This window comes from Hipposideros armiger, unplaced genomic scaffold, assembly GCF_001890085.2.
Source record: "Hipposideros armiger isolate ML-2016 unplaced genomic scaffold, ASM189008v1 scaffold_681, whole genome shotgun sequence".
Classification (NCBI taxonomy): domain Eukaryota; kingdom Metazoa; phylum Chordata; class Mammalia; order Chiroptera; family Hipposideridae; genus Hipposideros; species Hipposideros armiger.
The window spans coordinates 223,487-293,266 of NW_017732031.1; the positions used below are offsets into that span (position 1 = coordinate 223,487).

The window sequence follows — 69,780 nt, forward strand, 5'->3', positions numbered from 1 at the left end:
TCTACTCTGTACAGAATGTAAAGTTGTTGGCAGGCTTTTCAAGTCAGATGATGAGGGCAAGATGACAATTTAGTCTTAAAAATTCTCCAATTTATGCAAAAATACTTATTTGGCACAACAGTAGAGATGATTTTTAGGGAAAGAGTGAAAAAGATAATTGTTCACCAGTGTGAACAAACAAATAAATACTGTAACAATTGATGTTCCCTAACTTATAGACTGCTCACAAAATTCTGTTTATTCTACATTAAACTTGTTACTGGAACTTAGAAAGCATTTTTCCATAGTGAAAAAAAAATGTTAAAGAATCAGAATTATAGAGTCAAACAGCCAAAGGTTCCAGTCAATTCTGCCACTGGACAGAATTGCCCAGTAATTTACTGGGTGATTTGGGGCAAGTTACTTTATTTTTCTATGCCATTTTCTTTATGTGTAAGTTAGAGAAATGAATGTTTACTTCATTGGGTTGCTTTGAGGAGTGAATAAGATGATCCATGCAAAGCTCTTGGGAGAGTCAATTAATATTAGCCATTATAGCTATCCTATAATCTTTTTTTTTAATTGCTTAGCAGACCTCTTGTCAATCATGAAACAAAAAGTCAATGACTTTAGCTTGCCCAATTAAGTAGTAATACTGAGATATTTCCTTCACTGATGAGGACTCTCATGGCATCAAATTAGACCCAAAGGAGGCGATAGGGATGAAGATGGACAATGAGAGCAATCCATATATGTATCCTACTGTCCAGAGACAACAGTTGCAGAAGCACCGAAAGGACAAACACAAACAATGCCCCAAAGTTGGAATATTTCTCTAATGGTTTAAATCTCAGTGCATTCCAAGAACGTTTATTTTAAAGGAAAAGCTTCATAATTTTAGAAAAGTGAAACAGAAGGCCTCATAATATTTGCCAATGTCAAACACCAAATACAGAATGTTGTATAGTACTACGAAAAAAAAATAGACATGGTTTCTATCACTAGCTACAGTGTCCTAGCTCAACCCCCAAACCTTATAAACTAATATAAACAGTGATAATTCCTTTTTCCTCAATTTTTTTTTCTATATCACCTCTCACTACTTTCAATATATCACTGTCATTATCAACCATCATCTTCCCTCACCCTAGGCCTAACTTGGCCTCTAACTACTCACTATCATACTGTGAAGAAGCGGCCATAAATGAGAGACATTTCCTGTTCTTAAAGCTCATAAATCTCACTACATAAATAAGATCATCTGTTTCCTCTGCCAAAGCTTTATTAATTGTTAAAGGAAGAAATAATTAGAATAAATAAATTAAAGTTACTTATCTTAGAATTTGCTATTTTAAGAATTAAAATATATATCCCAATATTTCACATATTTATGACTCATGAATCCTGCAAATGTTTCAAAATTTATAGTTAAAAAAATAATATGCATTGAGTTATTACAATAGATACTAGGTATAAAAAATAACTTCATGGAAAGATGCTCAATAATTATGTGAAACTTTAACTGAACCTATCATTAATATTATTTATTAAGACACTTTTGTTAGGACAAAATTCTCACATTGCTCAAGAATATTTGAACATCCCAGTAGGTTGCATAGGATTCTTTACCTTTAAGCTTTCACCATATCAGTAATCAGACATTCTCTACAAGACATAGTATTTCCTACTTCCCCATTTCATCTTCTTAAAGACCTCATGTGGGTATTGTATGTGCATGTGAGTACTCAGACTGTACAGTTCCAGAACCATCCCTTGACTTTTTTTTTTCAAGATTTTATTGGGGAATTGGGGAAGGGGAACAGCCAAGTTGTTGCCCTTCAATCTTAGTTGTGGAGGGCACAGCTAGCTCAGCTCCAAGTCCAGTTGCCATCTGGCTGCCTGTGGGCAGCTCGCAGCCACTCAGCTCAAGGTGCCATGTTCAATCTTAGTTGCGGGTGGGCGTAGCCCACCATCCCATGCAGGAGTCAAACTGGAAACTTTGTTGTTAGGAGCACGTACTCTCACCAGCTGAGCCATCCTGCCACCTGTTGGCAGCTCAGCGGCAGCTCAACTTGGGTGCAGCTCACTGGCCAATGTGGGAATCGAACCAGCGACCCTGTTGCTCAGAGTTCACACTCTTAACCAACTGAGCCACTTGGCCAGCCCATCCTTTGGCTTATAAAAATTATCCCTGGCTTTTAAAAAATGATAGAAGTCCTTGCTATTTTCAAAAGGATTTAGGATCCTAACAATCCCCTCAAATTCTCAACAGCTCTGGGGAAAACTTATAAAATGCTGCAGCAGCTAACCCCATCCTCATCTCCCTCAATAGCTCCCCTCTGTTCAGTGTTACAAAAATTTTCTGGGTTAGATTCATAGGTAGCCCATGTCTCTAAAGAAGGGTGTGCACCCAGCAAGTGGATTATGGCCACTCAGCTGGCAGTAGCTGTAGTCTACTGTTAGCATCCCCATCATATTCTCTATTTCTAAAACATAAACCCCAGTGGAAGACATGGCTTCATACACTGCAACAAAACTCCAAATAATAATACAGACAGTCTCCAGAACTTTATGGTTTATTATGACACCTCCACTAACAATTGGGTAAGAATTTTACATAACAAAATTTAAAGGACTTGGGGCTGCCCTATCTCAATAATTCAGGCAAAAGTCAACTATGAATTTTGTCAACTTCCCTGCATCTGAAACTCATAACATTTATCTCCTCTTTGTTACAATAGGAGGGTCCTTGCTCCTATGTAAGGCCAACCCTCTATCTTCCATGCCTTCTTATCCTCCCAAAGACTTCGTTTGTATAATTAGCCCTCCTCTCACTTGAATCAGATACTTTCCTTTTCTACTGAGTCATTCATTTTGGTATATAAATATGCCCTATTATCACCAACTTGAAAAACCTTCTCTTGATGCCAAGACTCTTTTGACTATCATCTCATTTTGATGTTTTACTCTGACTATAAAACTTCTTAAGAGAGTTGTCTGTAGTCACGAGATCCATTCCTTTCTTCCATTCTCTCAACATGTTTAAATTGGGGTTCCTTTATCATCATCCCACAGTTCTTATCAAGTTCTCCATATACTTTGTTCTTTACTCTCAACTCCATTAATTTGTCAGCAATTGACCACGCCGCTTTCTTCTTTAAACACTCAATAAATATTTACACACCAAACACTATGTACTAGGAGGTGTTCTGGGTGCTAGGGATAAAGTATTTCACAAAATAAAATGAACTTCATGGAACTTACAGTTGACAGACAAAAAAATACATAAATAATATTTAACATAATGTCAAGTAAAAGGGCAAAGAAGAAAACTAAATCAGAGCGGGAACAGAGAGTAATGGGGATGACAGATAAAGTGGTGAAGCCTATCTACTGAACAAAAAACACAAATAAAGTTTAGAAATTCAAACACCTCTTCTGTAATTTGTCTTGTGATGTTTCCCTTACTGGTTAAGAAGGTTCTGAGAACCTCTCAGTCTGAGAAATGTCTCTCCCTTAGATACTTCTGGAGAGTGAAAACTACTTAGGGTTTGAAGGTAGGATTTTTCTCTTACCTCAATATCTGCTATTTCTCAAGCCTCCATTGTTGGATTCAGTTATATCTACAACTTCTAAATGCTGGCATGCCTTAGGTTTCTGTTAAAATAGCTCCTTTTCTCTCTATTTACAGCCTTTGTCATTCCATCCAATCCCATGGAATTAAATATTTTTACATGCCAATAAGTACCAGTGTACATCTCTAGTTTGAACCTATACCCTGAACTCCAGATAATTATCCAATTGAATGTTTAACATCTCCATTTGTAAGTCTAATAAGGATCCCAAACGTAACATGACAAGAGCACAACTCTGATTTTTTCCCCAAATCTACTCTTTCCCCAGTCTTCTACTATCTAAGTAAACAGCGGTGGCATCTACTCATGTAGTCAAGTTAAAAATGTAGCTATCTTAATTTCTGTTTATTTCCTGCCATTTAATAATAAGGAACAATCCAATTTTAAACATGGGTAAAATAGCTGAACAGATACTTCATCAAAGAAGATACACAGATGGCAAGTAAATACATAAAAATATGATTGTCATTATTAGCCATTAAGTAAATGCAAAATAAAACCACAATGAATATATTTATTATAGTTAGTGAACTTTAAGATAAGGTAATAGATGTGACCCAAAATGAAATGCAAAACAAACAGAAGAGAGCAAACAAAACATCACAAAAGAGTCTAAATGCTGTGAGCAATATCAAAATAATGTAATAGATACATAATTAGAATTCCAGAAAGAGAAAAGGAAAGGCAGAAAAAATGTTGCAGGAAATAATTGTCAAGATTTTCCACTATTAATGACACCAAACCATAGATCCTAATGGCTTAGAAAACACCAAGCAGGATGAATTTTTTTTAAAAAATCATGACACCTAGGCATATCATATTCAAATTGCTGAAAACCAAAATTAAAAAAAAAAACACAACACACACATTACTTTAAAAGGAGGAACATAAGAATTACAGCTGACTTCTGGTCAGAAACCATACAAGCCATACAAAGTGATAACAGAATGACATATGTAAAGTGTTGTAAGAAGAAAACTGTCAACCCAGAGCTCAATATCTAGTAAATAGGTTATTCTTCCACGATTCATGTAAATGGATAAAACACATTTTCTATTTAGAGATATACTCTTACAAACTATTTTTATTTTCCAAATTTTCCAAAGTCAATACTTTGTGTAGGTATGTTTTCCTGGTGGCATTCCACAAATATGATTTAATGATAGACTAATTAGGAGTTATCAATGTATTTTGTTTATGGAAAAGTTTAGAAGATTAGTACAACCCCTGTAAAATTACTGAGTAAAAACTGAGTTAAAATTAGCAGAGGGAATGTTATTTTATTGTCACACTTATTTTTACTATTAAGATTATGTTACTTTGTTAGAGTCCAATAGACCACAGAAAACTACACTCAGATTCACGACTACATTATTCAGCAAGAGAAGTAGAAATCAAAAAGGAAAGATTAAATCTATTATTGGACAATAACCAGTATGTCTTCAAGAAAAAAAAAAGACACGTTGGCAGAGTGTCCAAAGAAAACAAAGTACTATATATTATTAAGTTTGCATCATGCAGGCTATGTGCAAGTCACATGTGATATTAAGTAAAAGGGAAAATTAAAAAAGAATATGTTTAAGAAATACATTCAAAAAACATTTTTAGAGGGGTAAGGTGGCAGAGTGGGTAAACACTGTGCTTGTCACCTCCCATAACCACATTAAAATTACAACTAAGTTATAGAACAATCAACCTGGAGAACCATCTGAAGACTAGCTAAACAGAACTCCTATAACTGAGGAGATAAAGAAGCCACTCAAGACTGGTAGGAGGGGAGAGACGCGAAATAGGCTGGCCCCACACCCACGTGTGGTGGCTCAGCATGTGTGGGGGCAATATCTTGGTGGCAGTTGTCCCCCCTGAAGAGAAAGGGGCTCCAACCCCACACTGGGCTTTGGTCCCAAGCCTAGGGTTCCAATGCTGGGAAGAGAAATCCCCACAACATGTGACTGTGAAAATCAGTGGGGATTTCGTCCATCTGGGTGAGACTAAAAGTTGATGGAACCCAAGGTGTGCTCTTAAAGGGTCAGACTCATTTGCTCGCAGGCACTCACCCTAAGCTCCAGTGGAGGGAGGGAGACTTGGGAAGTATCAGAGACACACAGGGAAAGACTAAGTTGTGTGGCCTCAATGTAAGGGCTAGAGGTACAGCCACCATTATGCTTGTGCTGAGACCTCCTCCCATGTAACCTACAGGTGAGTGCCATGTTTCCTGTGTTGAGCCCTCCCTGACACAGCCAAACCTGAAACTGCATTGGCCTGGTGAATTCTGCTTGCTTCATCACAGTGACTCCCTGGTACCCCACCCTGCCCAACTCACACATTGTGGGAGGCACTTTTGGCACCCTGGCAACCAGCCCCACCCCATGCACTTCAGAACGCTCCTTCAGCAGCAAACAGCTGGCCTCGGCTTGCCTGTCACCTGAGGTACTTTCAATGGTGGACAACCATCCCCAACCCAGGCTTCAATCTTTCTTGGACAACTCTCAGGGGCCTGCAGGCCCAAGCAGAGCAGTGGCTGCCCTTGGTGTGCTCTGGGCATTTTGCAGAGTGCCCCCAGGCTCAGCCCTGGCACCAAAACTGAATCTGCATTAACCTGGTAAACACCACTTACCCAACCCTGGTAATTCCCTAGAACCCTGACACACCCAACTCAAGTACTGCCCAAGGCTCTTTCAGCACCTGAGCCTTATGGGCAGCTAGCAGATAGCATCAGGCTTTTCTGCCTAAGTTCACAGCACGGCATTTCCCACTAGCTTCCAGTTCTAGCACAGGCAGCGACCAATCACAAATCACTTTGTAGCTCCCACCAGGTAGCCCCAGGCCATTCACAGGCAGTGGCTGGCCTTGGCCTGCACAGACGCCCTTCCCAAGAGGTCCCAGGCCCAACACATCCATAGGTCAGCTTAAGATCACAACAGACCATTACCCAATTAGCTCCACAAGTGGCACACACAAAAGATGGTCTCAACAGGCACACAAGCCTGATAGGGCAAATCCCATTTTGTGGGGTCAGCCCCACACAGCAGCAGCTCTTATGCTATGGGCATGGCCAATCCTCACAGTCAGTCAGCCTGAAAGTCAATCCCACCCACCAGATGCCAATAGCAATCAAGGCTCAACTAAAACAGAAAGGCACACACAACCCACAAAAAGGACATTCCTGGAACACATGGCGCGGGTGATCAGGGAGACGGTGCCACTGGGTCATACAGGACACCTACTATATAACGCCACCCAAGTGAAGACTGAGAGACATAGGAAATCTGTCAATACATAAAAATGAATACAGAGAGACAGCCAAAATGAGGAAACAAAGAAACAAGAGGAGATACAGTTGGCCAATAGACATATGAAAAGATGTTCAGCATCACTTATCATTAGAGAAATGCATAAAAAGCACAATGAGATATCATTTCACAGCTGTCAGAATAGCCATAACCAATAAATCAAAAACCAAGTGCTGGCGAGGGCATGGGGAAAAGGGAATGCTTGTGCATTGTTGGTGGGATTGTAAATTGATGTAGCTGCTATGGAAAGTGGTTTGGAGGTTCCTCAAAAAATTAAAAATAGTACTACCTTACAACCCAGTAATTCATTCGGGGTATTTATCTGAAGAAATATAAAACACTAATTAAAAAAGATATATGGGGCTGTCCAAATGGCTCAGTTGGTTAAGAGTGCGAGCTCTGAGCAACAGGGTCCCCAGTTTGATGCCCACATGGGCCAGTGAGCTGCACCCGAGATAAGCTGCCACTGAGCTGCCAACAGGTGGCAGGATGGCTCAGCTGGTGAGAGCACGTGCTCCTAACAACAAGGTTGCCACTTTGACTACCTGCATGGGATGGTAGGCTGCAACCCCCCACAACTAAGATTGAACACAGCACCTTGAGCTGAGCCACCGTGAGCTGCCGATGGGCGTCTGGATGGTGACTGGACTTGAAGCTGCGCCCTCCACAACTAGGATCAAAGGACAACAACTTGGCTGTTTCCCTTCTCCATACCCCAACATTGTTACCCTTCCCCAATTCCCCAATTTAAAAAAAAGAACATATGTACCCCTATGTTCACTGCAGCCAACAGGCAAGCTATAGAAGCAACCTAAGTGCTCATCAATAGATAACTGTATAAACAGGTTGTGGTACATATATACAATGGAACATTACTCAGCCATAAAAAAGAATGAAATCTTACCATTTGCAATAACAAGGCTGGACCTAGAGAATATTATGCTAAGTGAAATAAGTCAGACAGAGAAAGACAAATGCCATATGATCTCACTTATATGTGGAATCTAAAGAACAAAATAAACAAAAAATACAAAACAGAAACAGACTCATAGATCTAGAGAACAAACTGATGGTTGCTAGATGGAACGGTGGTTGGGAGAGCTGGTGAAAAGGGGGAAGAGATTAAGAAGCACAAATTGGCAGTTACAAAATAGTCATGGGGATGTAAAGTACAGCATAAGGAATATAGTCAATGATACGGTAATAACTGTATATAGTGCCAGGTGGGTACCAGACTAATGGGAGGGAGGATCACTTCATAAATTATATAAATTTCTAACCACTATGTTGTATGCCTGAAATTAATATAAAATAATGTTGAATGTCAACTGTAATTGAAAAATAAAATAAATTAATTTAAAAACATTTTTAGAGATTGCAAGTACAATGCTCTGTTAATTAATTTCTCTTAAAATCCAACCAAGTCCTCCTTAGAACGTTTAATAGTTCTCTTTCTGAATCATATTTAATATCAATTCTTGGTTTAAAGGTATCATCATTCCTCCCTTTACTACTATTATTTATCAAACCTTGTATTTCTTCTCTTCAACTCATACCTTTGCTCTAGGAAAATCCAATCTATTCATTCGCTAATCCACTAACTCACTGTTTCATTCCTACACTTAGGCATGTACACCCGTCACTCCCCTCAGGTAGACTGTCCTCTCCTTTACTCCCACCCAATTCTCAGATGACTACTTTCTCTCACAAACTGTTTCTGACTAATTAACCTGTAACTTTTAATAATAAGATGAACCAATTTGTTCTTACACTCTTAATTTAACAACTTATCCTAATCTGTTCTTTATCTTGTTAAGCAGGCATTGCTTCCGAGAAGATAAAGGTGGTGGGTGAGGAATGAAAATATGAGATAATGAGGACATGAGATAGGTGTTACCCTGTAAGGAGAAACCAGCACTAAAAGATAAAAATGGCCAACACCCTCAAAAAGCCTTGGATGGAGTGGTTTTCCTTTAACGTAATAAGTTGACAGGTAGATAACCTCTCAATTATGACCATGTGAGGTGGGGGCTTTAGTAACTGAGACCTGTGTAAAGGTTGTTCACTTCCTGAACAACCTTTTAAACACTTTTTTTGCCAGAGTTTTTCCAAAATGAGAGCCTGTGCCCTAGTTTCTAGGAGTGGATTTGGGGTCAGTCCATCTTTAAATGTGAAGTCAGACTTCCAACCAAGAACTATATATAATACTGGGGAAATTAACTATCATAACCATTTTAACACTTATTGACCGTGTTTTACGAGGTCTGATAATTAAGTTCACGAACTCATCCTAGAAAAACTGCTACGTACCTCCTTGATGAATATCACTACAGTCACTTTTGAAGTACTCCCCTTGGGAAGCTATGCACTGATGCCAGTGCCTAGTCGACCCTTCAAAGCAATTTTGGAACTCTTTTTCTGGAATGGCCATCATAGCTATCATTGTATTACCCTTGATGTCCTGAATGTCTTCAAAATGTCTTCCATTCAGGGGCGACCAGTTAGTTCAGGTGGTAAGCTGTTTCAGCATTTTCAAATTGTAAACTAGGTTAACTGTTTGTCCAGTTGGTACAAATTCATAATGAATAATCCCTCTGATATCAAAAGAGGTTAGCAACATTGTTTTGATTCTTGATTTGTACTGATGGAAACATTTTGGTTATGGAGAATTGGCTGACTTCCTTTGTGCACTTTGACACTTTGTTTAAGGGTCGTATTGGTACATCCATGTTTCATCACCAGTGATAACATGGCCCAAAACATCATCTTGCCTCTCCAAAAGGTCTTGGGAAACTTCAACTCTCCTTTGCTTTTGTTCATCGGTGAGCTCTTTTGGGGCCATTTTTGCACACACCTTTCTCATGTCAAGATTTTCAGTTAAGATTTTCCTAACTGTTTCTCTATCGATATTTACTTAGTCTGCTATGTTTCTCATAGTCAGCTGATGATTTTGACACACAATTCAACAAATTTTGCAATGTTTTTATCAGTTCTGCTCATTACTGGCCACCCTGACCTCTCTTTATCAGTGACGCGTACTCTCCCCTCAAAAAAAGTTTAATCCATTCACACAATGCCATTTTCTTAATGGCATTATCCCCATAAACTTGGAATAACATGTCCTTGACTTCACTTCCACTCTTGCCAAGTTTAACAAGAAATTTAATGTTTGTTGGTTGCCCTAATTCAAGCTCAGGCATTCTCGTGACTGCACACAAAGACACGCAACAATAATGAACTCCACTCAGCAAGACACCATCACTCATCAACATGAACACAGCTGTGAGACACTGATCAAGATTATGAAACCTTACCAAGCTGTTTTTATAGTAGTGACAACATAAGTGCACGATGGCAGATTCGCGAACTTAATTGTCACACCTCATATATACCTATCTCTATACATGCTAAGGCCTGTAGAAGATAGAAATAATGTAAAATAATGTATAGTATTTTTATATACACACATAAACATACATACTCATGTACCAAGAATATTTACAGACCTGAAAAGTTATGTAACAATACGTGACATAACAATACTTTAGATCCCAAATAGATTAGTATTATTAACATAAGTAAGTGCCACAGGAGTTCAGAGGAAAAGTTCAAGAAGGAAAGGATACTTCATTTGAACCTTAAAAGATGAATCAATTCTGAGTGACAAATTAAGTAATAAAGGCCACTCTCTTTATGTGGATGATGGGGAAAGTCCTGCATAAACAAAATTTTCACCTTAAAAAATTAGATGAACTTGAAAAATAGGATGAGATCTATACTATGGAAGACCTTAAATAGCAAGCTAAAGAGTTTGATTTTTACTTTTGCTATTGAATACATAGGTATATTAATAATGTTACTGCCAAAGAAGGTAACAAAACAGACTATTTGCCTGAGTTAGTTCAGTTTTCTCAATTATTTTCCTGAAAATATATCTATTCTCAAAGGTGGATCAGAATTTTCTTGAACAGTTTTAGATAATGATCACTCTTACTTAAAAGTGTCCCTAGGAATAATTGCAAAATTTAAATACAAGTAGTATAGCTCTCTTTTAAACAATAAGTCAGAAATAACTGAATCTTTTTCATACATCTGGGGATTCGATAGGAATACTCCTATAATTTTGTGTTTCTCAGAAATAGCTCAAAGTCCAATAGATTTGTTAATTCTATTCTCTTGGGAAAGTTTGTGGGTTCAAAAACATTTTTTAAATTAACTTTAGATAATTTGCTTATCAGTGACATTTGAGAATTAATTTTTATAAGTTTCAGAATGAAAATTGAAGACTCAGTTTTTTTGAGTCTAAAAAGCATGGGAAAATTAGTTCACAAATCCTAATGAAAAATGTAAAGCTAAGGATACTATTCCAAGATTTACTATAAAAAATTTACCTTTATTTGCATGTTACATAAATGTATAAATATCTTTATTCACATGCTAAATAAACTTAGAGTTTATTAGTCTTTTTACCTCATGTTATTTCAAAGATGAGAGAAAATACTATCTTTGAAAAGATATGAACTGGAAATTCATAGAATAAATTAGAACTAAAATACACCTGAGCCATGCTATCAGGGAAACCAAGTCCATGAGCTAGAACCACAATTAAGTAAAACAATTTATAATATGGTTTTTACCGCATATAACAAGACTATGTATGTGTGATACAGTGTAATAAAATAGATCTACTTTACTATAACACTCGAAAATGAAAATTGTACTTTCCACAGTATATACCAATTATGAAAACACTTTCATATGCAGTGTTTCATTTGGCCCTCACAAATATCCTGTGAAGTAGGGAAAGAGGGTAATATTTTCGCTTTTTTGACAACGATGAGACGGAGTTCTTAGTAGGAAATCCAGAGCTAGAATCCATGCATTCTAATTTAGCAGTATCACCATTTCACCACACTGCCTCTCTAGCTATTATCAGTGTAAGGGTCCAGTGCATTTCAGTTGTAAAGGTCAACTTCTTGGGTTTATTCACAGCATAAAGTGGGTTAAAATTTCTATTATGTCTGGGATAGGAAGGTGAGTTTATCATTTTTATATTTTTTTATACATGTTATGTTTAAAGGTCTACTCTTAATCAAGGTGAAAATTGTATATGGATATATTTATGTATAGTGAAGTTGGCAGAGAAATATATTTATATAAAATAAAGTGTTTTTTTCACAGAGCTTTCCATAAAGTCATATAAGTACTCTCAACAGACTATACACTATCAATGGAAACAAAATAATGATCTTAAAAGGAATTTAAAAGCATTCAACAGCTGTCAGAAGTTCATTTGAACCATAAAATTGTACATCTTTGGGAAATAAGTAAGATAATGCTCCATTGTTGTACTACTAAATCTTTTTAAGAAAATTTGTCTTACACAAATAGATAAAAAGCTCTCATGCAAAACAAAATTATAAAAAAAAAACTACTCAGATTTTTTGGGTAGATTCCCAAAAGAGGGATTGCTGGGTCATATGGTACCTAATTCTATCCTTAATTTTTTGAGGAACCTCCACACTGCCTTCCATAGAGGCTGCACCGATCTGCATTTCCACTGACAGTGTATCTGAAAACATTTACCCATAAAGGTATATGTGCTCCAATGTTCATTGCAGCTTTATTTACAGTGGCCAAGACATAGAAACAATGAAAGTGTCCTTCGATAGATGATTGGATAAAGAAGATCTGGTATATATACACAATGGAATACTATTCTGCCATAAGAAAAGATGAAATAGTGCCATTTGCAGCAACATGGATGGATCTTGAGATTATTATGCTAAGCGAAGTAAGTCAGACAGAAAAAGTTGAAAACTATATGATTTCACTGATATGTGGGATATAAAGCTAAGAGCAACAAAGTAACAAGACAAACAAAGAAATAAAAAGTAATAGACACAGACAATAGTTTAGTGGTTACTAGAGAGTAGGTAAGGGGGGAAAGGTAAGCGGGGAGATGAGGGTAAAAGGGATTAAATAGATGGTGATGGAAGGAGAACTGACTCTGGGTGGTGAGCACACAATGTGATATATAGCTGATGTGTTACAGAATTGTACACCTGAAATCTACGTAACTTTACTAACCATTGTCACCTCATATTAAAAAAAATCTACTCAAAAAAATATTGATTTTAATAATGCTGAAATATTTAAACAAGTTAATATATTTTCTATGTTGTCTCTGTGAATTACTTCTCTACCAAAAACATATATATTAAGGATATGCAAAACAAAGAAAATACTATATACACAAGAAATTAATTTTATTTCTCTGAATCCTTAGTTTGATAATCTGAAGTATTATTACGAAACACATACCCAGGATTTTATTGTGAAGGTCAAATGTTAACATTGCAGCATAGATTCAGAAAGGATAACTTCCCAATATATTTTATATTATTACAGTATAATCTGCATGCAAAACCATGCCATGAATTTAGTAATTTATATGAATGTAGTTCTACAAAGCATGTTTAACATACCATTTTAATTCTGTCATACAACATAGAAAGTCAAATTTCTAAAACTGAAAAAAAAGTGATTCGACTCATGGGCTACAATGATGGGCAAATATTATATATCAAATGTAAAGCAGAGATACCTGAGTCATACCTTCCTACCTTGGCCTCTGCAGCCCTTTCTAAACTTAAGACCTCTCTTCCAACACTCAATACCACAGTGGCTACCTAGATCTTATTCATTCATTTATTTTACAATTCTGTTATGCAGAATAGGGCTAGGTGCTATTCCAGGTATTAAGGAGACAGCAGTCAGCAAGACAATGTTCCTCCTCATGAAATTTATATTCTAGTAGGAGAGAAATACAATAAACAAGGAAACAAATATATCAGATATATTGTATGTATAGGTGTATACACACACACACACACAAATATATATCAGGTAGAGGTAAACACTATAAAAAATAATAAAGCGGGCTGGCCAAGTGGCACGTTGATTAAGAACTGGCTTGGGATGCCAGAGGGCCCCGGTTCGGATCCCACATATGAGGGCCAGTGACACTGCCCTCTACAGCTAAGATGCTGAACAACAGCCTGACCTGGAGCTGGGCTGCTGTGGGTCGCCAGCGATGGCGTAGGCTGCAGCCCGCTGCTGCAGTGGACTGCCATAAGCTACCGTGTGTAGCTAGCAGCCAGCGTGAGCGGCCATCCAGAAGCCGGCGACTGATCTGCCTCACCCGGGAAGAGCACAATGATGGTGCCAGCTTGGGCCAGTGAAGCAACATCCTCCACATCTAGATGGAAGAACAAAACGACAGCAACTTGTCTGTTCCCCTTCCCCCGATTCCCCAGCGCTGTTCCCCTCCCCCAACTCCCCAATAAAATCTTTAAAAAAAATAAAAAGTAAAAAATAAAGCAAGGTAAAAGGACAGAAAGTGATGGTGAAAGGGATTATTTTTGACAAGGTGGGAAAGAAAGTACTCTGAGAACGACATGTGAAGAATAGGTGAAGCTTTGTGGACAATGTTCCAGGCAGGGGGAACAAAAAAGTTCTTGAGACAGGACTGAGCTCGGTGTGAATTAACAAGATCAAAGTGAATGAGGGGGGATCTGGTAAGAGATGAGTTGGTAAGAGAGGGAAGCAGTGCCTTATCAAGCCTCACAAGGGCTATATGAAGGAGTGTGGACTTTTACTCTAATAGGAGTTGAAAGCCACTACAGAGCCTAAAGGGGGAGTTACAAGGTCTGATTTATGTTTTGGGGGGGGGGGGAATCACTCTGACTGTAGAGAAGATTGTAGAAAGGAAAAAGTAGAAGAAAAATTAATGAAGAGGCTATCATACATTTCTTTACCACTTGCATTTTGAGACCCAAAGTAAGTGAGTGGCACATGGTACCTATAGCAAGTTACTCCCAAAACTTAATTTAAGGTTATTCTTTGAGAATGAAATTTGGAAGGATCGAAATGTAAAGGACAGAAGCAGGTATCTGCAGATATTACTCAAGAGAATAATGGTGGATATGAAATTGAAGCCTTTTAGAAAGACCTCAAAATCTAATTTCAAGATAACTAAAGTATAACCTCAAAAAAGTATGATTGGATAGCAACCGTAACTAAAAGATTTAAATTAATCAAATTTATAGCATGTTTAAAAAAATAATGAGCTAAAAAAATGAGAGTGGTATATATTGACGGTTGCAAACCATCAGTCTGCTGGCATATATATTTTTTTGCTTTGTTGTTTATTTGAATTAGTTGCCAACACTGAAAAAAATCAAAAGATTTCATGTGAAAATCCAAATTTCTGTCTTCACTTGAAAAATCCGAAGCTCTGGCACCTTTGTATTCACGCAAGGCAACAATCTGTTAGAGAAAAGCAGCAAGCACATTAATCATTATAAAATTCTAGCTGGAGCTTCTCTAAAATAAATGGGTAAGTTCTTTTACTTCAGTTTTTGAGTAACATGAGACTGTTTTTATGTTGCTTGAAAAAAAAAAAGAAAAAAACAAAGCATTTATCCTGTTGCCAGCTTACATTCAACAAGCATTCATCAAGAACCTATTATAAACCAACACTTGCTATTAGGAGTTTGGAATCTAGGGAATAACTCCAAGGGCACAGGAAATCTACGATGTGATTCACTTTCTTGGAGAGCTTACTGAACATTTATTCTGCCAAAGGGTAAATGCTTATTCCAGGATTGGAGTGTTCAAAGTCTAGTTTCCAGTAGGGTGCCCTGGCTGACCTCCCCAGCTTTGTGTCTGAGGGGCACAACTTCACTGTGCAAGGCCTACAAGGTTTGGGAACTACAGTTGGCCCTCTGTATCCATGGGTTTCGCATCTCAGTATCCAACCAACTGCAGAGAGAAAACAGTATTTTCAACCCATGGTTGGGAATCCAAGGATGCAGAGGGGCGACTATATGCATTGTTCTATGTCATTTTATAGAAGGGACTTGAGCATCTGCAGATTTTGGTACCCATGGGGGTCCTGGAACGATGCCGCGTAGAAACCAAGGAATGATTATAAACAGCCTGGTGCTCGCATGCAGGACCTTTGCCCTGGGCATCAGCTGCTGCCTACGCAATAATCCACTGTTTGGAAATAGACTCAGGGCATAAATTGCTAAATACAAGAAACAAAAGTCAATCAAACAAGTCCTCTCAAAAGGGTTTAGTTATTTTATGTAGGATGTGCAATTAAAAATACTTTTTAAGAACCAGTCGAGTGGCTCAATTGGTTAAAAGCTTGCTCAAGAGTGCGAGTTCTGAGCAACAGGGCCACTGGTTCGATTCCCGGCCCGAGCTGAGCTGCCGCTGAGCTGCCAACAGGTGGCAGGATGACTCAGCTAAAAAAAATAAAACACTTTAAAAAATATCACATCCTTTCCTTTTCTAAGCCACCTGACAAATCAGAAGAGACTAGTCAGGTATACTTTAAGTCCTGTTTGTGCTATTTGCTAAACACCATATCAATATATAGTAATCATTAACCAGGGATAGTTGTCCTCTACAAGTCTATGGAAAGATAGTCTATTTAAACAGCTGAGACCATGAGATGAGAACATAGGATGACCTGACACACTTTTCCTTACCCTTATAAATATTATCAGAAACATAATTTTAGTACCCTGAAAAGCAACATATGAACATAGTGAATTAAATGCTTACATGTAAAAATATATTTTAAAATGCACGGCAAAGTATAAGCAATCTCAGATGTACACGCATGGATATCTAGCCCAGATTTTGGAGTGGATTTTTTATAGAACACATTTCTTCATGAAAAGAGGCTTTGCTTATATTTAAAATTTCAAGACATTAAATATGTAATAGTTTTCCCAATGGCATATGGTTTGAATTGATATTGGTAAATAATTGTACATAAAATGAAATGACACTAGATTAAATGTTAGTAAAAATGACAAAATAAAATACAAGAAGTATAAAGCATTGCACAGGTGTATGCCATAGTACCAGCTGAAAGAATCTTGCAATTACAGGCCTACACTATTTATTCCACTTGTGTGTAATTACATTATATATATGTTTGTTTAGTAATATCAATCCAAGACATCATTTTGAGAATATAATTAACTGGATGGTAGAACAGAATGTGTGTGTGTGTTTTACTATTTTTGTGTTTCTGTATTTCAAACGAGTTGCTCTTTGTTAGCTGTGTTTAACTGCCATCTAGAGTTAAAATGAATCCATTTCTTTTCCCCTCCACTACTCTTTTTCAAAATTTTAGGCATATAAGCCAACATGTTTAACCCCTATTTAATATCAAACAAATATTCTTCAAACAACAAAATTGTAAAATAGTAACTTTTATCCAATTTTTCAAGTACTAATAACATTTCCACTGGCTGCAAATATTTTAGGTTGATTAAAAAGTGAGGCTCACATTTAATCTAATTAAAACATTACTTTTGAATGTATAAACAAGCCAATAAGCAACCCAATATACATTTGGACTTGGTGAAATACATTCAAAACTTAAATAAAATTAATTTGCTGTCTATTTCTATGTTCTTCTATTTGCATTTTTTTCAGAGTTCAAGAAAAGCAGACCCATATAAAAAGATATTCAAGAATTCATGTTTTACCTCTGAAAAACATGATTATAAAAATTAGCCAAATCCCAAGTGTATATTTAACTAAAGTTTTTAATATTCTTACATTGACAGTGACATTTGTATCCATATTTGAGGAGAAGGTTTGTAAGAATAAACCATCAGTGCTCAGCTTTCTATTTTAAAAGTCTTTACTGAAAAGCAATACCAAAAGGATACTTAGGAGAAAAATAAAATCGAATTTGAAAATAAGACCTGATGCTCTAACAAAAGAAGAAGAAATGTATTCCTATGAATGTTAAAAAAGCTAGGTAAGACATTTTCTCATGCTGTTCTTATATAAATGAAGGATATGGATTCAAAAAAAATTATCTGTCCCAACCAAATTAAACCACAACAGCCTTTTCAAACAATATTTTTACACACTATTAGATCCTGAAACAAAGAAGTTGCAATGCAGTAAAACTGCAACTCCTGTTCTTTCAAAGAAAATTATATAAAAGTTTTCAAGCGCATGGATATAGCAAACAATAATGATGATAAAATGGCTGGTGCAAAGAGCCTTGAAATGTTTTCAATAAACACAGTTGCAAAGCATTACAAAAAGATGAGAATGGAAGAATACAATGTTTGCCAAATAAAATATACATTTAAGGAGGTTTTTAATTGCTTACGCAATAGTGGACTAATGATAAAGTTGTTAAAGGACTATAAGAGCAAAAAAAAAAAAACAGCATGAAGAAAATAAAGAAGCAGGCAGGAAGGCTATGAAAGAGAAAATTCCTACTTCAAGAAAAGCCTGAGTCAAAGAGTTATAGAGAGATTAGTGAACATAATTAAAGCTGCTGGAAATCAAGGAGATGAATTGAAAAAAAATTAAACAAAAAACAAAAAACCCTTTATAAATTATACACAGTTGGAAAGGTGTCAGTATAAGACAAAAGGGTGTGTGAGCTTTACATTACTGATATTTGGGAAGTAGAAAAGTATACATATTTACTTTGTATATAACAATTCCCAAGAAGTATCATGTGTGATTTCAATTTTAACTTTCTCAAGTGACTTTTAGAAGAACTAGGGAGGTTTTTAATTTGCTCTCTCAAGAAGGAAAAGCATATGCAAATTCTCACTGGAAATCTTGAGGGTTGAGCATAGTTGTATCAGCATGGCCTGTTCTCTCGCCAAGAATGTAGCTACCAGCTGTGATAATGATTCCTCTATTGCAGAGTTTTATCTGATTGGACCTAGATTGATAGCTGATTTATTGACAAAAGAGCCTAAAGAGGTTTCTGGCTGTAAATTCTCTGTGGTCAAAACTCATCAAGGGCCAATTTAAAACATTTCAGATACATTTTGAGTGTAGAATATTTTTACATAGCAAAATGGACAGTCCACAGCTATGGAAAAAGGTAAAATTCTAATTATTTTATTTATTTATTTATTTATTTAATGTATGTATTTATTGAATATTAATTGAATATTAAAATTACAATTTGATATTATTTTATATTAGTTTCAGGTGTACAGCATAGTGGTTCAACATTTGTATAATTTAGGAGGTGATCCCCCCAATTGTCTGCACCTTCAATGATTTTATTTCAAAGGGAAGAAAAGCAATTTGACCCACTTTGCCAAATTTCATCTGGGATTTCCTGAAACAGGAAGATAAACTGACTCCATTTCAGGCAAGAATTCTTTATATTCTTGGTAATTGTCTTCCCAGAGTAAACCCAAAGGAGGTCTAAAAAGTCTGCATAAAAAGACTCTATCAACTTAACAGAATGTGCTGTTAAGTAATTTGGAGTCTTTGAAACTGTGAAAGATTTTGCAATTCTTTTAATTATCTCTTATTCCATAAAGCTTGTTCTTCCTTTTTCACCCTCAAGCCTTCCTCCTCTGTCCTCACTTCTATTCTCTACTTACCAGTCTCACCTTCTCCAGTAACTCCTTCTCTTCATTACTGTCAAACCTTTATTTCAAAACCCTGACACCAGAAATGAAATCTTCAGAATGGGCGGAAATGAGGAGGAAGCATTCTTCTCCACGCATCCTTTCCACTGGCCCAGATGTCGTCTCATGCACACCCTTCTGTGCACGCTACCTCCTTCACTTGGGAGGCTTCTCATTCCACTCTCCTGCCACCTGATACACCCAATTACAAAGCCAGACCTCCAAATCCCACCCAGTTTTCAGAATCAACCCCCCAGTCTTCCAAAATGCTTGTTTTTCTCTAGCACCCTTATAATGTGCATACTTTTTAATTGCACATTTTCAATATAACGCACATAATTCTTACACTACTAACATCAAACAAGCTGAGATTCATTTACTAGCAGTGTGACCTTGAGTCATTTCTCTAAGCCTCAGTTTTCTCAGCTATAAAAGTGGGGACAGTAAGAGTTCATTCAGCACCCTTGCTCATAGGGTTGTTATGAGGATGAGGTGAGGCAATTCATGCAAAGCGCCTAGCACAGAATGAGCACCCAATAAATATTATTTTTATGTTGTCCGCTGTCATCCTCTAGCTTTTTTTGTATACCTTAAGAGTCCACCCAGCCAGATGCTAGGTTCTAGAGGGCAGATTTTTAAAAACTTACAGATTTTTAATAAATATATCTTTATAGAATTTATGACTAAATGACACAGTACTTTCTAAATAACAAGGCTAAGGGGACAATTACAGTATGCTGGTGCACAGAACTAGTCCAGGGTTAGGAAATATTAACTTCACTACACATTGATAGAATGTCCCATTATGGGGGCTACGTGTTACCTAGAAGGTTGCAAAAATTTGCATAGCTCATGAATACCTCACTACAGAGAGTACTCAAATTTACCTAATAAATACAGAAGCTGTATACTAGTAGATAGTCTGCAATTGCCAGAGAGTCTTCGTCCCAGCCCCATGTCTCACAGAAAGGCTCAACTGTGAGCTACGTCATGAGGAGGGAAGCAGTCGTAGCAGATCTTTAAGTAGAGAGTAAGTACTTTTCTGGGATGCTCTAAAATAAATTATCACTGCCTATGCAGATAACCTCTAAGTATTCGTGAGCTCTTCCTGCCTACTGTTCTAAAACTCGCATGAAAATTTCCAAAGTATTCCTTAGTTCACTGCAAAGGCTGACAATGACCTAAAAAAACTGGACTCAAAGTTCAAAGAATTGAATTTGTCCCAACTGTGTCACTAGGCAAACTTATACAAAGCAGGGAAATGAGCAAAGTTTGTTTTAAGCAACATACAAATGCTTTAATGTGCACTCTGTTCTCTAGTTCATGTAACCCATTGCCAACTTAAGAAAAATCCTTATTTGTTAAAAAAAAAAATCCTTTTATGTAAAAAACATGAACAAGAATGTCATGCAACCATGCAAAAGCTCTATTTCATTCCTAGAACACAGGCTCAATCAAGGGTCTATTTTTCAGCTTTACTAAGTAAGGTTGTGGAACAGCCTAGTCAAAGATCCCATCAGCTGAAGACCGACAGACCTCTCTCACCTATGATGAAATTTCAGTCGGGGAATTATTTCGTCCATTCATTGAAAATATTTACTGAGCACTTATATGGCAGGCAGTTCTAGTTGCTGAGGATGCAGCAGCAAATAAAAGAGACAACAATACCTGGTCTCAGGGCATTCAGATTCTAGTACGGGGTGCAACTGGTAAATAACGAACAAGTGATATGTGGAATGATGCTGTGTTGTGGAGAAAAATAAAGCAGGAGAAAGAGGACAGAGAGAAGAAGTAGAGCTGCAATCTTATCCTGGAGGTTCCGGGAATGCTTTGAGGAAACAGCATTGAAAGACGAGGAACTGAGTCTGTGTTAGTATCGGGAAGGGGCTGGATTTCCAAGCAAAGGAAACATGAAGTGTCATAGTCCCGAAGCAGGAGCTAAGTTTTCTGTAGGTATTTTGGAAAGAAAAAAATAAAAGACACCTGGATTGGAGTCCTAGCTCTTTGCCCTTTACTAACTCAGTAACTTTTAGGAAGAAAACAATTTTACCTCTCTTGAACCCCAGTTTTTTCCTCTGCAATTACGAGTGTACCACGTGCCTCACAGTTATTGAAAGGGGGACGGGGGCGGGGGTTGGGGGGAAGGATGTTTAAGAATGCACTTTACATCGGGTAAGGGATGACTCCCAAGTGTGTATCCCGAGGGCTGTGGGAAATTTAATAAAGGCTCTGCTGGCTTCAAGCTATGACCTCAATAAATGACCAAGATCGCTTCCTCTCTGTCGAATGAGGCCAATGGTACCTAAATTCACCAGGTGTGGGGATTCGATGAATGAGATAATCCACGTAAATACAGCCACTGACACACAAAATCCAAGACGTGGGTGCGAACTACACGCTGGCAGGGGCTTCGCTCCTGTGCTCAGCACTGGACTCCCAGGGTGAAGTTCATCGTAAAGTCCTTTTAGTGACTGTAAAGTCCTTTGGACTAATTTGAAAGAGTTTTTCCTCATGTCCACATTCTACTGTGACATTCTAGCTTGAACGAAATCAGCTTCTCTCTCCGAAGCGTTCCGAACATATTCAGCTCCCATTTGAAAAGGCCTTGAAATTGAGCTACCGCCAAATGGAACTCCCCAGGGTTCGTAACGACCGCCTCAGGGACCCCGCCGGGCCGAGCAGCGCCACCTAACTACCCCTGCGCGCCAGAGGCCCGCCTTTTATAATGCTGTGCTGGCAACTCTGGTTGCGCATGCGCAAAGATGGTGGCGTGGCCACGCCCAGGCCTGCGCTGTGACCCAGCCTCGGCACCGACACCGCGCCTTTCTGGAAGAGGTCGGAGTGGGCCTGGGTGAGTGAAGTCTCACAGCATCACGGCACAGGTGGGTGCTCTGATTGTCCGAGGCGGCACTGGTGCCTGCAGGGCCGGTGGGGAGGCTGCTGCTAAGCGGGAAGAGCTGGGATGATGAGGAAAGTTTATGAGTCCTTGGGGTGTAAGCGGGAGTTGAGGTGGTGGGAGGGCTGAGGACTCCGAGACGGTGCAGATCTTCGGTTCAAAAGGCAGGATTTGTTGTGAGGTTAGTCTGAAGTGCTAATGGCAGGCGTAACAGAAAAGAAGTTACCACGGACTCCCTTCCTGGGATTTCCTTGGCGCTGCGATGGAAACCGGGAGGAAAGAAGCGACGATTGGCCTGCATTGATTTTAGCGGAAAATACCTGTAACTCGATACTTGCTGGGGACCCCATGAGCGACTGCTGTCCGTGGTGCTGAAGACAAGACCCCAGTGCCTAGAGGAAGAAACACGATGAGGGCAGGGGGATGTCTCTAATTAGGTGGCTGGGCTCAGAGCCCTCCTCTCAGTACGTGTGTGCTGAAGGAAGAGCTCAATCTTCCCATCAGCGCTGGACACTCAGGCGATTAGATGTCAGTATTTAAGTTCATACAATTTAGAAAAGCCAGTGCTTCATTCTAGGAAGGAATTTCATTTCTGTTTTGTTTCCCCTTACAGCAGGCACCGTCAACTTGTGCACCCAAGCAGATGATTTGCCTTCATGCTCCGAGTCTTCAGAGCCGTTCACTAGACCTCTCTCTTCAGCCAGGGTGAGCTTGCTCATGTGCCATGAAAATGGGCTTTCCTCCCTCAACTTTCCCAATGAGAGTCCTGAGCGGCCAGGGTCAGGTGAAGGGACGAACTGTGCTTTCCCCCACAATTACACATGAAAAAGACTTTTTTATTTGGAAAAGAGATGGTAGGACTGGGCAATCTTCCAATAAAGGAAAGACCATGAATTTTCAGTTGGTTCTCATACTTGTTTGCCTTTCTGTCTGTGTGTGTGCATATGCGTGAGCGATGGTGTTCCTGTGCTGAATTTTACAGAGTGGATTTTTTTTCTGTTGATTCAATAAAATATTTAATAGACTTAGTACCAGCTGCTTGTTTGTTTTGAATTCTGGTTAAGGTTAAAATGTGGGGGAAAAAGAAGGGAAAATGTGAAACATGTTGAGTTTACCTGATTCATGCTATTCTTGGGTGCATCTGGCCTAAGAAGAACTATTCATCGCAAATAAAAATGTATTTAAATGCATTCTTTCATTTCATACATTATTACATCTCAAGTTTTATTTTTCTCTTCTGAGAGAACCAACAGGCTGAGGTACTAAAATGATCAAATATTACAAAGCTGAGGACATGTGGTATAACTAACTTCAAATGTTTTTATTACTTAGCAGAAAGCTTATAAGGCAGCTTCAACTAAAGATGACTTCCTTGTTTGCTCAAGAAATTCGCCTTTCTAAAAGACATGAAGAAATGTAAGTTTTTTTTAAAAAGGCTAATCTAAATGAATAAATTATACTGGCTTTATTAGTGAAACATGTGCACAGGAAGACTTAAAAATCGAAAGTTTGTCATTTAAATTTTCTGACACAAGATTTGGTGTTAGAGAATGTCACTGTCTCTTAAGAATAACAAAGATTAAAAGGTATAATTATGTTCTTATGTTCTATATCTTTTTACTTTTTGTTACTGATATTACCCTTTCTAAGCTACACACTGATATTTAATGGACTTCTCTAAGCCTCTTACCCAGCTTCATGGGTACTACACCTGTGCACCCATAGGCCCTGTACTTGGTTTAATGCTCTAATATCGCAGTTTTGAAATTTCTAATAATTTTTAACAAGGGGCCCCACATTTTTATTTTGTATTGGGCCCTGCAAAGTATATAGCCAGTCTTACGCTTATATTTAGTATTAACCCGTCTCCACCTCTGTCTGTGGACTGTCATGTTTTCCTTTTCTCTAATTACCAGGACCTCTTCCTTGGCCTGCTAAGATAATTTCTATACAAAAGTGATTGCTCAAATGTCACAATTTTAGTTCTACTCTCAATAACAGCCCTATGAAACATAGTGGGGTTTTTTTAAAGATTATCAGTGATAATTTTTAAATTTTATTGGGGAACAGTGTGTTTTTTCAGGGAACAATGTGTGTTTCCCAGGACCCATCAGCTCCAAGTCAGGTAGTTGTCCTTCAGTCTTAGTTGTGGAGGGTGCAGCTCAGCTCTAAGTTCAGTGGCCGTTTTCAATCTATTATAGTTGCAGGGGGTGCAGCCCACCATCCCATGCGGGAGTCGACCAGCAACCCTGTTGCTCAGAGCATGCGCTCTAACCAGCTGAACCACCCAGCTGTCCTGAAACATAGTGTTTCTCGATAATCTCAACAACTATTTGGAAAATGGTTAGACTGTCATATATACCACTTACATCTTTTTTTTTTTTAATCATTGGACCTATTTACATATTAATCATTTAAGAGGACCAAAAACTTGTAAAATGAGCATTTAACCAGTGACTTTTAAAGTATATTATATATAATAAAGTAGTTTGATAACTTGCTCACAAGTTTTTACATCTTTCTTTAATTACTTTTACCTCGTTGTGAGTATATATACGTATACACAGTGTCTCACTCAAATATGGAGCCATCATCTTTCTCTGGGGAAAAAAAAGGAGGAAAAAATATTTATATTGCCCTTTAAACATATGGAAGTTTAGCACAATTCTAAATGTGTAACATGAGATTCAGGGGTATTGAAGTGTTAAGCAGAAGGTTTCGTATAGCAAGTTATATCGATGTATGTGTGTGCGGAGGTATATATAAGTATGTGTACAAAGGGATATGTATTACAGTTTGCATTTTCACCAAAAATTAAACATATTTTCAGCACTCAAATAATTTCAGAAGACCAGAGAGGCTAAAGACAGAAGCACGTACTTATAGTATATATGTTAATGAAAATAAAAATAATTTTATCCAGATTTAAGACTTATTGAACTACCAAAGTTTTTCACTGTCTTATTAATAGACATTATAATTGGCTTTCAAAATAGGTTGAACTTGAAGTGAAATATTATTAAGAAATGAATGTTTTATATTGGTCAAGCAATAAAATGTTTACTTTTTTAAAAAAACTTTATATAATAATTTTCATTTTTTTCTAGAATATCACAAAGATTAATGTTACTTCAACAAATGGAGAATAAAGTTGGAGATCAAAACAAGGAAAAGGCATCTCAGATTCAAGCAGCTGAGACTGCTTTTAAAAGGAACCTTAGTCTTTTAAAAGTAAGTTTCCATGACTTGAGTATAGAGATTTTTCCCACCTTTGCAAAATGGTTTTAAATGAATTTCATAATTGTGACTTATGCAATGTCTTTTTATGAGTAATAAGTGGAATTAATGAAGCACCATCTATTTTTCAGACCCATAAAATAATTAGCATATGGACTCTCATTTTTTAAAAGGAAAATCCTGAAGTTTGCTTAAGCTATATGTTTTCAATCAACCAGAAAATCAATGACTACAGAAGGAATTTTAAGGTCATATTTTGGGCAAGAAGTAATAATTACGAGATGAAACTTCCCATCTTTCATCTTCTATTTGTACGGAGATCCTGAAATACCATAGAGTACCTATAATGTAGTTAGATCTAACTCAAAACTATTTAGCATCATAAAAACAAAAACAATTTGAATTTGCCCTACTGGAGCCATAGTCAACGCATAGAATTCATAGCTAAGATAACAGATTTCCAAGATGTCTTTCCAAGATGTCTATTGATGGTGATGGAGGGGGTGGTCAAAGTGTGTGATTGCGTAGGGCCTCACCATTTGGCCAATGTGCCCACTTGGAGTAGAATCATATGTGTAACATTTTTGGCTGCTTGCTGTACTTTGCTTCCAAAATTGTATGGCTTCATCCATAATTAAAACCCTAAAAGTTTGCCTCCAGTCAAGCTTCCAAGAGATCCTATGACTAAAACATTTGGTAGTAAGGCTATATTATTTAAGTTATAAAGCAGTGTTTTCAGTTTTTTATTGTTAAATATTTTCATCGATAGGCATAATATAGTTATCTTCTGTCCTCACTAGATAAAGGAAGAGAAAATTCAGTTATCTTCTCAGCTTCTGGCAGTTTGATCCACAGTAATTTAAGTCACAGCCATAGTGCTACCAAAGCATTCTATATTGCCATATGTCTTACTTGCCCAATGGTGTTTGCAATATTTATTTTTAAATGGAAATGTATAGGGTAATCTGGAATTTGCTGTGAAAAGTCAGAAAAAGTAAGTTAGAAGGCTGAAAGGCTTGGTTACTACTTACCTGCAGCAAGTGCAGGTAATATTTGGTTTTCAAGCATCCTCCTTTTAATGAGCAGGCATTTGATAAATTCCCAGAGGAGCCTTACTATTGAGTTAGTTCTGGTTAGAAAGTGGAGATAACAAAATAAGTATAAATCAGAGTTCTTTACATCAAATAGCTAGCAGACTTAGTTGATGACATAAGGTTGTCACAAACAAAATGAGACTTTATATGATCAAACATTAAGTTATGTGGAATACTCAGCACTCCTATTATAGGGAGAAGTATAAAAAAAATCTCTGAGAACTAGAATATTCTAAGAGGTCTCAGAGAGGAAGCTAAGCTGGAGTTGTGTTTGAATAGGCAGAAGGCAAGGCTGCATTCTTACGGAAGAGACAACAGCAGAAGCATGAGTGGCCCTATGAACGTTCATGGGACTATGAGCTAACTAGTTTGGGAAGTTAGAGGAAACGAGGTTGGATCTGTATTGTGAGACCAAATGAGCAAGTTAAGTCTTGATATGTAGAGATAATATAGTACTGGAAATGTTTGAGCAAAAGAAAAAGAGAGACTTATGTAAGAAACATATGAATGGGTATTTAAGAAGGATTCATTTGCTATTTAGATGCAAAGTGATATCAAGAATGGAAATATTGGTTATAATAGTAGCTATAAAATCACTCATATCCAGAAGGAAGAAAATGAACCTAGTTTCATAGTCGTGAGAAAGTAGTGTGATATGGTTTTTCCCTGAGTATCAAAGTAATATAGTCTCACTGTAAAAAAACTTCAAAGAGCAAAGATGAAATAATGTCCATGTCATCCTGCCTATCTAGAAATTAATATATTTTTGTATATTTCCTTAGTCTTTTTATAAACATTTATTGAGCACCTATTACATCCCAGACACAATGCTTGCTGTCACAGGTCCTGTCATTTCCCTGCTTTTTTTTACATATTTTGAATAATTGTATATGCAATTTTTTTATCCTGTTTTTCATATTATGTGTTTTTTTTTAACTTTGGAAATAACTTTAATGGCTCTACCATAGAAGTTACTGTGAAAGCAAAATGAATAGGACTTGATTACTGAATTTTGAATTGGGAGAGGCTTTAAAAAGCATATAGATTAGATTGTCATCCAAAGGTTTTTATTTTTTTCAGCATAAAAGCTTTTCATAGAGATGTAAAATAGATCAAAGTGACCTGCTTTGGCCAAAAGCCCCACTATTCAGCCCTTCCTTGCCTGCCCTGCTGTGGCTCTAAGGAACTGTGAAAACCACCGATCTGCCCTAACCCCTTAGTTTAGAGATATGGACACCATAGTAAATACTCCTAATACCCCTTGTTGAGAACAGGTTAAGTTACATCAGGATCTGTACTTACACGTATAGAACATGCTTCAAAAATGGTCTCATTAAAACTTGGAAGTATTCCTCTAAAGATAGTAACAAAATAAGGATGCTCTCTATCACCCATCCATTTTGACCTTATTTAGATGTTCTGACCAATATAATAAACTTTAAAAGGAAATGAGATTTGGGCAGCCAGTTAGCTCAGGTGGTTAGAATGCAGGCTCATAACACCAAGGTTGCCGGTTCGATTCCCATATGGGCCCAGGAGCTGCACCCTCCACAACTATTGGGCTGTCAGAAAAGTCATGACGCATTTTTGCAATGAAAAACAGAAAAAATACGTCATGACTTTTCCGACAACCCAGTAGATTCAAGACAACTACTTGACTTGGAGCTGATGGGTCCTGGAAAAACACACTGTTCCCCAATAAAATTTCTTAATAAAACCCAAAAAATCATTAAAAGAAAAAAAGGGAGTGAGCTTTATCTTTTGGAAAGGAAGCTACAACACTAGCATTTTTAAATGGTTATATACTTAGAAAAGTCAAAACTGTTTTAAAGGCTAGTGTATAATGAGTTGAGTAAAATTAATGGGTAAAAGGTAAATATAAAAATCAATAGCAATCCTATACATACAGCTGGAAAATATGAGAGATCACTTTCACATTAGCAAAATTGTAAAATACTTGGGAATGCTCTTGACAAGGTTTATACATGAATGGTATAAAGAGAATTATTACACTTCAATGGGAGATTTAAGAGAAAGCTTAAGTGGAGACACATGCCTTAACCTCTTCACTGCGTTAATTGATTTCTATTATAGTTCGTTCTCCAAAATGTGTCAAAAATCCACAGGAAATAATTACAGTATTTATATTTTTAAGTAAATACAGTTAAGGTGCTACATTTTATTAAAATAAATGATTAAAGTATAAAAATTTCCTATTGTTATTCATTCTTGAAAAATATAAAAATAGATAAAATGTACATCTGCTCTCCTAAACTTCCTTTCTGGAACACTGAGCTCATGGGGTAAAGTCGAACGCTCAGTCAACGGCATGGAAATATCATTCGACTATAGATGAACGTTGCAGTGAAAATATTAATCCTGATTGGGGAGACTATTATTTTTCTAAAGCCAGTGATCACAAAATTATTTTTAGCTTTAATAAAACCAACAAAATGTGCATCAAAGCCAGTAAAATTTCTATAAATGCATTTGGAAAAATAAATTAGCAAGAATATCAAAGGGTGTTTTTCAAAAGAGTAGCAATAAGGAAGACACTAGTCCCATCAAAGATTCAAACACATTAGTAAAAGAATGAATATGAATGTAAGTAGTGAAGAAAACTCACAGTGAGTGTTTAAATCAGTAAATACCCTAACAGATAGTGGACTTTGAAAATAGGCTGAGAGAGTTTTTCCTGTTAGTATTAATAAAATGAAATTTGCTTTTTTTTTTTTTAAAGATTTTATTGGGGAATTAGGGGAGGGGAAGGGGACCTGTCCTTTTGTTCTTCAGTCTAGTTGTGGAGGACGTCACTTCACTGCCATTGGTATTATCATTGCGCTCTTACCAGGTGAGGCAGATCGGACGCCGGCCACTGGACAGCTGCTCACGGTGGCTCTTGGTAGCTTACGAAAGCTCATTCCAGCTGCCAGCCAGCCCCTGTAGCTTATGGAGCCCACTGCAGTCCCCCTGCAGCCTACGCCATCGCTGGCGACTCACGGCAGCCCAGCTCCAGGTCGAGCTGTTGTTCACCATCTTAGCTGTAGAGGGCGCAGTGTCACTGGCTGTAATGTGGGATCCGAACCGGGGCCCTGCTGCTCAGAGCTGGCGTCCCAAGCCAGCTCTTAACCAATGCGCCACTAGGCCAGCCCTGTCTGCCTTTTAAAAACATAAACATAGGGCCGGCCAAGTGGCGCGATGGTTAAGAGCTGGCTTGGGACTCCACAGGGCCCTGGTTCAGATCCCACATATGAGGGCCAGTGACACTGCCCTCCACAGCTAAGATGAACAACAGCTCAACCTGGAGCTAGGCTGTTGAGAGTCGCTGGCGACGGCATAGGCTGCAGCCCCTGTGGCAGTGGGTTGCTATGGGCTACTGTATGTAGCCAACAGCCAGCGAGAGCAGCCAGCAGCCGCTGTGAGCAGCCGTCCAGAAGCCGGCGACTGATCTGCCTTGCTCGGGAAGAGCGCAATGATGGTGCCAACTTGGGCCAGTGAAGCAACGTCCTCCACAACTAGACTGGAGAACAAAAAGGACAGCAACTTGTCTGTTCCCCTTCCCCCAATTCCCCAGCACTGTTCCCATCCCCCCAATTCCCCAATAAAAATCTTTTTAAAATAAATAAATAAATAAAAATAAAAACATAAACATAACTGGTATGGATTTGTAAGAGAAAGAGAGGATTTTGTTTCTATAAATATTTCCATAATATAAACTATCATCTCTCCCACCTTTCTCCCCACCAAATGTATTATTTTTTTTAAGATTTTTATTGGGGAATTGGGGAGGGGAACAGTGTTGGAGAATTGGGGAACGGGAACATTGTGTTTTTTCAGGTCCCATCATCTCCAAGTCAAGTTGTCCTTCAATCTTAGCTGTGGAGGGCACAAGCTCAGCTATAAGTCCAGTCGCCGCTTTCAATCTTAGTTGCTGGTGGGCGTAGTCCACCATCCCATGCGGGAGTCGAACCTGCAACCTTGCTAAGAACACGCGCTCTGAGTGACAGCTCAGCTCGGGCGCAGCTCACTGGCCCATGTGAGAATCCAACCGACGACCCTGTTGCTCAGAGCTCACACTCTTAACCAACTGAGCCACTCGGCCGGCCCTCCTCCCAAAATTTAATTTTATCCAAACAGGCAATTTTGTGGTAACAAATGTCATCTTGTGAGAAAGACGATAAACTCCAGGGTGAGAATGAATGGGAGGAGGGCTACAGAATACTCGCTACACTGAGAAGCCTCCATCAGGCATGTCCCAGAAGCCTTCATGGGACAGCTGGTAGTTAGAGATTTCAACCAACTAACTGCCACCCAGGATGACCAGTGACTTACAGTCCACATCTTTCCTTTTCCTCCCTCACGTTTCTCACTTTCTCCATTTCAATGAAGAATAAGTTTAATGAATGCTTAAATGTTTCTTGTCCCACTGACCCTGTATCTCATGCTTTAGTGATTTATTTTTTCTATTAGTGATTTATTTTTTCTATCCCAGAAATTGCCCCTCTAGCACATTAGAAGATTAAACCCAGCCCAGCCCTAGCTGGGTTCACTGTATATATTTATAGGGAGATACATATTGCTGCGTTGGGAGGGAGAAGACCTCAGTACATGAGTGTGTGCTCATCTTTTACCTTGCCCAGTCATGAGTCAACTCATCTATACAAGCTGCTGAATCCTGCCATGGAATAACATTTACACCATCATCCACACTGGAAACTTGTTTTTTAATTAAGTTATGAAACATGTCATACCTACGTAGAAGAGGGAATAGAAGAATGTACTTCCATATGCTTAGCACTCCGATTCAGTTCTTATCAAAACACAGCTAGTCTTGTTCCATCTGCACTCCTCACCTCTAACCAGCCCCTCAGGTTATTTTGAAGCTAATTTTCAGATATCGCATTGTTTCATCTGTAAATATTTCATTCAGTATATAGCTCTATATATTTCAGAATTTTTCACTAGAAGGACTATTTTAAGAAAAATCACAATATTATCAATCTAAGAAATTTACAATAATTTCTCAAATATCCAATCAGGATTCAGATTTCTTCGATTAACTTAAAACATGTTTTTACAATTGTTTGAATCAGGATCCAAAACAATCCAATTTGTAATTGATTGATAGATATCCTAAATCTCTAAAAGTTCCCCCTCCCCCACCCCTTTCCCCCTTTTAATTTAGTTATTGAAGGAATTGGATCATTTTGCCCTATAGAATTTCCAAGAGTCTGGATATTGCTAAGTACATTGCTGAGGTATCATTTAGTATGTTCCTCTGAGCATTGGAATTCCTATAAATTGAAAAATCTAAGCTGTACAACAGAAATATAATGTGAGCCACATATGCAATTTAAAATTTTCTAGTAACCACTTTCAATAAAATCAAGAGATTCAATAAAATGTTACTAAAATGAATTTCATCACATAGAAAATATTTCAAATGTAATTGCTATTAAGAGTAAATATTTTATATTCTTTTTTCTTACTCAGCCGTCAAGGTTCAGTGCGTATTTTACACTTACAGCACATCTTAATTTGGACACATCTCAAGTGTTCAGCTAATGAGGCTGATGGACTCTGCATGACCAGTTCAGAACTGGAGGCCTGATCAGACTCAGGTTCAGTGTTGTGGGGAAGAAACTTTCATAAACACCGGCTGTCTCTCTTTGGAATGTTAGCAGTCACGGATCACAATTGCCTAGAAGTATTCATTAGGGGTTGCAAAAAGTGATATTCAAATTCTGTTATTCCTTTTTATTCACTTGCTGATTATCTGTATGAAGAGCGACTTCCCCTCATTAATTATTTAGTTATGTTGAAATACATTTCGTATAGGAAAATGCATGATGAGTGTTTGAATCTTTCTCTGTAATTAGTTTTCAAAATGATAGTTTAGTTCTCTGGTATCCTCCAAAAGTGACCAATTACAAGTTGTTCTTTCTTTGTAAATATATCTGGGATTTGAAATGTTTCAATCCATTTCAGTTTTTCTTCCTTTGTTGCTCAAATTGTCCTGTTTTTACCAAATGGGAGCCTCTTTGAGTTATCCCCTGAATGTCTTTGACATGATCTAAACAGATAGTTGCCTTTCTTTCTGGTATGATGGGACCTTCCAGGGTCATCATGTGCATTTGCTGCCCAGATGTGGGACTGACCATGGCTCCAAGGAACCCTGGATGCTTTTGGCAGGAAATATGTTTAAAGCTCTCGATCTGGGCACTAGGGGTGTTTATTGCAACTTTTTTTTAAACATAAATGCGATATAGTGTAGGCATAAGTGCACATAAGTCTTCAGTAAAAATCTGTTGAATGAATATAATTATAAGGCCATAGCAGTGAGAATGACATGGAAAGGCTAGAGGAGACATCCTGAAGCTTTGAATTTTTAAATAACAGGGAGTAAGAAAAGTTAGAGGATATATATAGCACAGGTATCTGGGTGAGTAGAATCCCCACTATTATACATTCAATACATCGAGGAAGAAGAAGATGAGTTTAGTTTTATTAGGTTGAGAAATAAGGGCTTGGAAGAAAAGTTATCCATCCTTCTACATGAATGGTTGAAGCTAGATAAGAGACAGTTTTGGAGGAAGAAAAAGTAAAAAGATGAAGACAGATGTCACAAATCTTAAGAAAGCCCACACTTAGCATGAAGGTCTAAAAAAGGAGCCAGCTAAGGAGAAAGTGAAGTAAGAGTCAGAGAGGTAAGCAAAACATCTAAGGAAGTGAAATCTCACTTCAGGAAGAATTTCTCTGGGGGGTGATAATCTCTTGTGGAAATGCTGCAGAGATGACAGTCACGTCACTAACCATAGGCCTGCTTTACCAGCCCACGTGTCCCTACTCAATCTCTCGTGTGCAGATCTGATCTTCTATTAAGAGACATTCAGTATCCTTATTTTCTGGTCTTTAAGAAAAATGTTTATAATCCTATCTACACGTGCTGGTGACACCCAGATCTACCATTAAAAAAAAAACCTCTAACTTCTTAAAATCATGGTATAATTGGGCGTGTGATTTTATTCTATTTGTTTTAGAAAAGTAAAAAATAATTTTTCTAGGACCTTGGCAAAAATCTCAATGTAATCACTGAAGAAGTAGTCTTCTCTGTTGTAGTATCGACATCGAAAGCTCCTTATCATGTGTCTTAGACGTAAACGTCTAGTATAGGAGACACATGCTAATAGATGGGCTTTTTATCCCTACATTGATGTTTTCTCCCTTCGAATCACCTTCCTCTAGACAGCAGGTGCATTAATGGTTGTGCAACTTTGGGGAGTCCCTTTAGGGAATTTCCTGTTTTTCCCTTTTGCATTTCACACCCCTTCCTCGCTCCCGCCGCTACCATCTGCTCTCCCTTTTCTCCTGTTCAGCACTGGCTTCTTCACACCCCACTCCCACGCCCTTTTCCATCTCTCTCCGTCTGTCCAACAGCCCCGTACTTAGATTGCTCCAATGCTTGTACATGCATCAAGGACTTTCTCTTTTCTATCAATTCACTAAGCTCCAAGGAGAGACAAAATTCACACAGCCTTCAACCAGGGCCTCTCTGAACCTGACAAACATAAGCACATGACAACACATAAACACTGATTTAGGGAACATTCATGAACAGGACAGAGATGTTTCGGTAACAACTTGGAGAGGCCTACATATCTGGGCGTGTACTTCACACGTGTATCAAGGTAACGTCTTCAGCAGATTATGAATTAAGTTTAATTACCCTATGTTTCTAAAACCGTAAGAGAAAATACACACATCTACAAAATAAGCTTCAAATTAAAGCACGGGGCTTGAACGCCATTAGCTGAATGATACACTGCTTAGCAATAAAACTTGCCATTGAGATTACCTTAGAAATCTAGTACTATAAACATTTAGTATAGTGAAAAGGTGCTTGTTGAAAAGTACTGAGGTACCTTATTGACCTTTTAAATATGTGGAGTATTTGCCTAAGTATAAAATTTAACAGGGGGATACTGAACAAATGAAATGTGTGTCGTTAATGTATCATTTGCATGATCTGGATGGACTAGATCTCTTCACTTTGAAGGTCAGCGCCGTGTGGGTATGGATATCGGACTGTGTTTAGTATCTAGTTTATCCATCTGGACATTGTTAATGATTTTAGAGCTAAGTTAGTGCTCGGAGCAGTTTTAGAGGAAGTTCTTTTTGCAAGAATTATTGGCACTCACTATATATAATGAAAAGGCAGAACTTAGAAGTACCACCCCTTTTATTTTAAAATAAGAAACCCTGAATTCTCTATTTGAAACTGGTTAATTGAGTGATGGCCAGTTTTCCTGCCTCAGTGCCCCTACATCAGTCCAAACTGTATCCAGAGAAGAGCTGAGGTGAGAAATCTAGGATATAGATAACGCTATTACGGGTGCCATTTGTGCGTGCTATGTAAACACATTGTTTTTTAAATGTTGCTGTCTGTTACAGGATATAGAAGCAGCTGAAAAGTCTCTACAGACCCGGATTCACCTACTTCCACCGCCTGAGGTGGTTTCTCTTGAGGTGAGAATCCTAAGGAACAAAGGTTAAAACAAGAGGCCTTATGCTGTCACTAGTGTGTTGTGAATCAGCCAATGGTTCTATGTGTGTGTATTTCCCAGATTTATTCAGTAAAATAAACAAGTTGTATCTGATCTTTGTATGTTCATGGTGCCATGCTTTGTACATAGTAGGTAACTAATAAACATCTTAATTTAAAAAAAATGTTATCAAGTGAAGTTTTATAAAGATTTTGTGTCTTGTCACCTGGTTACTTAGCAACAATCTCCTGTGAAACCATAACAGACAGTATGCACTAAATCTTAAGAGGACAGCGTGTCTAACCAAAGTGCTTCTTCTGTTGGCTGAAGCTAGAAGTAGCAGTTTAGTCCCTTCACCAGAAAGTGAACCAATGCTACTTAAATACGTGATATGTGGTACAGTGTGGCTTTTGTCTGTTTTATTTTGCTCAGTTCAAGAACAGATTGGGAAGATGGCTGGCAAAATAAACTATATTTGGCATATAAACGTATTTTGATGAAAGGGAATTTACTACATATAGAATAGTTTGATTTCATATTTTTAATGACCTTTTTTGAATCCAGTTTTGCTTGCTGCCTACCCAGGGATGTGAATAGACTCAAGATTAAAGGCTGAGAATTTGCCCTGCAATTTTCTGTGTCATCTCGAGTAATAAGAAAAGCCAGTGATCAAGGATAGAAAAAACTCGGGTACAAAGTTGTGCCCTGGGCATGGCTTTTTCTTTGTTGAATTCTCCAATATCTTACTCTGGCCCGTACAGGGCCCTCACAATAGGGGTTAATCCAGCCGTGAATGGTAGAGAAACTCCCAACCACAGGCTGCCGTGGGTATTTTTCTTCTCTAGTCTTGCACAGCAGGATGACCTTTATTTTAAGTATGTCAGGCTGTTTCTCAGGCCACATGCATCGATGTATAGATATGTAGAACCCCTCACCATTTTCAACTTTCAGAACGCCTGTACCTTCTTAATGCTCAGAGTGAATAATGATGTGTTCTTAATGCTAGCTAACTCTTTGGCTGACTTTCCCAAAATGAGATTGATAATGATAATCTAATATAAAATGCCCTCCTAGGACACAGAGTGTTAAACATTTACTTTTCTTTGTCCTCCTTAGTGCAGTCACCCAGGAAACCATTAATACTCATAGACGTGATATGGTGAGGTTGCACGTGCTTCTATAACTTATAGACTGCTACAGTCAGGCCAATAATACAGCATCTCAGCTTCCAAGTTATTTGAATTAAAAATGGTTAGATAATCTTGATATTATTTCCTCATTATACAGAAAAAATTGGGAAGAAATTAAAATTTGTCATATCAAATACTGTTCTAAAAGATATAGTAGATACATTATTAAATGTTTTTCCCATACAATTAAGGGGTCAATTCACCTGAACCTTATACAATAACATACCAGTTATATAGTTCAGTTCCTGATCTCATCCCAGGTCGGATCTTGTTATGTTAGTTTTAAAGCAGTTGTTCATGTTAAACATTTTATAATAATAATTTAAATATGGGTAATCATTTGGTATGAGATTTGGAACATTAAACAAAAACAGTTCAAGGTTGTGCGGCCATAAATGATAATACTGATAATAATGCAAGGTTGGCCACAAGAGGGCGTATAGAGTCACATTAAAATTCTAAAACCTGTAATTCTGCCAGACTCTGGTTTTACTGAGAAATTTGAAAATTAACACTAGTAAGTAGCCAGATTTTTTTCTAAAATTAACATAAAATATTCTGTAGAGGAAGTGCATTCCACATATATGTGTGTGTGTGTGTGTGTGTGTGTGTGTGTGTGTGTGTGTACACGCACACACACACACTCAAGTGAATAAACATTTAGACTATTATGAAGAGCCAAGTTCAATTGCTTGATATGCTTTTTTACTTTGGATGTTTTTTTTTTTTCCAGACTCTTTACTGGGCATCAGTAGAAGAATATATTCCCAAATGGGAACAGTTTCTTTTAGGAAGAGCACCATATCCTATCGGTGTTGAAAATCAAAATGAAGCAGAAAATACCATTGGAAACAAGGCACAGCGATAACTTCTTCACACACTATTTCAAAAAATCTGTTTAGTAAAGCTGAATGTTAAAGTATATGCAGGTCATTGCAGGAATTTTAGGAATCGAATATATTCATACTGTCCCGTTACCTCCTCAATGACAATGAAGATGTGAGAATCTAATGGCCAGTCTCAGGTTATCACTTAGAGACCTACTCCTATTTCAAGGTCATGAATTTGCTTTCTACCCAACTCATGGAAATGTTAAAAACTATTATTGAAAAGTGGACTGTTTATTAAATAAATTGCTAAATGAATGTTGTATGTGTTGTTTTTAAAAATCATTTAGTCATTCTCAGCTAAACAGTGAATACCCATTGCTAGCTCTGATTTTATATTTTCTAGAATCTTTACTTTTCAGTTATTTTATTATGGGAGCAAGTCACAGAATCAAAGTGGTTGTTTGCTCACTATTATAGTTTTTTTAACAAATGAAAAGACAGTGACCCTTAACTGCTTTAGCATAGTAATACTTATCAGAAAATAGATTCATAGGATTTTGTCCATCATAGATAATCAAGCCTCTAAAAGTTCTGCAGGCAAGAACTTCCCTAACTATAAAGCATTCTGTAAGTAGCCAGTTTCAGCAGGGCTCAGACTTGGTTCTGAAAAAGGATACCTAGTAGAGCTAGGAATGGTTATTGGATTTTGACTTGGTTATTTAAGGATTGCCAATCCTGTGAGTGCAAATAACTCCTCTCTCATCTTTAAACTTGCCCTTCCCTCTCCCTTCTACTTTCAGTATTTCTGAAACAATTGTCAGTCAGAAAGCTTTGGGTCACAACCCTAAACCGCTTTAAGATTCCTCAGTCCACTGCTGCTTGAGCACTTGAAAAAATTCATCATCTTTCTAACTATAGAGGCAGCTCCTGCTAGTAAAGGGAGTCTAGGCTATGTTACAATGAAAGATTTTATATTTCAAACTAGTTTATGTTTTTCAAAGAAGACAATAGGACAAGCTAAAAAAAAAAAAACCCCACACCAACTATACCGAAACGTCCATTGTACTGATAAGTTCCTTTAAACTACCATCTTGGAAATATCCTGTTGAGTGGGTGCTGGTGTGGGTAACAATAACGTTGTTTTCATAATATGCACTGGCAGATTAGCACACTTCTCTACAGTGTTAACAGTTGTAATTAAGGAATAAACACTACAGAGTGTCAGCCCAATGACAATTTCATCTATAGTGTCACAATACAAAATGTCACAAAATATTAGAACTGTTATATAAAGAGTATCAGCTTAAACGCTGAAAGCCTCTTAAAAAAAAAAGGAAGACAGAGAAAGGAAGAAAAAGAAAACTGGCAAAGAGACCAGAAAAATGTTATACCTTCTCAAGAATGTTGTCACGAAAATAAATTGATAATTTTTTTCCCTGTTACATTACAGTTTGGTTTCTAGCCATCCAGTTGATTTAGCAGGAGAATGCAGGGCTTTTTAGCAGCTTTGAATTGGTAAACAGATTTAGATATAGTAGAAAGGAACATGAGGAAGTTTTTTTTTTTAACATCCAATCTTTCCCAGCATATGCACATAAGAAGGTGAATGAAGCAATGTGAAACTTATTTCTCTTTAGTCAAGTGAAAAAAAGGCTAAACATTTGTTGAGATGGTAAAATATTGTGTCAAGCAAGTAGGCACATTCCAAAATTAAACAGTGGTTGATACGTTAACGTCCTCAAATATTTGAGCATACACTTCCTTTGAGTAAATTAAATCACCAGTAGGTTAGATTAAAATACAAAACGAATAGTAATGTAACCCAAAAAAGGTTCAGGTTTTTTTCTCCCCTACTCTGAATAACTTGCTAAATAGTTTTTAAAGAGAGCATAAGTTTAATATACCCTGGGTTATGATTTAGGGCAGAAGGTAAGGTATCCTAGGTTTCAGCTGTACCATTTTTCTCTAATTCTAGTTAATACCTCAAAAACTCCCAGAGATGACTCTACTCTCTAGCCTCACAGGGATCTCTCCACCCTTCCCCTCCTTGTAAACTGTAACAGATTGCACCACATGGTTCCTATAGGGACTTGGACACCCCATTAAAAGTCTTTCTATTCCTCATGGCAAATTAGCTTTACATAGGAACTTCCAAATATTGTTCTATTAAGGAGGGGAGAAATACCATATAATGTATATTTTTGTACACAATTAGTAGGAATTAGACAAGGAAAAAGAAATGTCATCTACTCTACCTTCCCCCCTAATTTAGTCCCTTTTCCATACGCTGCCATTATACATACTAATCTTCATGAAAACTATGAATCCGTAATTTTTTTAGAATAATGGTTTTTCAAAATAAAGGTCGTTTCAAGAATTTGTTTCCACAGCCTTCAAGAATTTGTTTCCACAGACTTTCTTGGATTGTTGCAAAAGCATAAATATTCAAAGCTCATTTTCTGCTGAAACACTTCTAATATATGAAATTATTAAACTGTAAAATGCTAAGGATCAGAAGGAGCTGCAGTTTTTCTCCAAACTTCAGAAAATAAATTTTACCAAGTACTAAGGGAAAAGCCTAATACTCTAACCAAACATCTGGTCTTTCCCAAGCACAGGGGGCAGTATGAATGCAAGAGAAGTCAGACACAGCGTTTCTCTGCATTATACACAAGGTGTTTTAACTTGTCAGCTTAAAACAGATAAGGATGCTCCTCATTCACTTTTTTTTTTCTTTTACAATTTTGTCTTCTCTGCCTCATTCTCCCTTTCCATCAAGCAAAAAAATAATAAGGTAGATATATGGGTATATTTTTAAATCAAAATTAAACTTATTTGGAAATTGTTTTGTCACTTCTGAGATAATTGGAGATGGGCTGAGGGTGAGGTGGAGATGTCGTATGTGAGAAACCAGGATTTGCAATCACCAAGTTTGGACAACAGGAAGATATTAAACTTTAAACTCACTGTCAGGTGGATTTTAGTGTGTAAAATTTGGTGCACAAGGCCATGAATTTGGCTCATCTATAAAATATATTCTTTTCCTTCTTAGTCTACTAATTTGTCTTTTTACTCTAAGCCAATTCACATCTTTTTATTATATTTTTAAGTCTTTTATTGTGAAACAAAATAAAGTTTTAAATCTCTCTAAAGAGTTTCTTCCCCCCTTTTAAGAATTGCCCAAATATAATAGCTACATGGCTTAAAACACTCTTCATTTCAATAGTCTATTTTGACCTCTTCCACTTTAACTAGGTTGCTGACCAAAATCTACTTCAGAGAAGGCAATAACTAGACTGTAAGTTCAAACAGGAAAACAAAAATATGTGGAAAATAAGCAGAAGGGAAAGGAGAAATTACTTTTAGAAAGCTTCAGGTTGAAATAAGGGGTTCTCTCTCTCTCTCTCTCTCTCTCTCTCTCTCTCTGTCTCTCTCTCTCGGTGTTTTTGTTTGTTTCTCTTATAATTTAGAAGTTAATTTGTCTCCATAGGAAATTTAATCCCCCATTGCTAATAAAAGAGCGCTTAGAGTTTTCTGGGGCAAACATGGGGACGTGTTAAACTCCAGCAATTAAGGAGAGGATTGCTTTGTGCCTTTGACACCTGGCATTGTGATCGCCCTTTCTATCTCGAACTGAGATTATATCCTTACTAAAATCCAAGACAAGGTAAATGACTCCAACAAAGACAGAAGCAAAAAAAAAAAAAAATGCTTCCGGACATCATCTTACCTCTGAGAGTCAAATTTCCTTGCTTACAAAAAAAAGCACCAGGTCCTCTGCCTTATAGTAATATTTTAAAGTTCTTGCTATTTTAAAAACTCTAATTTGTGTCTCAGACAAAAAGACTGAGCTTCTGCTAAAGTAGAGTCTAGGTCGATTACAATACAAATCAAGAAATAGTTGCACTGAGTGGAAACAATGAAGTGCTCTTAATTTAGAAAATGATGATTTAGTTTGTACCTTTTTGATAATAGTTGTGCCATTTAATCTCCACTGTTAAGGTCAAGGGATTCTTTATTATTTCTTCCTAAATCCAAGTTATCAATGTAGAAGTATTTTTGATGTTTTACATAATACCACTTTGAGAACAATACAGTCAAATTAAAGGGAGACAAAATTCCATTTATATATTTTCTCTAGTCCATTTCTGTCTTCTTTCATCTCCTAATACAACATAATTATTTTTCATACCTTGTCTCCAACCACTTATAAGATCTATAACACTTATAAACAGATCCTTGTAGAATGCAGGAAAACAAATACTGAAAAGTTTAAAAAAAGCCAAATATAGAGCCTTTAAAAATGATACCCATTAAACATAGAGATGGGTAATATTCAAGCACCATTCATTCCTTCAACAGATCTTATTGACTGCCTACTATGTAGCAGGCACAGTTCTAAACACCAAGAGTACAGCAGTTAACAAAACAACTCCCCAAAATCCATGTGTTATGGAATTTACATTCTGGAGGGGTTAGTGAGTAGAGGGCGTTGAAGGTAGTGATAAACAAAAAAAAGTAATACTTGAGATATTAAATGGTGATAAGGTCTAATATAACATGAATATCTAGAATAGTTTTTCAATGAAAGAAAACAAAGTAGTTTCCTAGTTTCTCAGAAAATATAACTATTGGGTCATTGGGAAAGTCGTGATATATTTTTCTGTTTTTCAATGCAAAAATGCATCATGACTTTCCCGACGACCCAATAGAAAGAGAGACTTTTCCCCCCAAACCAAAGATCTTGAGTGGGGGTTTTCCAGTGAAACAACATTTCCAGTGCTACTAATTTGGACATTGTATAAGCTTAATGAATAGATTTATGATAAAGAATGAAAAAAAATCCTCACTACTTCAACAGATATTTGTATATTACCATTCATAACAGCACTAATCACAATAGCCAAAAGGTGGAAACAACCCAAATATCCACTGTCGGTTGAATGAATAAACAAAATGTGGTATATAAAAGAAAGTGAGGGTAGCTATACTTCTATCAGCCAAAATAGACTGTAAGTGAAAACAGTAAAAAGAGACAAGGCCATTATAATGATAAAAGGTTCAATTCATCAAGAAGATATAACAATCATAAATATATATGTACCCAACATCAGAGCACCTAAATATATTAGAAAATACTAATAGATCTGAAGGGAGAAATAGAAAACAATACAATAATAGTATGGGACTTCAGTACTCCACTTTCAGCAATGAATAGATCGTCCAGGCAGAAAATTACAAGCAAACATTGGACTTGAATCATATATTAGACAGAATGGGCCTAACAGATATCGAAAGAACATTTCATTCAACAGCAGTAGAATTTGCATTCTTCTTAAGTGCACACAGAACATTCTTCAGGATAGATCATATGATGGCCACAAAACAAATCTTTACAAATTTAAGAAGATTGAAATCATACCAAATATCTTTTCCAACCACAATGGAATGAAATTAGAAATCAACAACAAGATAAAAGCTAGAACATTTACAAACGTGGAAACTGAACACACTCCTGAACAAGCAATAGGCCAAAGAAGAAATTGAAAGGAAATAAAAAAATATCTTGGAAAAAAATGAAATTTGAAACACATACCCAAAACTATGGGACTCTTCCAAAACAGTTTTTATAGAGACATTTACAGGTTTCCCCCACTATCCAAAATTAGAGTGTTCCTATGAAACCTTTCTTAAGCTGAAATGCCTTAAAGCAAAGAATATCCCCTGCTTTCCAAAAGTTTAAATTATGTCACTTTACTTTTACAAAAGACCTACATTAGTACCTGTTTTCACTAACTGAAAGAAATCCAAAGAGATTTTTGCTTTTACAAAAAACCAACCAAACAAAAAACAAAACAAAATATTACTGTATTAATGTAGGTCTTTCGTAAAAGTGAAGTGATATAATGCAAATTTTCAGAAAATGGGGAATTCCTAGACAGTAATAAATGCATATATTAAGAAAATAGAAATTTCAAATAAACAAACCTAATTTTACACCTCAAGGAACTAGAAAGAAAAGAAAAAACAAGCCAAAAGTTAAAAGGAAGGAAATAACAAAGATCAGAACAAAAATAAATGAAATGGAGACCAGAAAAATAATAGGAAAGATCAACAAAACTAAGAGCTGGTTTTATCAAAAGATAAAATTAACAAACCATTAGCTAGACTAAGAAAAAAAGAGATGACTCAAATAAGATCAGAAATGAAAGGAGACATTACAACTGATACTACAAAAATACATAGGTTCATAAGAGACTACTATGAACAATTATAACCAACAAACTAGATAACCTAGAAGAAATGGATAAATTCCTAGAAACATGCAACCTACCGAAGACTGAATCATAAAGAAAGCAAAACTCTGAACATGACCAGTAATCAGTAAAGGAATTGAATCAGTGACTAAAAATTTTCCAACACAAAAATCCCAGGACCAGATGGTTTCACTGGTGAATTTTACCACACGTTGAAAGACTAATTAACATCAATTCTTCCCAAATCTTTTCAAAAATCTAAAAGGAGGGAATATTCCCAAACTCATTTTATGAGGCCGGTATTACCCTGATACCAAAGCCAGATAAGGACACTGGAAGAAAACTATAGACCATTATCTCTGATGAATACAGATAAAAGAATTCTCAGCAAAATATTAGCAAACTGGGGCCGGGCGAGTGGTGCGATGGTTAAGAACTGGCTTGGGACGCCAGAGGGCCCGGTTCAGATCCCACATATGAGGGCCAATGACACTGCCCTCTACAGCTAAGATGCTGAACAACAGCTCAACCTGGAGCTGGGCTGCTGGGAGTGGCCGGCAACGGCATAGGCTGCAGCCCCTGTGGCACTGGGTTGCCATGGGCTACTGTATGTAGCCAGCAGCCAGCGAGAGCAGCCAGCAGCCACTGTGAGCGGCCGTCCAGAAGCGGGCGACTGATCTGCCTTGCCCGGGAAGAGCACAATGATGGTGCCAACTTAGGCCAGTGCAGCAACGTCCTCCACAACTAGACTGAAGAACAAAACGACAGCAACTTGTCTGTTCCCCTTCCCCCAATTCCCCAGCACTGTTCCCATCCCCCCAATTCCCCAATAAAAATCTTAAAAAAAAAAATTAGCAAACTGAATTCAATAACACATTAAAAGAATCATACACCATGACCAAGTGGGATTTATCCCTGGGATGAAGGATGATTCAACATACACAAATCAATAAAAGTGATACACATTAATAGAATGAAACATAAAAGAAAAACATCATTTTAATAGATTCAAATAAAATATTTTACAAAATACATCTCTTCATGATAAAAACCCTCACAAAGTTGTGTATAGAAAGAATATACCTCAGCATAATAAAGGCCATATATGACAAACACACAGCTAACATTGTACTCAGTGGTGAAAGATTGAAAGCTTTTTCTCTAAGGTCAGGAACACGACAAAGATGCCCACTCTCACTTCTCTTATTGAACTGGAAGTCCTAGCTGAAGCAAGTTGGCAAAACAAAGAAATAAAAACCATAGAAACTGGAAAGGAGGAAGCAAAGTGGTCAGTATTTGCAGATGATATGATCTTGTATAGAGAAAATCCTAAAGAAAACCAAAAAATTGTTGGAAATAATCAATGAATTGAGTAAAGTTGCAGGCTATAAAATAAACATTCAGAAATCAGTTGCATTTCTATATACTAACAATGAAATATCTGAAAAAGTAAAGAATATTGCACTCACAATACCATCAAAAACAATAAAATACTCAGAAATAAATTTAACCACGGAAGTAATAATGAAATAATGAAATTATTTTATCTAAATAATGAAAACTACAAGACTTTGCTGAAAGAAATTGAAGATATGAACAAATGGAAAGATATCCCATATTCATGATTGGAAGAATTAATATTGTTAAAATGTCCATAATACCCAAAGCCATCTATAGAGTCAATGCAATCCCTATCAAAATTAAAATGGCATTTTTCACAGAAATAGAAAACACAAATCTAAACTTTGTATGGAACCACAAAAAACCCCAAATAGCCAAAGCAATCCTGACAAAGAAGAATACAGTTGAAGGAATCATATTTTCTGATTTCAAACTACGCTACAAACCTGTAGAATTAAAACAGTATGGTACTGGCATAAAAACAAACACATAGACCAATGCAACAGAACTGAGAACCCAGAAATAAACCCCTGCATATAGTTAACTAATATTTGGAGCCAAGAACACTCAATAGGAAAAGGATAGTCTTTTCAACAAATGGTGTTGGGAAAACTGCATAACCACACGCAGGAAAAATGAAGTTGTACCCCAATCTGAAGCCATTCACAAAAATTAACTCAAAATGAATTAAAGACTTAAACATAGACCTGACATGGTAAAACTCCTAGAAGAAAACATAGGGGTAAAAGCTCCTTGACATTGGTCTTAGCAATGATTTTTTGGATATAACACCAAAAGCACAAGAAGCAAAAGCAAAAATCAACAAGTGGTACTACGTCAAACTAAAAAGCTTCTGCATAGCAAAAGTAAAGAAAAATAAAATCAAATGATTCAAATTGATCAAACAAACACGCAGAATGGGAAATAATTCTTGAAAACCATATATCAGATAATGGGTTAATATCCAAAATATATAAAGAACACAAGACAATAATAACAATAAAACAATCCTATTAAAAAACTGGCAAAGGAATTGAATAGACACTTTTCCAAAGGCATCCATATGGCCAACAGGTACATCAAAAGGTGCTTAACATCACTAATGAACAGGAAAATACATATCAAAACCACAATGAGATATCACCTCACACCTCTTAGAATGGCTATCATCAAGAAGACAGGAGACAACAAATGTTGGGGAGGATGTGGAGAAAAAAGAACTCTTGTACACTGTTGAATGAAATGTAAGGTATTCAGCCACTATGGAAAACAGTATGGAGGTTCCCCCCAAAATTAAGAATTACCATATGATCCAGCAATCCCACTTCTGGATATGTACCCAAAGTACTGAAAAGATATCTGCACTCCCATGTTCACTTCAGCATTATTCACAACAGCCAAGATATGGAAACAACTTTAGTGTCCGTCAACAAATAAATGGATAAAGAAAATGTTACAGAGAGAGAGAGAGAGAGAGAGAGAGAGAGAGAGAGAGAAATACTATTCAACCATAAGAAACAAGGAAATCCTGCCATTTGTGACAACATGAATGGACCTTGAAGGTATTATGCTTAGTGAAATAAGCCAGACAGGGAAAGACAAATAAAGCATGATATCACTTATACGTGGAACCTAAAAAAGCTGAACTCATAGAAACAGTAGGATGGTGGTAACCAAGGCCAGGAAGGTGAGGGAATTGGGGAGATGTTGTTTTTTGTGTTTTGTTTTAAGCAATTTTTAAAAATTTTATTGGGGAATTGGGAAGGGGAACAGCCAAGTTGTTGTTCTTCAATCTTAGTTGTGGAGGGCACAACTAGCTCAGCTCCAAGTCCAGTCGTGCCACTCAGCTCAAGATGCTGTGTTCAATCTTAGTTGTGTGTGTGTGTGTGGGGGGGAGGATGCAGCCCACCATCCCATGTGGGAGTTGAACCTGCAACCTTGTTGTTAGGAGCATGTGCTCTCACCAGCTGAGCCATCCTGCTGCCTATTGGCAGCTCAGCAGCAGCTCAGCTCAGGCACAGCTCACTGGCCCATGTGGGAATCTAACTGGCGACCCTGTTGCTCAGAGCTCGTGCTCTTAACCAACTGAGCCACTCAGCTGGCCCTGGGGAAATATTGTTAAAGGTCCAAACCTGCAACTGAAAAATAAATAAGTTCTGGAGATCTAATGCACAGCATAATGATTTTAGTCAACAATACTGTATTATATACTTGCTAAGTGACTAGATCTTAAATGTTCTCATATCAAAAAGTAATTATAATTACATGATATGATAGAGATGTTAGCTAGCTAAAGCTACGGTGGTAGTCACATTGAAATATATAAATGTATCAAATCAACATATTATACACCTTAAACCTATACAAGGCTATTTGTCAATTTTTAGAATGTGGTATATACATACAATGGAAATTATTCAACCTTAAAAAGGAAGAAAATTCCAAAGTATGCTACAATATGGATGAACCTTGAAAACATTGTTAAGTGAAATAAGAGAGACAGAAAAGGCCAAATATTGTATGATTCCATTTATATGAGGTACCTAATCAGATTCAAAGACATAAAGTAGAATGGTGGTTGCCAGGGGCTGGGGGAGGTATTGGGAGTTAGTGTCTAATGGGCACAGTTTCAGTTTGAAAAGATGAAAACAGTCCTGGAGACGGATGGTGATAATGATTTCACAACAATGTGAATGTGCTTAATGCCAATGAAATGTCCACTTAAAAAAGGTTAAAATGGCAAATTTTATGTTATGTATATGTTGCCACAATAATAAAAAAAGTCCTCAATGAACATAATCTGAACACTTCCACAGTGTAAGCTATTTGATTTAAATCTTATGTGCGACAACCAAGCATATACATAAGCAGGGTAATTCCTCCTAGAAAACTATCAGTAGCTAAACAGTGCATGACTCAATGTGCTGAAATTCACTTGAGCACCTGTCTTCTGAAGGGTTGGTGTTCTGAGAGGGTTTTAAATGTCTATGAAACTCTATCCAAAGAAGATTCTAGTCCCTGGTCTGCTACTAGAGTTTCCTCATGGAGTTGACTTATACCTGAATTACACAGAACTTTCTGTGATGGCAGAAACATTCTATATCCACCAATATGGCAGCCACTAACCATGTGGCTACTGAGTACTTAAATGGAGCTAGTGTAACTGGGAAACTTAAAATTTTTCCAATAATTGAAATTAAATAAAAATTAAGTGTGTTTGGAACAACTTGGGTATGTGAATCTACTCTTTCAACTGTAAGTTTTATGAAGTTTAAATAGATATCAAGTACTTCCAATGAAAATTTAGCATCCAAGTGGAAATATACTATAAGTGTAAAACACACGCTGAATTTTAGAGTATGAATAAAAGGATGTAGCTTGTTAATTTTTGTATTAATCACATATTGAAATATTTTCAATATATTGGGTTAAATATATTATTAAAATTAATTTCATTTGTTTCCATTTACTTTTTCTAAAGTAGCTACTAGATAATTCAAAATTACAAATGAGATGTGTATTATATTTTACTGAACAGCATTAAACTAAAGAATCCTAAGAGCCCTTGCAATTCCCTGAATCAGTAACTTCATAAGCATTTTTTAAATCCACTCTAATATTTAACAATGAAGACTATAATTACTGAATTTGGGGGAAAAACTTAAAGTTAAATAGTTAATTGATATTTTCATACTTTACTTCCAACAGAATACCTCAAAAGGTAATTGAAAGTTTATAAGAGCAGAGGAGAATATTGTTTTGACCTCAGAGTTGTATTTAGATGTGTGTTCATTTTTAGAATCCCAAGTCCAAGTCCAATGATAATAGATGTTCAATAAATACTTCTGAATGAATATTAAAACTAGGATTTGCATTCTGACCAGACTCTTAATTAAAGGAACATTTGATGAGAACATTTATTAAAGATGAAACAGCATGAGCCCACAAGCTAGATAAAATAATTGGTATTGGTTTTCTTACAGTACAAGGCAAAAAGAAGATGGATACTGAAATCAGAGGTTTGCTGTTCCTCAGAGGACATGTTAATCATTGGAAGCAATATTAATACTGATAACAAAGCATCCTTTATAGGAAAAGTACATTACAGACAAATATTATTAATCATCAAATTATAGATGGTGAAATGGAAGCGATGTGACATTAAATGACTCTCAAAGTCACACCAGGGGTTCCCCTCTCAGACCTGTGGTCTCAGTTTTCCTAGTTTCTGCTTCATCCCTGTTCTCACTACCACAGCACCAGGTTCTCCAAAGGAGCCATAGAGCAGCAATTACCAATTAAAATTAGGTTGAAAGGAAACACTGCCTTTGTGAAGCATGTAAATTTTAACTTCATAAGAGTCGAGGATGGAATTAACATCATTGTAACTCACTAGTGAAAGGCTATGAGCAAAGACCTTTGTACAAACCTTCATTTAAAACTAACTTTGTTTTTTAACAGATAAACCTGGTTCTTGAAATGCTCTGCGGTTATTGCCAATACCAATGTCAAGAGAAATGGTGCTGCTTTTGCATCAATTACTTAGTTGCTTGCTCATCTAATGGAATGTATTTTTATTTACTTCCCTACATGCTCATCAAATTCACTTTCCTCTACCTAGAACAAGGCTTCTTTTACCTCAATCTCCCTTTTGAAATGGAATCAGAAGTGAAGTCCAAGTCAACAAATATTACTGAGACACAGAATAGACTAGGAATTATGGGTGGAAATAAACAATGTGGCTTCCTCAGAGCCACTTGTCCTTTGGGGAGTCAGTGGTGTTTACAGATAGAGTGTTATAAAAAGACCAAGGTAGGACTTCTAACAGCCTGGGGAATAGGGTGATGAGCATGGATAGGTAAGGAAGCTGGGAGAGAGAAAGAAACAGTGCTACATTTTGAAAGAGGAGAAATTAGCCAAAAGACTTCTAACTTCAATATAGCAAAAAAGTAATACTGACAGCTTTCTCATTGCACCCAACCCTTATAAATGAGGGGCACCTCCACTTCCTCACCTCTGATTTTCTCCTCAACTCTCTCCACTGAGATTGCTCAAGTTGAGGTCACCTATGTCGTCTACCTTACAAATCCAATGTTTGTCCTAAGCATGCATCTTCCTCAATCCTTTGGCAGAATTTGACACAATTAGTCACTCCCTCATTCTTGAAATGCTTCTACACTTCGTTTCCAGAGCCCTGACAACTCCTGTCTACTTGTTCCTCTTTCTAGTCCCCATTCACCCATGTCTCTGATACAAGTGATAGCTTTGAGAATTATGGGAAATTTCTCAGTAACTAGGATTGCCCTTACATATTTTTTAAAGTATCTTAAATCACTAAGTTCTCTTGCAGCCTTACCAAACAGTCATTATCTATAAACCCCTTTCACAATTGATAAAAGTTGCCCTGATAAAATCATTGCATTATTTTAGACATGAAAAACAATGGAGACCAACTATGGCACCTAATAAATTACCCATCCATCTTTCTTTGAAATTCCAGAAAAAACTTAAGTCGAAAGCAAAATGAAGGTACTGAATTATAAAGTTTTCAGCATGCAAATTTAATTTCTCTATGGGTGACAGCATTCAGTCCAGTAGTCAGCACTTCATTCAACGGATATTTTTTTTTAGTTCAACTGTGTAAGGCAACGATGAGCAAGGACAGACTCCGCTCTCATGAAGCTTACAGACTATGCTTAGAAACAGATATTAGATTAATTACCACAACAGAGAAACGTAAAACTGCAATGCTAGTAAGTTCTACGAAGGAGTGGTCCATGATGGTTTAAGCACAAGGTGGGGAAATGCGACTTAGGGAAGTCAGGGAAGGCTTTGCTAGGAAAGGGGAGATTGAGATTTAAAGGAAGAAAAGAAATAACTAGGAAGAGAAGTAGTGAGTGAGGAAGTTCATTCTTCTTGGCAAATGGACCAGCATATGCAAAGGCCCAGTGGCTGGAAAGGCAAGATGCTGATGCTGAAAAATGGACTTTTGAGAACACAGTTGCTGAAAAAAATGGCTTTGTTTTTTGTGTGTGTCTTGCTGTTCCCTAATTTGTTGACCAGGGAAAATATGGAAAGAGTATAAATACATCACAAAACGAAACACTTGACCTTGCCATCTCACCCCACAAAATGCTTTTTCTAGCAGCAGACAAGGCTCTGAATCCACTATCTGTTTGAGAATGAGACTCTTAAACCCGAGGCTGCATCTCCTCTAGTCTGAGTTACTTAATCAAGTACCACAAACAGTCAAATCAATAGCCTCTTGGAATGAATGGCTTGTGTATTCATAAAATGAGAAAATTCTGATACTGCAGCTAAAAAAAAAAAAAAGAGTCAAAGCATTTCTGAAGCTCCACATAGAAGAAACAAGCCATTGATTGCTGAAATTTTTTACTTTGTGATACCTTTTGGCTTCTATAGGAACTGCCTGTCCTCAAGAAGAAAAAGTTACTCCTGAGTCCCCAACAAAAACTTGTCAATGTCCTCAGCAATGACTTTCCAGAATGTTGTTGACTGCAACCCACATTAAGAAATTTATTTCACATTGTGATTTACCTCAGGTATGCAGACACATAAATAAAAGTTTTGTTTCAAATAAACCAACTGTAAAAAGAGTTATTTTTAATAGAATTCCATTGGGGAAATTGGAATAGATACTTTGGAGATGGTCTATTACAGGATATCAAATAATTGTCAATTTTATTAGGAATGATAACTATTACATTATGGTTATGTAAGAAAATGTTTATACTTAAAAAAATACATCCTGAAATATATGGGAGTGAAATGAAATAATGTCTGGCATCTGCTTTAAAATATATCAGCAAGAAAAGAAAGTTGAAACTAGTATGGCACAAATCTTGGTAATTGTTGGATCTGGGTGATGGGTACCTGTGGATTCATTATACCATTCTCTCTACTTTTGTATATGCTTGAAATTTTTCAAAATAAAAAAAAATTAAGTTCAAATGAATGAAGCTACTCTTGCCTTTATTATACATAATGCTCTTTGATATTTTGGTTGTATTTTTCTTTAACTAAATCATAGAAGGAAGAAAGAATACTGATGACGACGCCCTAAGTTGAGTTCACAATGCACTAAAGGCTTGTGATGCATGGTTTGAGGTTGCTAGCTACTTGGTCTTTGCTGTGTTCATAGGGAATAATTCTAACACAAAAGACACTTTTGGTCACTTGAATGCAAATTAAAAACAAAAAGCCTAATTCTCCTCAATGTTTCCAAGTTCCAAAAATGTAATACTTCTTGACATTTTCATCATTGCCTATTTAAGTTCAATGTAAATAACTGCTGCTACTTTGGGAGTGCCTGATAATGTCTATCACAGTACAAGGATGTATGTCTCCCTGGTGACATCTAAATGTTGATCTTGTAAATTCTACAGCAACACATAATGTAGTACAAAGATATGCCAAGTAGCATCAAAAATATTTTTTTCAAATCTGGGTTTAATATAAATGTCAAATCAAATTTAGAGGAAAACAAATTACAAGTATATTCAGATGACTTCAGCTAATTCCCTCCATTGATAATATTTTGAACTTTGGACACAGAGGTTATTAAATGCTTTATTTCTGTTGTTACTTACAGCTGCTAAATTATAAAGCAAGTTAATTACATAAGCTACCAAATTTTTTTAAAAGACATTCTATTTTTGTACTAACTGGAATTTCTAACATTAAATAAATCTATCTATACTCAGTGTTTTTATTGTGCTAAGATGTGGATTAAAAAAGAACTATGATCCAAAACATAAGTATATCCCTCTCTACTTACCTTTTGCTAACCTGGGGGAAAGCGTCCTTTAGTTCTAAAATGCCATTCTGACTTTGTGAATACCTTTTTTGCCTTCTTTTCCAAAATCATACATAGCAGACACTAAGTTATTGGCTGGCTACCTAGCATTTATGTTGCTGGTTCCTCCACACCCTTAACTGTACCTTGATTGTATTCAGGTATCACCTTTCTTCAAGCCTTGAGCACTTCAGGGAAGCTGCCCCACCCCGGTTGGTAGTGCCAGAGGATATCCTCCAGCTTATCTAACCCAGCCATGCCCGTCTCCTCTGTGCCACTGACTGATTTAGGAATGAATACACATAAATCCATGTAAATTCTGGCCAATGAGATAGGACAGCAAGTTAGTCAAGAGAGTTTCTGGAAAAGTTTCTCCTGTTCCCAAGAGACAGACGATTGTTCTTTTTGGACGTTGTCGGAACTGCACAGAAAGATGCTACAGGAGTTCCAGCCTCCTATCAGCCTCCAGGAAAACTTCACATAGAGGAGGGCCAATAGAAAGAGTCACACAGAAACAGACCCGGCTTCTCCTTCTGAGCTCCTTATAATGTGAATTGATCCATTTCTTTATCATTCAAGCCACTTGCATGTTACTTGCAGCTAAGAGCTCTACACGATACAGTAGCTTTCTAGAATTTCAGGCAAAACTTCATATTTATTATTTGTTCAACAATTTGTGAACTTAAACTTAGAGTGAATCTGTGTGACTCCAAAACATCTGGTCATTTCAGCTCAAAAACAAAAACTAAGTGTATGAGCTGGTGTGGTATTAAGGAAAAACCCTAGCCGTGTAAGTCTCTGAGAAGTTCAGGGGAACTCTAGCAAATGGGTGAAGGTGAATTGAGAGAGCAAAAAGGTAGACAAGAAAACTGCTACCCAGATTAACCTTGAACAAGAGGATAAAAACCCTCACACATGACTGTAAGGTGTCTGCAGCTATAGACAAAGATCTTAGCATTCTGGCTAATTACGAGACAAGCTGTGCATTTAAAAGGATATCCACATGGCTAAAGTTCTGAACACAGACACAAGATGGGCTGACCTGTTTCATTACATGCACCGTATACATAAGCAAGTGATTTTCAAGGTTAAGTATCAGCACAGAAAGAGATGCTGATCTAATCTAATGCCTGGGGAGAGAGAGAGAGAGAAGATTGAATTAATTTTGATAACAGATATTTTTGTGGGGAAGAGGAGTCAAACCACCCTCACTGCAATTGATGAAAGATTACTGGGCAAGGAACTCACAGGATTGCTGTATCACTCTGTCTCCACCAAGGAGTGTATAATCATTCCTCCCCATTTTTAGAAAGGCATGCCCTGTTGCAAGAAAAGATAGGTAGGACTTGGTCTCTATCAAGTTCCAGAGGGTAATGTGCAGGGTAATTGTTTTGACTCTAAGCATCTTGAGCTCCTTAAAGGAAAGGAACTATGTACTTTCAAAATGAAAATACTGTAATTCTGGATTTTATGTAAAGGAGTTATATGCTTGGTTTTTGATATTTAAAGCAAACAATCACAGCATATGTTTGTTTTACATTATTTGATAAGTGATATTTGATTTTAGAACATGGCCTAGTATGTAGTAGGCACACAGACACTGGCTGAAGGAATATTTGTTGACTAATTGCTAGAAAAATATTTTTAAAATATGAAGATTTATTTTTTACTCATCTGAACAGAGGGAGAAAACTTTTTAACTTCTAAAACTTCTAAATAAGTTTAAAGACCTTTTTACATATCTTCAGAATAAATTATTTCTATTATTACCTTTGGATTTTTTTAAAGCTCACAACTTCTTAAGCTAGCAAATATATTTTAAAACAGTTTCTAAAACTAAATAAAGCTTGATAATTAGGTGTAAATTGAGATGTGAGTGGCAATTCTATTTAAACCCTTTAAAACCTATTCTATACTTGTGAGTATTCTTAATAAAACATTAGAATTTTAAAAGAATTTGAATGGAGATAATGTGTAGGCATATCTTCCTGCTATAGACGCATCCATGAATTTATTTCATATATGTTTTTGTTTTAGTTTTAAAAATTCCATAAAATGAGTCTGATGATTCAACAGGATTTTCATTAATAAGGGCAGGAAATTATAAGCTGCATTTGAAAAGTACACAAAGTACATTTAATTCTAACCTGACCCACACATGTACTATTTCTTAGAAGCTTATCAAATCCCAGCCTTTGAAAAATGCATACACTGTAACAGATTTTTCAAAAACATGATGGAAAATATATACCACCCAGCTAAACACTCTCTTGATTTAGAATCGAGGCCTATATGTTTCTATTTCCATAGTGACTATTGCTGTGGAATCGACATGTTTTAATTTAGATTTGAGATTATAAACATCATTTGGAGACAGAATTTATTTTCTCTCCTACGACTTCTGAAAACTGGTCTAAGTGCTACAGAAGGAAATTCTGGAGCAGGATGTAGAAATTATTTGGCTTATGGGGTATTTGTGACTAACAAAAGGTGAGGTTTTGCAGAAATTCATGGCTTTTTAATCCTTAAAAATTTTTTGTGAATTTTCCTACTTTATAAAATAAGCTAAATAAGGGATTTTTAATTAGGCCTCCCTCAGAAGTATTTAAATTGTGCTAACATGTAACTTTTTAAAAAAAATCAGGGTGAATAGATAAGTACAGAATCTGCAAATATTTTTGCCTAAAGTTCCAAAAAGTTGAAATAAGACATTTCATCTTTCTCAACTGTCTAAGAAGAGTAGTTAGGGTGTGACTCGCTTTTAGGTCAAGTAAAAGTTAGCAAACCCAATCTCTAATGAAAAGGGAAAGAGGAGAGCAAATTATATTCATTTACCACTTTTTCAATGAATTTTTTGGAAACCCCTACTCTCCCTGTGCCCACGAGGCTTATACATGAGGGTGGGCAGAGAGGAGGAAACCGGCCAGTGATACACAGGCTGGTGAGTGGAAAGCAGCGCCAAGGGCTGGCCCAGCAGGAAGGAAGAACGCAGTGGGTGCCAGAAAGAGTCCTGCGATCTAGGCCAAAGGAAAAACTTTTCTACATGAAAAGGAGGGGCTGCTTCTTAACACAAGCAAAAACAGAAAATGCAGACAACTCTAACCTCGTGGAATCACACGGCCCCGCAGGCACAGAAGCAGGTGCCATCCCACACCTTGTGACCTGCGGTTATTAAAAAGCCACACTAATTAAGGTAACCCTTGACCTGCAGCGTTTCGCTTTGGATGAATAAAGTTGAAAAACACTTCATAAATCCAACCTCTTCAATTCTTTGTTTGCTTTGTTCTCTCTTAATCATAGAGCTAAACCAAAAGTATATACACCCCAAGGATCGCTACAACTGCCTCTCCTTTAGGAGACCACTCCCTCGCCTGGGAAGATCTATAATGAAAAGAAACTGAGTCTGCAGAGGGGAAGCCATGAGAGATGTCAGCGGTGAGAAGGGAAAAAAAGATGGCAAGCCATTATTTTATTTCTTTAATGATTAGCCAGACTAACCAATGAGAGCAGAAAGCAAAAAGCTTTGCAATACTATTCCAGTATTATTTTTCCCAAAGTCCTGCAAGTGTTTGCTGAAGATCTGATGTTTATTCAAATATGTCTGATATACTCTTTGAAGGGACCATATTTAGTACCTAGTGGCAGAGTCATTCATTCTTTGAAATATTAATAACATTCAATGAAGGTTTGCTGGAACTCTGAGGACAATGAAGAACAATGGGGCAAATCAGAAGGGGCAAGACAGCCATTCATTCCATATTTACTGAACACCTACTATATGTTAGGTGCTATTCTGGGAACCAGGGAATGCAGCAGTGAAGAAATATATAAAGAGCCCTGCCCTAAGGGAGCTTACACTCTAGCAGGGGGAGATGGACAATAAATAAAGCAGGGAACCAGGAGAAGGAGTGTGGGAGTGAATGTGAAAATGGGTATGTGTCTGCGGCTGTGTAAGAAAAGTTCCACATTTCAAAAAGATGGGTAGGGGAAGGCCTCCATTGGATATAGCAAAATCTGAGCAAAGACCTGAAGGGAGAGAGCAGTTAGGGTGAGAAGAGCGTTCCAGAGGAAAGCAAAGCAAATGCAAAGGTCTGGAGGCAGACACTTGCTTGGTGTGTATGAGAAACATCAAGGATGCCAGTGGAGTAGAGTGAGAGGAAGAAGGTACATAAGGTCAGAGATATCAATTCTAGGGGACGGGGTAGAGGCCTTGTAAGTCACAGGAAGACTTTTACTCTGAGTGGTAAATGGTAAGGCATTAGAGGGTTTTGAGCAGAGGAGCGACACAATCCAATGTGTGTCAACAAATACTTGCCGAGCACCTACTATGGGCCAAACACTGAGGTAGGCCATATACTTGAGTGCTGGGGACATGCGAATGAACATGACAGACATGGTCCCCACCTTTATAGAGCTTATGTTCAAGTGGGAAAGCAAGAAAAGCCAGTAAACCAGCTCCCCCAAATAATTGCTAGTTGTGATAATGCTAGTTGTGAAAACAAAATCAAGGCCATTGTATGATAGATCTTGTGAGGGGAAGGCACAGAGAAGCTCAGGCCTGGGCATCAACGAAGGCTTCTCTGAGGAGGTGACACTGGAGGTTAGTGTTAAAGGAGGCAGAGAAGCAAGCTAAACATAGTGCTGGGGGAAAGAGGGCATCAGGCAGAGGGAACTATATGTTCAAGGGCACAAGAAATGGAAGGGTGTGGTTTGTTGCAGGGACAGAAAGAAACCCATGCAGGTAATTCCCAAAGCAGTAAGGGAAGAGAGAGACACAGCATGAGATTGTAGCAGTAGGCTGGAGCCAAATCAAGCTGGATTCGGGTAAAGGGACCCGAATAAGAAATTGGTGACCGAAGGTAGAAAAAATGTCTGACATCCTAAGAGAGCTATAGATAAAAAGCTGCAAGAGTTTTGAAGAAAGACAGCTCACATAGGGCCTGTGGAAGAAGGAAGCAGTGTTGAGCTGAGCTTGAGGATATTAGCCGTGTCCGGAAGGGGCGAAGACATCCTAAGAAGGTGGAAAGGGCACAGGCCAGAAGTCAGATGTGGCTTCAAATGTCCCCTCAGCCAGTAACAGCTGGGCCAAGCTGGAGCCTGTGGGAGCCTTCTTTTTCTCCAAATGAAATGACATGTGCCTTGCAGGTTTGAGAGAATTAAAAATAGCGTTCATAAAATTCCCTGTGTATAGTAGATGCCAAATAAACGCTAGGTTCTCGTAACTGAATATACATTCTGTGGCTGTGAGTTTCTGCTTTCAAGTTTGAGTGAGAGCAAGGAGCCAGCAACAATCCAAATCTTGCGTATGATTTTCAATACACAAATTTTTCAAGGAGGAAGTACATAACCCCATTTATACCGAGACATGATGCGTGCCGACTATGTATCAGGCACGGGGCTGGGCGCTGGACACACACTGGTGACAACATGACCCTACGTTGTACTTCCAGTGTACTTGGGGAGCAAACAAGAAAGGAACAAGTAAATAGATGACTTGTGATAAGTACCATGAAGGAAAAGAAGGGAAGAAATGTGGAGGTTGAGGGAGAACAGAGGAATAACATCTAGGATAAAGAGGTGGAGGAAGTGGAGATAAAGGCTCTAAGGACAAGCCTCTTTGTAGGCCAAATCGGGTGACTATGTAGTAATCTGTATTATTTAACTCTTTGCTTTCCAACAAAGACCGTTCCAAAGTAAACTCTATTCCAAGGATAAGGAGGAGGCGGCCATAAGAAGAGTGAGATGGAGTGAGAGAAGGATGCTGCTTCATGGATAAAACCTCCCAGATCTCTCTCTGGCAGGCGCTCTGCCGTTTATTTTCCCAGAGGATGGACTGTATAACACTGACTTCCAAAGCTACTGATTTCCCAGGATCTACCCAGAAGTGATGTGATGAGTACTTTAAGCTTAGAGCAGCCACTTGTGAGGTCCACAAAGCACTCCTCGAGGGATGCAATGGTAAACACCAGCACATTCACGTTCTAACACAATATTCCTCTGCGGTAGATAGTCAATGGTCTTATGTCAATTTTATAGATTTGAAAGAAAACCGTCGAGATCCCATGCATCTTCTTCAAATTACTCTTAGGCCTACAGTTTAAATCCCACGTTTACTCTGGCTCACTCTAGACATCCAACTCTGCTCTGCCTTCACCCCCAGAGAAATTTTGTTACAGATGTATATAACATATGAGAAATTTGTATGAAATAAAATCCCAGCCAGGAGGACAATTTTACAAAAAGCCATGCATTTTCATGAACCAGCCACCATAGTCAGGGCTTTGGCTTCCTCTATTTCTTTTTCCAGGAACGCTGTGCCATGACTGAAGTTGGCTGGTACATTCTAGTTATTACCACACAACCCAACTGGTGCTAACCTATAAGAACTTGGTCAACATGCAGGCCTAGGAGTGCCTACCTCATAATACTCAAGACCGAAGAAGTAACTTGAAAGGAAATCTACAAGAAAATCTGACCACGGAAGCTGTTCTATTTGCTTTCTGGTGTCTCTTGAAGAATGTCTGCATAATATTGGGTTGTCGGAAAAGTCATGACATATTTTTGCAATGAAAAACATAGAAAAAATATGTCATTACCTTTTCGACAACCCAGTGTAACCCATTGTCCTTCCCGTTTTGCCTTGGCTACCAGGAGATTCAGTGTCTGCCAAATCAGTCCTCTCTCTCAGTAATCCCTGCAGCTAGCATATTTCTCTCGCATTCGTTACTTTGATTTTCTATTTATACTCACCAACATACTGACCATATGAGGTTTGGGGTGAAATGATATTAATTCATTTTTGGAAAGGGACAAATGATAGATGAATATGTTTCTTGCCCCCAATGTGCACCAGGTTTTAGGACGTGTGTCCTTCACTAAACAAAGCACAGGCTTCTAGGCTGAGGCCCCAGGAATTCAAGCCAGCCTTCTTCTCATCTCTCTGATGGACCCTAACCAATGCTCTTCCTCAAGTCTTTGCTGAGATGTCCTCTTTAATCATAGACTACACTTAACAAGTTGTTCCTACATCATGGCGGTGCTGGAAAAAAAATAACCAGATTATATCCTGAGAGTTCTTTTTTGAGGGGGAAGGAGGAGTTATCTTATTTTTGTTTTTCTTCCTCAATTTTATTGAGATATAATTGACAGACAACAACATTGTGTAAGTTTAAGGTGCATGGCGTGTTGACTGGATACACTTACACAGTGTATCGGGTTGTCGGAAAAGTCATGACACATTTTTGCAATGAAAACATAGAAAAACTATGTCATGACTTTTCCGACAACCCAATAATATGGTTACCATGGTAGCATTAGCTGACACCTCCATCACATCACATAATTACTTTTTTTTTTTTTGCAGTGAAAACGTCTTAGGTCTACTCTTGTAGCAACTTTCAAGCATAAAATGCAGTATTGTTAACTATATTTACAATGCTGTGTATTAGCTCCCTAGAGCTTAATCATCTTCTATGAAAGTTTGTACTTCTAACAAACCTTTCCCCTTTCCTCCCTCCACCTCCAGCCAGAGTTCTTTCTAAGCAAAATAACCCTAAATTTCACTGTTGTTGTGCTATATTTTAAACTTCCCTCTTCCTTGAGTTGCTCGCCTTAACCCCACCTCAACATGAAGACATTTTTATTCAGAATGTAAACATGGGGCATGATAGGGTCATAGGGTTTTCTTCCTCCAAATTTTTTTCATTTAGCAAAGTAGTCCATCTCTACTTGAAAGATTCTCAGAACTAAAAGAAGGGACTCAGACAATAAAAATGCTGGGTGGGAAAATCCAGTCTCAGTCTTCAAATGTTGTGTTTCTATGGACTATAAGGAGAAGGTAGGTCATGGGTTGGAAGATTACTGTACTAGTCAGCATCTTTTGCTGTAAGCCACAGAAAACAACTTTGGCTGATTTATGTGGAAAATTAACTCACTGGAATATTATGGGGGAGCTAATAGAACAAAGGGAAGGTTATAATACCATGTTTAGAAAGGCAGGGATTCGGGCAACTCAGGATATGTAAGTAACAGGCTGACCCATAGTCTCCTTGGAATAAATGAGATTCAGTTATGTGTAGTCTTATCCCTCTGCTCAAGGGCCAAATTCAAAAGAAAGCATCTGTATGACCTAACTTATGCCCATGTCTGTCCGGTAGCTAGTGGACATGCCCTGGGGGGAGGGTGAGGGCTACCTCACAATTCCAGTGGTCTGTGCTCAGTGGAGAAGGGAAGTTCTCTCAAAAGCAAAATCAGAATGCTGATAATCAGAAGAGGAAGTGGATGACGGTCAGGCAAAAACAAACCCCTGAACTATCCTTATGCTTATGAACTGTTCATTAGTGATAGTCATTGGCACGGAGACATCCTACAAACTTCTTTATTCTATGAGCTGTGCAACAGTTCCCTCTGTCATTCCCCTCTCCTGACATTACAGCTAGGTCTCTGACCTCTGTGACTTCCGCAAGTATGAGAGAGTGGTATCCTGGAAAGCTCTTACCCAAAAGTCTGTTAAGAGTCTCAAGTTCCTAAGACAAGCAACCACTTCCTTGTGGAAAAATATGGCCTACCCAATATAACTGTTAAGCAGTCACATTTAAGTCAAGGATGTGTTGCTTCGGTGATTCCATCTGGAGACTTGGCTGGGAAATGCATGCTTTAAAAACATGGCAGCACTATCTCTTTCTATAAATTTTTTACTTTGATCAATTACCATGCCATTCAGTGGGAAATGGAATGTGGGTCAATGGCCTAGAGCACCCACAGCCCAGGGGCGCTCTCTGTTTTCTGTAGCATACCTTGGAAAACCCTTTTTCTGAGTCCCAAGTAGATTTGAGCTGAACCAGCCAATGGGCAATTGGGAGCTGTGGGGGAGGGGAGGCTTTCTGCTGAAGTCCAAGTGGATTGATTCCAGGGCCCAATTTGAGTTGTGTTGATAATTCTCTTAGTTCCTGGGTGTAACAGGGACTTTCATTGCACCAACACTGGTAGTGACCATCTATTTCAAGTAGCCTTCTCCCACATGTATCCTAGAAGGTCACTCTCTTTTATTTCCTCCCTGGTGTTTACCATCAACTGAAATTATTTCCTTTTTCTTGACTGTTAAAGAGAAAAACCACAGGCTCCAAATGGTGTCACTTGTGCTTTAACATGAAGATGTAGCCCATGATACCAAACCTAGATTTAATACCTGACCTAACTGCTGTTTCAACCTTTCCTATAAATAATCTTAACAATCTGGAATTTTATGGTCAAGCAACAGTAAGGTAATTTGTCACCTGGGCCCTCTCCATTTCCCCACCACCACCACCATCACTATAGAAAGAAGAGGCAATCTGCATGCTGTTGTCTTTCCAGAAGAAGTTGTTTTGGTCTAAAAATAATCCTTTATTTTGTTAATAGCTCCCTAGCCCTACCCCTCTTCATATAAAAACCTTCCACTTTCTACAGCCCCTCAGCGTCCCCTTCTTTGCTAGATGGGGTGCTGCCCAATTCATGAATCATTTAATAAAATCAATTAGGTCTTCAAATTCACTCGGTTGAATTTTGTTTTTTAATGGGTTGTTCTTCACCTGTCTCCCACCTTTAGGATGTAAGATCCACAAGGTCAAAGTCTGTCTTGTTCAGTTATATCCCAACCACAATGCCTGACACACAGACCTTCAATAAATATTTGTTGTATGACTGAACTGCTACATGATGGGAGTGCAAGCGGCTGCCCAGAAGATTGAGCAGGGTAACCTTTTGCAAATGGAGCGGAGTAGAAGTTTATATCTAACTCTTAATTTTAGTGTACCTACTATGCGCCAAGCATTGCGCACACAGCGGTGAACAAAGCAGACAGTCCCTGCCCTTGTCGTGCTTACAGCACTTTATTTGCTAAAAAACAGTGAATCCTACTTGCTCTGCTGACCAAGAATCTCAAAATTATTTGAATGCTGATAATTGTAGTAGTAGTAGTAATTAGTAGTAAGGGTAAATAACCATACTTTAACATTTACTATGTGCCAGGCACTTGGCACGTATTATCTAATTTAAATCCTTCTAACACCCTTGTGAATGTTAAGATTTAAAAGATGAAGTAACTGGGCCTCAGAATGTTAAGAGGAAGGGCCCACAGTCACACACCTGGTGAATGTTGAAATCAGCTGGTCCATGTGACTCTGCAGTCTATGACATTTCACCTACATCTCCTGCCTCAGTCAGAAACAGGCAGGCTTCAGCAATTGGGCAGATGCTTATGGGGTACTAGGGTACTAATCTCTTCCCTAAGACATCTCCACTTCCAGTAGGCCACTCCATGGGACCATACAGGAAATTTAGAATGCTGACCAGTCATTCACTCCCTCTTAAGGTGCCTCATCTTCAGGTGATAATAATTGCAATCATTTACCTGAATGCCTTTAATGGATCAGGTGTTTGACTTGCCTCATTGCATTGAATCATAACAGCCCCTAGATCAGATGTTATTTTTGTGTCCATTTAGCAAAGGAGAAATATGAGGCTTAGAGAAGGCAAGCCTCTAGCCCAGAGTCCTACAGCTGCTCAGAGCAGCACTAAGTTTCAAAGTCACACCTACTGATATTAAACCCAGCCAGCCATACAGAACTCCATCTAAGTTGCATCAACTCACCTTTGTTCTTTCAGCTCCGCACTTTCACACAGGCTGCTTGAGAGAGCTGTTCTTCCACTTCTCCATAGCTAACACCTCCTGCTCTTTGAAGACTCAACTCAGGCATCACTTCCTCCAGAGAGGCACCTCAGACTTCTTTTCTTTGGCCCAGTATCAGCCAAGAGCCTTAAAGAGGGAGCACAGAGACTCCTTTTAGAGCAAATAGCTACGAAGTCCAAGTGTGCATCAGGCTTCAATCACACCAAGGCCAGTTAGGTCTTTAGGACCAGCTCTCAATTCCACTCCCTCTCCACCTCTAATATTATCAGTACAGGAAGGTCTTCCCTAACACTGTAACAAATATGTCTACATGAGAGCCCCAGACTGACATCCAATCCACTTATCAACCCCAGAAGAAAGACTTCTGCTCCGGCATAAGGCCAGTGTAGGACTTTTATTGGCCCCATTTGGGTCAGGTGCACACTCCCCAGCCATTTACTGTGGTCAGGAAAATGCTGTGCTCTGATTGGCCAGGCCTGGGTCACATGCACACAGTGGAGGGCTGGAATAGCCCCCACCTTAACCATATGGACTCAGAGTGGGGGAGGGGCGACATCACCAAAGGAAATGTTAGATGTTGTTACCAGACGGGAGAATGATGATCAGCAGGCAAAAATAACAGATGTCCACTACACACCCCAACCCAGACTGATTAAATGCCCAATTTCATCTTCATAACCAAGTATCATATGGGGATTTTTGTCGTATGTGATTTTCGTCCCTCCTAATCTATAAACTACGAGGCAGACATTATGCCCTGCTCTTCTTTGTAACTTCAGCACCCAGCACTGTGTCTGACACACTAGAGGTGTTCACATCATATTTGTTGAATGAATGATCAAGTGCATTAATTAATTTATGAAGAGCTGATGGTGTTATTTTATCTTTCAAAGGCAGCATCACAGTGAGATGGAAAGAACACAGAGGCTAATCAGTGTTTCTCAAAGTGTAGTCTGGGGAACTAACGTCTCTAGGTTAAAATGCAGATTCCCGGGCCACAGAGCAAACTCTTGACTCAGCATCTCAGTAACTGGGATTCAGACGCACCTTTAGCAAAACGTTTATGTGATCTTTATGCACATTCCTGTGAGAATCGTGGGCCCATCCTCAGACAGAATCATCTGAGTCCCCACCCCATCATGTTCCAGTTGTGTGAACAAAGCGACTCATACCGTCTTCAACTCAGTTTGCTCCTCTTTAAAATGGGGCTAAGAGAGCCTCCGCATCAATATGTAATGAAAAATAAAAAAGATAAGAAAGGTTTCTTTATATAGCTCTGTATTCAAGTTTTATTACTTGAGTTTTTCTGGTGATTGCTAACTTCTGGGATGTGTATTATGTATGTGCCAGGTGCTGCTCTACATTCTGGTTATCTGTATTAATTCCTTTAAGCCTCAAAACAACCCTGTAAGACAGACAGGCACTCTTGCTGTGCCCACTTTGCAGGTGAGGAAACAATTTTCCCTGATAAGTGGCTGAGCTAGGATATGAACTCAGCTGTTCAGCCAAGCTCCTAACTACTCAGTCTACTTTCTTCTTATAGATAATATGTCATTCTTCCCTACACAATTCACCCCTACCCAGTTTCAGGTGCAAAATGAAGACCCTGAAACTCTTTGAGGAAAAAAGTTCTAAATGTGGCCTAAGACCAAAAAATATTGAGGAAAGGAGAGAAACAATGATGACAGAGTGTTAGGGCATGTAGCCTTGATCTTGACAGGATGACTTGGTGAAGAACTGTTTATATCAGACTCTGGTTTATCTGTAATAGTAAAGTCTCACCTCCCGCCCCTTTTTTCCTGAAATGTACCTTTCTAGATTTTATAACACCTCCGTGCTTTGAAAGCCAGAACTAGTCTTTAATCTTAGATGACTGTTTTTATTTTGAATTGGTATACTTCTTCCCCATTCTTTACTTCTAGACACCAATATATATTTTTCCATGAAGCATGAGCAAAGCCTGAAGTGCAAGCCAAGCCTTCAGAAATGTGATAGCTGTTACCAAGGATCTGAGAGTAAGAATACAAAACCTAGAATCAAGATTTAAAATGCTGCACTCTAGTATCTGAGATGGCACTGGTCCCACGTCAAAGATGGAATAAATAAGGCATTAAGAAAGCACAGAATTTGTTCCGGGTTCCTTAGCTGGTGGACTCAGTTGAAAACCCCACCACAACTGCTAGATTCTGTTCCCCTGGCTCTACTGGACATTGAATGTAAAATAACCTCCAAACACTTCTGCTATTGGGGTGCCTGGACGTTTATGTTTAATTAAAATGTACGACATGTCTCAAATAGATATATACCATTGACCTACTTTGTTCATAAAAGGAAACATTAAAATGAGGTGGTTTCTTAAAGCCAGATGAACAACTGTGAGAAATAATTTAAATACTTCGTGACCTGTTCCACAAAGCCATGTATGATCAGTTATTTCTTTGCCACCTCTGCCCCATGCAGAATCAGGAAAGCAATCACCTGGGGTAAGGGCTTTGAATGGTCACTAGGAGGAAGAGTAGAAGAACTGAATGTGAAATGTTAACATATGGTGACCCTGGGGGAGGGGGGATTATGGCTCTAGAAGAGAGGAACAGTTTGGTGAATGCCAGGAGCTAATGACCAGATGACCAGAACTTTTAGAGAACCCTCAAAGGCTAGTCTGGTACATTTTTCACTCATGAAAGAAACACCCAGAGGGTAGGGATGGGGCGACCAACAGCTTCAAATCAACACCTTCAAAGGCCTGGGGCTGGTGGTTGGAGATTGCTCTATAATGGACAGCCCACCTTTCTGCCCATTTCCTAGCTCGTGGCTTGTTGAGTTCTGTCTCTGTCTGTCTAGTGTCCACCAACGAGCCTGGCCGTGGCTTCCTTTTCTTGGGCTATGTACTTTCAATCACTTTTGAGCAGCCCCATTTCAGATTGGCCTTTTTATGTTTGATATAAAGAATAGTTGTTGGCCAATTTCATCTTTTCATCGCTGTTCTCTAGGCCTGAATCCAAGCAGTTTGTCAGATGCTCATTAACTCCCCCTTTGGCTCTTTCTAGTGTGTCTCCTAAGCTCATTGTGCCAAGAACTAACGCTTTCTTTTACACGATTCTCTTTCTCTGCTCCATCAGGGAGACAAATTACTTTCCAAAAGGGATCGCCAGGGATGGTTTAATGAGAATTTCTTTGGGGCTAGGCATGGAACGCAATGTAGTTAACATTCGGTGGACTTAATTGGACTTTTCTTTTCTGCCTCTTTTTTAAAAAATCTGAAGCTATCCTGTTAATCTCTCATTTGTAATCAATTGTGTTGACTAAACAAAAGTCTAGGTCGTCTTTTCTTCCTGTCCCAGACAATCCTTTGTTGCCTCTAAATGCCTCATTCTTGAGTGATCCTGGTCTCGTAGATGGGCCCGATTGTTGACAGTTCATTATTGCGCTTTTGTCCATTTAATCTTTCTTGCTGTGTTTTGCATGTGCATGCCTTAATGAGCTCCGTTGGCAATTAACATGTTTCTAGGAGCAAACTGGTTGCTCAGACGTTTGAGAGGGAAGTGCAGGGAAAAGGGCAACGCAGCTGCCTTGAGGTTGTTTATTTCCCAGCGTTTTCTCAAGACTCCTGTCCTCTCTTTGGCAGTCCCCACCCTCATTCTTACTCCTCCCTCTTCCTCCCCTAGCCCATTCAGCTCCAGCACACCTGGATGCCTGGTTTCTGTAACTCTTGGGCCTGGCTCAGGCAGCCCCCTAGCCTCTTGTGAGCCAAATGGAAAAATGGGGACCTTATAGACCCACTTCTGCAGCCAAGGCAAGGCGGATTACAGTGCTCCCCCAAATATGTCTGGATGCTGGCAACTTCTGCGTCGCTCTTTGCAGAGAGGAACCTCTAACCCGCCTAAGGCAATAGGACTGTACAATCTGTTATGTACGAGGCTGTGGCTTTGGAAGAAGGAGAGTTTTTTTTTTTTTTGAGTCTTGCTGGCAAGATTGCTGAAGTGTGAGCAGTCATGGACAGAACAAACATCTTGTAGGGGAAAAGATAATTGGAGCCTTTTTTGTGTCTGTGACAGGATTCCCCTCCCCCGCAATTTTATTTTTCTCAAATATTTTTAAGGGTGGCCTCTTCAATTTAATCAAGGTTAGAATATTAATATGCAGCTGATGACTACCTTATTTAAGTCACTTATTAATGTTGCAAACTACAAGCCATGAAAACAGTTTAATATTAAGAGGGAAAAAAGTCAGAAAACAAAGCCTTTTCACCCATCAATTCCCATGCGTGGTGAATAACTAAAAAGGATCCCAGTTAAGATGGTTACTAAAAGCACTTAGTGTTGGCTTCAGAACCTGCACTCTGAAAGGTGTTTAGTAATTCCGGCAAAAGTTTCCTTTTCTCTTCACACCACTTTTCAGGTGGAAGAATCCTTTCTTCAATCCCATACCTGAAGGAAGCAGACAGACATCTTCAACCTGGAGGAGTGACTTCAAACCTGTGGAAAGCAGAGCTAAGCCCTATAGATACAGATGAACTCTGTTTATCTACAATTACCACCAGATGTGAAATAACACCTTCTCAGGTGAGAGCGATTGACAGGAACTGGTGTGAAGGTTAAGTAACTATCAGGTTATAAGGAAACAACCTCAAGGAGGTTAGAGCAAGCAAGAAACTCTGCTCAGGTTTGCCCTCGAGCCCCAGTTACCGCAGAGATGAGCAGTCCAAGAGAGATGCCTCCTGTTCTCCACACACACACACACACACACACACACACACACACACACACACACACACACACACACACATTAGCTTTATTTCATTTGCTATCTAGCTTGCAAGCATGCTCTATTTTCACTCCTCTTCAGAACTGTCACCTGGAAACATTTCTCCAGATTTATGAGATGGGCCACCTTTTTAGTTTTCCTCCTGTGAAAACTTATTGCAGAAGAATTTCTCAAAGAAAGCTCTCTCACTTGATAGTTAGAAAATTATTCCCCTGGATGGGGGTGCCCCATTTATTTTAATTTATATTTTCTTCTTAATGGGAAAGAGGAGGACTTGATCACGATTTCCACGTGCAGGCCAACTTTTTAACCAGATTCTCTAACAAGATGTGTCTGCCCCTTGCCCAATAGTTCTGCAACTATTTATAAAGAAGGTGGGATTGCCCTGACCGTTGTCTGGTCTCCAAAAAGCACATCTGCAAAGGACCCTTTCAGGAATGCAAGAAGGAACAGATTTGGGTTGAGACGACTGTCATGGCGCACCCAAGATCTCCCAGAAATGTTCCGGGAGGGGTGTGTGTATGAGACGGGGCTATTAAAACCTATTCTGAGATCAAGGAAAGGCGCTGACTCCTCAAACCAGCCCGCAACTCCCGTGGGGATAGATGTCTGGGAAAAGCAAGACGATATTTCCATATCCTTAGCGGCCAAGTCCTCCTCGCCCATCTTGGGGTTTCCTGGGTTTTGTGACATCTACCAAGATTTCGGAGTTAAATCTGCATATCCCTCCGGGTCCCAGTCTCCCCTTAGTGAACTGCAGCCAGAACAAGCTAACATTTAAATTCCTCCTCGCTTCCCAGTCCCCCCCCCTCCCCTGGCTGCGTCTTCCCAGACTTGCGGGGGGTGGGGGGTGGGGGGCGGCGAGGAGGATACAAAAAAACGAGGACGCTCTCCTTTCAGGAAATGGAATTCTAATGTACACGTTCCTATTTCTGAATCGGAGGTACTAAAAATACCCCCGCGACAGCCTGAGGAAGCTGTAGCGGTCCTCTGTGCAAACAAAATCGACAATTCTCCTTCCCCGCGCAATGGGTCTGCGAATTGGACCGGGGCCGGGGACCTTTGTGACCAGGGCAAAGCTTCCACTCAGCAGCCGAATGTCTTTCCTCGGGTCCTAACCTGGAGATTCCTCTTCCACCGACGAGGACTGAGAGCAGTTTAGATATTCTAAAAGCCTGGAGTTCGAATCCCGGCCCTGCCTAGTCCTGTGACCCTGGGCATGTCATTTCACTTAAATCTGCCTGAATTTCTTCGTCCGTCCGTAAAGTGAGAAGAATTATCACCATCTAGCGGGTTGTTGTGAACATTCGAAAGAATATGTGTCAAGTGCCTGGAAATGCTAGCTTTTTTTTTTATTGTGGAAGCCCCTGGCGCGAGAAGCCCTAAAACACCTACTGTATAACCGGGCGTTGGGATACCCAGCACTCAAGTCACGTTCAGAGTTACTTTTGGGGTTTTCTTTCTCATTAACCATCTTTCCCTCCAAATAACCTCCACCTGCCGAGGAAATCAGCGCCCTGCCTTTCCCATTCTAGCCCTTGCAATGGCAAGGTTCTATGGAAGCGCACTCCCCGGCCCCGCGCCGCATTTCCTCCCGGCTCTGAGGAACATTGTTCCAGAAGACGTGGGCTGAATCGCCGAGCGAATATTAAGTGTGTGTGTGTGTGTGTGTGTGTGTGTGT

General features: G+C 38.3%; 1 protein-coding gene across 4 annotated transcripts; it reads left to right on the forward strand.

The window, feature by feature from the left end:
* Window positions 1–22,168: 22,168 nt before the first annotated feature.
* On the forward strand, window positions 22,169–37,489 carry LOC109372971 (uncharacterized protein C3orf14-like). 4 transcript variants are annotated; one of them, XM_019626507.1, is made up of 6 exons: window positions 22,169–22,252; window positions 22,911–23,002; window positions 23,630–23,713; window positions 25,405–25,528; window positions 35,080–35,154; window positions 37,095–37,489. In XM_019626507.1, exons 2-6 carry the CDS (start codon window positions 22,941–22,943, stop codon window positions 37,227–37,229), a joined length of 480 nt encoding a protein of 159 aa, XP_019482052.1. In that variant the 5' UTR covers window positions 22,169–22,252; window positions 22,911–22,940; the 3' UTR covers window positions 37,230–37,489. The 4 variants fall into 4 exon arrangements, with proteins under 4 accessions (XP_019482052.1, XP_019482050.1, XP_019482053.1 ...); XM_019626505.1 differs by having other exon boundaries at window positions 22,175–22,283; XM_019626508.1 differs by having other exon boundaries at window positions 22,175–22,283; window positions 23,633–23,713.
* Window positions 37,490–69,780: the final 32,291 nt, after the last annotated feature.

What these genes read in the sequence shown, in the direction of transcription:
- LOC109372971 (XM_019626507.1), top strand. Translation starts at nt 22,941, where the DNA reads ATGATTTGCCTTCATGCTCCGAGTCTTCAGAGCCGTTCACTAGACCTC. An exon ending in GACCTCTCTCTTCAGCCAGG is followed by an intron (nt 23,003 to 23,629) that starts GTGAGCTTGCTC and finishes TTTATTACTTAG; the next exon opens with CAGAAAGCTTATAAGGCAGC. An exon ending in CTGAGGTGGTTTCTCTTGAG is followed by an intron (nt 35,155 to 37,094) that starts GTGAGAATCCTA and finishes TTTTTTTTCCAG; the next exon opens with ACTCTTTACTGGGCATCAGT.